The sequence below is a fragment of the Pseudophryne corroboree genome, chromosome 4, assembly GCF_028390025.1.
Source record: "Pseudophryne corroboree isolate aPseCor3 chromosome 4, aPseCor3.hap2, whole genome shotgun sequence".
In the NCBI taxonomy this organism is placed as follows: Eukaryota; Metazoa; Chordata; class Amphibia; order Anura; family Myobatrachidae; genus Pseudophryne; species Pseudophryne corroboree.
In genome coordinates, this window is record NC_086447.1 from 277119891 (window position 1) to 277191979 (window position 72089).

Here is a 72089-nt window from a genome sequence, read left to right on the forward strand (position 1 = left end):
CTATCCACCCGTCACCCTCACCATGTCACCCGCTCTCCCCCCGTCACCCTCACCATGTCACCCGCTATCCCCCCATCACCCTCACCATATCACCCACTATCCCCCTGTCACCTTCACCATGTCACCCGCAATCCACCTATCACCCTCACCATGTCACCCGCTATCCCCCTGTTACCCTCACCATGTCACCCGCTATCCCCCTGTCACCCTCACCATGTCACCCACTATCCCCCTGTTACCCTCACCATGTCACCCACTATCCCCCTGTCACCCTCACCATGTCACCCGCTATCCCCCTGTCACCCTCACCATGTCACCCGCTATCCCCCTGTCACCCTCACCATGTCACCCGCTATTCCCCTGTCACCCTCACCATGTCACACACTATCCATCCGTCACCCTCACCATGTCACCCGCTATCCACCCGTCACCCTCACCATGTCACCCGCTATCCCCCCGTCACCCTCACCATGTCACCCGCTATCCACCCATCACCCTCACCATGTAACCCACTATCCCCCTGTCACCCTCACCATGTCACCCGCTATCCACCTGTCACCCTCACCATGTCACCCGCTATCCCCCTGTCACCCTCACCATGTCACACACTATTCATCCGTCACCCTCACCATGTCATCCGCTATCCACCCGTCACCCTCACCATGTCACCCGCTATCCCCCCGTCACCCTCACCATGTCACCCGCTATCCCCCCATCACCCTCACCATGTCACCCACTATCCCCCTGTTACCCTCACCATGTCACCCGCTATCCACCTGTCACCCTCACCATGTCACCCGCTATCCCCCTGTCACCCTCACCATGTCACCCGCTATCCCCCTGTCACCCTCACCATGTCACCCGCTATCCCCCTGTCACCCTCACCATGTCACCCACTATCCACCTGTCACCCTCACCATGTCACCTGCTATCCCCCTGTCACCCTCACCATGTCACCCGCTATCCCCCTGTCACCCTCACCATGTCACACACTATCCATCCGTCACCCTCACCATGTCACCCGCTATCCCCCTGTCACCCTCACCATGTCACACACTATCCATCCGTCACCCTCACCATGTCACCCGCTATCCCCCCGTCACCCTCACCATGTCACCCGCTATCCCCCGTCACCCTCACCATGTCACCCGCTATCCACCCATCACCCTCACCATGTCACCCGCCATCCCCCCGTCACCCTCACCATGTCACCCGCTATCCCCCATCACCCTCACCATGTCACCCACTATCCCCCTGTCACCCTCACCATGTCACCCGCTATCCACCCGTCACCCTCACCATGTCATCCGCTATCCCCCTGTCACCCTCACCATGTCACACACTATCCACCCGTCACCCTCACCATGTCACCCGCTATCCCCCGTCACCCTCACCATGTCACCCGCTATCCACCCGTCACCCTCACCATGTCACCCACTATCCCCCTGTCACCCTCACCATGTCACCCTCTATCCCCCTGTCACCCTCACCATGTCACACACTATCCATACGTCACCCTCACCATGTCACCCGCTATCCACCCGTCACCCTCACCATGTCACCCGCTATCCCCCGTCACCCTCACCATGTCACCCGCTATCCACCCGTCACCCTCACCATGTCACCCACTATCCCCCTGTCACCCTCACCATGTCACCCGCTATCCCCTGTCACCCTCACCATGTCACCCACTATCCACCTCTCACCCTTACCATGTCACCCGCTATCCCCCCGTCACCCTCACCATGTCACCCGCTATCCCCCTGTCACCCTCACCATGTCACACACTATCCATCCGTCACCCTCACCATGTCACCCGCTATCCACCCTTCACCCTCACGATGTCACCCGCTATCCCCCGTCACCCTCACCATGTCACCCGCTATCCACCCGTCACCCTCATTATGTCACCCGCTATCCCCCTGTCACCCTCACCATCAGGGCCGGCGCCACCATTAGGCAGCTTTAGGCAGCTGCCTATGAGCGCCGGCCACTAGAGGGCGGCATGCTCCCTTTGAATCCATAAAAATAAAATAAAAATGTTGCTTCAGTGGGTTAGCCTACGGGCGGCCACAGCGAGGGTCTTGTAGCGCTGACATGCCGTGTGCTACAATGACTGAATGCATGCATGGTGCCCGCCCCCTAGCCTGTCAGACATTTCCCGCTTCACAAAACTCAGTAGCACTGGGACCCGGGACATCCTCCCTGCGCCCTCTCAGCCGGCAGTTCCCTGTCACTCCCCCCTGCAGTGGCCGATCCTGACGAGCGGAGCCGAGCTTCTGCTAGTCGCTAAGCAGCTGTCACACCATAGCTACTGTACCACGTGTTTCCTGTGATCTAGCGCTGGACACATTACCCCTGCGGATGACAGCTCTTGCCTGGGCTCATTGCAGCCAGCTGTGCAGTGCGAGGTGACGCTGGGTGAGCACTAGTATGTGAGTGTGTGTAACACTAGGTGACTGCTGAGTGTGAGTGACAGTGGGTGACTGCTGAGTGTGAGTGTGTGTGATTGTGACTGTGTGACAGTGGGTGACTGCTGAGTGTGTGTGATAGTGGGTGACTGCTGAGTGTGTTTGACAGTAGGTGACTGCTGAGTGTGTGTGATAGTGGGTGACTGCTGAGTGTGAGTGTGTGTGACAGTGGGTGACTGCTGAGTGTGTGTGATAGTGGGTGACTGCTGAGTGTGTTTGGCAGTGGGTGACTGATGAGTGTGTTTGACAGTGGGTAACTGCTGTGTGGGTGACTGCGCCAACTTTAAACTGCCATTGCATCTGCCATGGTGCTGAGACCTGATTTGAGATGTCAGTGTCCCTGCTTGGGAAGGCGCTGCAGTGGGTGAGAAAGGGAATTGGGGAGAGGGGCTAAAGAGAAGGAAGTTAGTGAGAGGTGCCGGGGTGTGAGAAGCAAGCAGGTAGGCAGTGGGGGAAGAAAGCAGGCACGGAGTGAAACAAGGTGCAGGGAATGAGGGTGGTGGTGGTGGTGGTGGGGGGAGCAGTGAGAAGTGCAGGAGTTGAGAGGGAAGAAGAGGTTGAAAGGGTAGCCAGCAGTTAGAGTTGCAGGGGGTAGGTAAAGGTGAGAGACTCAAGCGTTAGACACAAAGAAGATCATGTGGGGAGCAGGAGGGTTACCTAGGATGATGGCAGGAGTTCAGTTTATACTTCCATATTCCCAGTTCACGCATTGACAGTATATGTATTTAGGACTGGATGCATTTAATGTAATATGTCATAAGGTTTTCTTTTTCTTTTATTTTGCCTGAGGATGATTACAAACATTATTTACACAGCCTCTAGAACGTGATCACTCCTCACACTTCATGGGGTAAATTTACTAAGATGGGAGTTCTATTTAAGATGGGATGTTGCCTATAGCAACCAATCAGATTCTGCTCATTTATCTAGCACCTTCTAGAAGATAATACCTGGAATTTGATTGGTTGCTACGGGCAACATCCCATCTTAAATAGAACCCCCACCTTAGTAAATTTACCCCCATGTCTTTACTGTACTGTATATGTATATATTTATGATGTCGTTTATGATGCAGTCTCTTCCCTCCAAACACATCGCAGGCTGTCTAATTGCACACAAATAGGTATATCGCCTGCTCTAGTGAACGGGCGATGTATATCTGTAGTGCATCAGTGGGTGTGTACACTTGTTATGTCTGTGAAGGCAGCGTTCATAGACATATTGCGTCAACCCTGCAGCACAGCTGATGCTGATACAGTATATCTTGCAGATATATTGGTCTGTCGGGCTGTGTGTATGGGTGGCCGAACTCTGACTGCACGGACTGACATCACAGCTGGGCCAATTCAAATGCCCGTCCAGTTGTGATGTCTGCACAGAGACATCAACTGGCTGATTGGTAAGTGTGTATGCTTACCGAATGGGCCGCTATATTGGCGGATCCATCTGCATAGTGTGCGCTAAACCTCAGATCAGCAGCAAACTTTGGTTGTGTGTGTAGACCAGCGTGTAGATATTTTTATACAATTGCACAACAAGACCACTATACCAGCAGAGGGATCTGCAGATGTATGCTTCCACGCCGAACAGAAAATACTAAATAAAAGTCTTTGTAACTTTTAAAACTAATCAATACTGCAGCTGCCAGCTTTAATAAGAGGTCAGGGGTGGGGGGTAGGCTATAGTTTTGCCTAGGGTGCCAAGAAACCTTGCACCGGCCCTGCTCACCATGTCACCCGCTATCCACCTGTCACTCTCACCATGTCACCCTCTATCTCCCTGTCACTTTCTCTCCCTGTCACCCAGTATCTCCATCGCCTAGTACTTCCGTCTCCCTCACCATGTCACCCACTATTTTTATGTCACCCAATGACTTTCTGTCACCCACTATTTCCCTGACACTTTCTGTCTCACTGTCACACCTCCTTGCTGAGAAGTGCTGCTGTTGCTGCTGGCTGCAAGCGCTTGTCACTGAGACAGGCAGCAGCTGCTCCGGTACCATGAAAAGCAGCTCCCCCCTCTCTGACTCTTTACTGAGGGAGCCGCACTGTCCTGCCTGTTGCTGTCGCTGCTGCCAGGGCCTGTCTCACTTACCACAGGCAGCTCAGCAGCGGCGCCGGCGGCATGAAGAGATGTGCCGCCCACCCACCCAGGTCTCCGAGTCCCGAGCTCCGCCTCCCCAGTGGGCTGCTCTAAATCAAAGGGATCTCCGCAGCACACAGACAGAAACCCACGTGTGACAGGCTGCTGCCTTTTCCTAAAGAAGTGAGGAGGCACTTACACTCCAAATATATGGAAATCGACAGTTGGGGGGATGGCTCTCCTCTAATAAAGCTATTTTTATAGGCCCCTTCCCTCACTCTCAGTCCACCCTCGGCGCCCCTGCCCTCATCCTCCCTGTAACTCCCCCCTCAGCAATCCTACTCTCACCCTCCCTGTAACTCCCCCCTCAGCGCCCCTGCCTTCACCCTCCCTGTAACTCCCCGTCAGTGTCCCTGCCCTCACCCTCCCGGTAACTCCCCCCTCAGTGTCCCAGCCCTCATCCTCCCTCTAACTCCACCCTCAGTGCTCCTCACACTCCTTCTAACTCCCTGTCAGCATCCCTGCCCTCAGGGTTGATTATATATCGGAGTGGGAGAAGGGACCTTCTGACGTACCTGGGGGAGGAGACACGTCACCAGGGGGAGGAGCTATGGCCGAACAGGGTACCCGAAAAGTACCCTCGCGGGCTCGCTTCGCTCGCCACGCTTCGGGCTCGGTGTCTCGCTTTATCGGGCTCGGTATCTCGCTTTGCTCGCCACCTAATTACTAAAGGTAATAGTTGGTGGCGTGGATAGGAGAGCAACTGTCCCGCTGGCCTAGCTCCTCCCCCTTGTGTCGTGGCTCCTCCCCCTTACGGAAAAGGTCCCTTAGGCCACTTGGATCTAGCATCAACCGGCCATGGGAGTTACAGGGAGGGTGAGGGCAGGGATGCTGAGAGGGAGTTACAGGGAGGGTGAGGGCAGGGATTCTGACAGGGAGTTACAGGGAGGGTGAGGGCAGGGATGCTGAGGGGCAGTTACAGGTAGGGTGAGGGAAGGGATGCTGAGGGAAGAGTTACACAGGGAGGCTGAGAGCAGGCTCACCCTCCCTGTAACTCCCTCTCAGCATCCCTGCCCTCACCCTCCCTGTAACTCCCATGGCCACTACTAAAAGTCACCTTGACGCCAGCACTGCTAGTGCTTGCATACCTCCCAACTTTTCTCTCATCCGATTTTAGGGGGCGTGGCCTAACGGAAAGGGTGCGTGGCCTCGCGGCAAGTGCCGCGACCGCAAGCCACGCCCCCAGTTTCGTCATTATGGGGGCATGAACAGCGCTGTGAGAGCTGCTGGTCATGCCCCCTGTCCCTCTCTGCCGTGAATAGACGCTGTGCGCATGCGCACAGCATCTATTCACCGCTGCTCTCCACAGAGGAGCGAGTGACAGGGAGGGATCTCCCAACTGCCCCCCCACCCGCGGGACACTGCGACCCGCGGGTGGGACAGCGGGACAGACCGTGAAAAACGGGACTGTCCCGCCGAAATCCGGACAGTTGGGAGGTATGTGCTTGACCTACTCTCCCTGAAATATGGGGCACATGGAAGAGCTGAAGTGCTAATTTTGCTGATCTGTGTTCAAATAGTCGCCACCTCCAAGGGGAGTGTATATTTGCTGCTAAAATCCACTAAAATCCACTGTGTGCAGTCTGTGCGCAGCCCAGGACTTACTCCTACAGTGCGATCACATCAGGCTGATCGGGGCCAGAGCTAACGTCAGACACACTCCCTAAAAATGCTTGGGGACACCTGCGATTTTCCGGACACTCCCAGTAAACGATCAGTTACCACCCACAAACGGCCTCTTTCTGTCAATCACCTTGCGAACACCTGTGCCAATGGATTTTTAGCATCATACCCTCCTGACCAGAGATGCCCTTTGTTGCTGTCCAATGCGCAGTTAATACCTGATTGCCCGCTGTGCGAAAACATACAGCAGCGATCAGATCTGAATGACCCCCTTCGTGTGGATCTGGCCTTCTCAATGTATTTCAGGTGGATCTGGCCTTTAGCGATTCAGCAATTTAGGGGCGCCAAAATGAGATTATATTTGCCCCCCCCAATCTAAAAAACGTTCTGACACCCCTGGTTGATTGTGTAAGTGAATAGCGATGAGATGCTCGGTGTGTGTGTGTGTGTGTGTGTGTGTGTGTGTGTGTGTGTGTGTGTGTGGTCACTAGGACCAATAGCTTCCATCATACAGCTTCCCTCCGAAGTAAGCGTCATTAAACTCCGTGAAGAGCTCTTTGATATCGGGGTAGGGGTCAATACTCTCCCAAGCCCCATCCACTATAGATAACTTCTCAATGAAATCATCACTACTCTCATCAGTGCAATCCTGCACTCTCAATCTGTCACGGGCCTCCATCTTCCTCCGTTGCCCTGAACTGAGTGCTTGGTAACTGTCAGGTGCTGGGCATGTAAGCCACAGCGCACGTGTCACAGTGGTGCCTGTCTATGTGTCACAATGGCTGGGTGTATGGTGCCTGTGTCACAATGGCTGGCTGCATGACGGCTGGGATGTTACTAATAACATACAGAGAGGGGATAGGTGTAAGTAAGGTAATTCCTATCCAGGTATAGGATGATTTGCCACCAGCGGTCATCTGCTATGTAAGGATAAGAGTTAGCTAATGTTCTTATATGGGGGAAGATTTAATAAACCTTATAGAGAAATAAAGCACCAACTAATCAGCTCATAACTGTCATTTTTCAAACACAGCCTGTAACATGGCAATTAGGAGCTGATTGGCTGGTACTTTATCTGGCCCCAAGACTTAGTAAATAGAGAGAAATGAGATGCTTTCTGGATAAGGGACAGTTGGGCGGGGGTTTTACCGCATTTTCCTATGTACTAAACCCCAGCCACCGGGTTTTCGGTGCGGAGAGTAACGCCAGCTTTACCCCATTGAAAGCCTATGGTCTTCCTTCTGCACCCATCCTGAGGGATCCATTCAGATCCCCCCTTGACCCCTGTGTACCTCTGGCAGCTGCTTGCCCAACGAGGTCGGAGGAGGATGGTGGCAGCGGCATCCAAGACAGGCCCGGCGCTACCCGCTCAGCGAGGGGATGCAGTGCAGGGAGGCGCTGGGACGGAGAGGCGCTCCCCCTGCTCTGCATTCCTTCCCTGCTGCGCCGTCCTGGCCCCCCTGCTGCTGCTGTGTCTGTCACTGTATGACTGTGACAGTCACTGGCAGCGGAGCCTGCAGCGTGAAAAGCCTCCTCCCTCCCCTCCCCTCACCTGTGTGGCAGCAGCTGTGTACGGGACGGAAGGGGCGGAGCTAAATGGGACGGAAGGGGCGGAGCTAAACGGTCCAGAAGGGGCGGGGCTACACGGACCAGGCTGCTGTACCGAAGGAGACTGGCTTAGGTAAGTAGAGGGTGAGAGAGAAGTGTGTGTTTGTATATATGGTGTGTGTGTGTATATGGTGGGTGTGTGTGTGTGTATATGGTGGGTGTGTATGTGTGTGTATATATGTGTGAATTGTGTGTGTGTGTGAGGTATGTCTGTGTACGCGCACTTTATGGATGGTAGTACTGGGGGGGCATTACATGTAAGGACGCTACTACAACTGGGGGGGCATTTTGTGAAACAACGCTACTACTGGGGGGGCCATTACGTATAAGGACGATACTACTACTAGGGGGGAATTACGTATAAGGATGCTTCTACTACTGGGGGTGCACTACGTATAAGGACGCTACTACTACAGGGGGGCATTACGCGTAATGACGCTACTACTACTGGGGGGGGCATTACGTATAAGGACGATACTACTACTAGGGGGGAATTACGTATAAGGACGCTTCTACTACTGGGGGTGCACTACGTATAAGGACGCGTCTACTACTGGGGGCGCACTACATATAAGGATGCTACTACTACTGGGGGGGGCATTATGTATAAGGATACTACTACTACTGGGGGGCATTATGTATAAGGATGCTACTACTACTGGGGTGCATTACATATGACGCTACTACTACGGGTGGGGCATTATATATAAGAGGAATAAGATTGTGCTACATTGTGGCGTAATTTTAAATGGGGGTACTATTGTGTGGCCATGCCCCTTACTTGTGAGCCCACACCCCTTTTCCCGGCGCGAATATGGGAGGGCGCAAATTTATAGTTTGCAGGGGGGCGCCGAACACCCTAGCACCGGCCCTGATCCAAGATATCCTGTCCCAGCAGCTGCCTTCCCGACGGGACCAGAGGAGGACGGCAGCAGCGGCATCCAGTCAATGCCACAGCAGTGCCTTACAGGGACCTCCTCTCTCGGCCCCAGGCTGTGCTGATTTGTGCAGCCTGTGCTGACAGCAGTGAGGGAGGAGCGGCGTCTCTGTCCCTCCTTCCCTCGGAGCGCAGGTAAACAGCCGCGGCGTCCTTCCTCCTCCACCAGCATAGCAGCATCCAGCATCGCAAAGGACAGCTCTTATCGGGGAGAGCTGTCCTTTGCTATACTGATCGCATATATTAGTACATATGCGATCAGTATGTAGGCGAAGTGTGGCGGAATACTCCGCCACACGTTAGTACATCCCGCCCAGTTGTGTTCTCCTCAGTGGTCACCACAAGATCAGCAATCACTCATCATACTGACAGCTGTATAACATGAAAATTTAAAAATGGGAAGACAAATGTTTTATTGCAGTATAACACAATAAAGATAGTCTTCCATTATAGATAATGGGCCCTACACATATAAAGATCCGCCGCTGAGCTGCCCGACGGCGGATACGGCCGACGGGCGACCCGGCAGCGGCGGGGCAGTGACGGGGGGAGTGAAGTTTCTTCACTCCCCCCGTCACCCAGCTCCGTTGCAGTGCAGGCAAATATGGACGAGATCGTCCATATTGGCCTGCATGCACAGCCGACGGGGCACCAGCGCTGAACGAGCGCGGGGCCGTGCATCATTCATCGCTGGAGCCTCCACACTCAAAGATATGAACGGTATCTCGTTCATTAATGAACGAGATCGTTCATATCTTTGAGTGATGTCGGCCGTTGTGTAGGGCCTATTAGTCTTGTTTAATTTGTCTGTCCATTGTCACGCTGTTGTCACATTGTACAGCACCCTATTCCCATATCAATGACTTTTTGCACTAATGCCCTTATTTATCAATGAGTGATATATTGCACTGTGAGTGTTAAATTGCACCAGCCAATCAGCTCCTAACTGCCATGTCACAGACGGTGTTTGAAAAATGACAGGAGCTGATTGGCTGTTGCAATTTATCACGGACAGTGAAATTTATCACTCAATGATAAATAAAGGCATACGTTTTTCCACTGAATTCTGCTTCCCATGTCCTAATTGGTCTCCCTACCAAATCTGGCAACATTCTGGTTCTCTAATCAAGCTGGATCTGACTTTCCCTCTATATATAGTATGGATCCAGCTTTTTCAACATACTTAGGCCGGTATGTAATGAAGTCTGAGTTCAGTAGCCTTGCTGGATGCTGGCCGAACGTGGACGTTTTTTTAAAGGGGCAATCCTGTACTAGGTTAAACCATGCCTTGTACAGGATTGCCCTTTAAAAAAAAAAAAAACGAATGCGGCTCGCATCCCGCATGGCCACCGAACTCGGACTTAATTTCATCCCGGCCTTAGTATGGATTCAGCTTTTACACATGCCCTCAATTTAGAGCATCATTCTGCAATAAATCACACACATTTAGTTTAATGCTATTTATCATAACACAAAGCGAATGAGAAAAAAAAAATATTAAATCAATTTGTTGCAGCTGCCAGGAAACAACAGATGCACTTTGCTGCAAGCTCGTATAACATCAGCCTTGTAATGTACAGGATGACCACAAGACAAAGGAACCGGTGTGACTCTGGCAAGACCGCTCAGAGCAAAGATAGCACACAGGAGTCTGAGCGAAAAAACTTGCTCAGGAACATCAGGCAGTACCTATGTCAGTTCCAAGGAGAACAAGGCACCTTGGAGGGGAAGGTGTGGAGCTTGCGGTCAGGTCTTCTGCATTAATGTGGACCTTCACCTGAGATATACTGAGATCAGGTTGACAATAAGGACTATCTTTGTTAATGGGAAGTATGATTTTAGAGCATGTATTAGCTGCACACAGCAGGTGCACAGGTGCATTCATTACTCACAGACACATTTTTAAAGGACTGCAGGTGGGGCTAATTATTTCACTTGTGATTCTGTGCAGAGACCTGGAAAACATGAACTGTTCGGGTTTGAGAAACTGTGCTACCGGCAACGAACGTCTCCACTCTTCAGTTTTGTACATCTCTTCCAGCGACCTGTCAGGGCAGAGATTACTTGTAGAGACACTCACACATATGCGCCAGTCTGTTCTTCAGGAAATCAAAGACCGTTTCATTAAATGGTTACCCAAGTTTGTACAGTGAACACATGAGAGAACCTCCCCAGGTGAATATAATGTATTACTAATCAGCCAGAAATAAAGGTTACAATCTAGTAATTTATAGAAAAAGATCAGAAGATTTTATTTAGCAAGCTATAGGGCATAAGACTGTTTCTGTGCTGGGGCAGAGATCACAGCCGACAAGGGCGTAGCTACCATAGGTGCAGGCAGTACAGCTGCTATGGGGCCCAGAGCTGATAGGAGGCCCACCTTCCCTGTCACAGTTACATGTGTTATATACTATTTTCGCCATTGGGGGGTACGTAGGGGTCCTTTCAAACTTTTTCCTACTGCGATTCATAGAAGAAACTAGGGCACTACTATGGGGCATAAGATTAAATAAGGCTCTACTAGGGTCCAGAAAATGAACTAGGACACGATTATAGGGCATAAAATGAACAACTGCTGCAGAGAAGTGTCTCTCTAGAAGCATTGGAATGGGGGCCCCTTCAAAATGCTGCTATGGGGCCCACAAAGTTCTGGCTACGCCCCTGAACACCCCTGCTGTTAGCACAAGGTGTTAGAATTTGGTTTTCAAAGGGAGAATTCTTTTAAAGATTGCCCATATTCCTTTTATTTCACGTGAACGTAAGTGATAGAATACATAGGGCAGTATTCAATTCTTACCACCCCCTTCCACACCCGTTCTGTTTCTGATGACGGGAGTGGTACAATCATTTCAGCTCGCTACCCCTGGGGTAGCAAGGGCACCCAACTTTTCTCATACGTCCTAGAGGATGCTGGGGTCCACTTTAGTACCATGGGGTATAGACGGTTCCGCAGGAGCCATGGGCACTTTAAGACTTTTCAAGGGTGTGAACTGGCTCCTCCCTCTATGCCCCTCCTCCAGACCTCAGTTTTAGAAATGTGCCCAGGCAGACTGGATGCACTCTGAGGAGCTCTACTGAGTTTCTCTGAAAGACTTATGTTAGGTTTTTTATTTTCAGGGAGGACTGCTGGCAACATTCTCCCTGCTTCGTGGAACTTAGGGGGCAGAAGTAGGAACCAACTTCCTAAATAGTTTAATGGCTCTGCTTCTGGCTGACAGGACATCATTAGCTCCTGAAGGGATGTTGAACGCTGCGGCTATGTGCTCTCTCCCACAGCCCGCCGTCATCCCCTTACAGAGCCAGAAGTCAGAAGACAGGTGAGTGTAAGAAGAAAAGGATCTTCAGACATCGTGACGGCTGAAAGGTACCGCACAGCGGGTGGGAACGCTGCACCCCATGCTACCCAAACACACAGGCACTGCAGGGTGCAGGGCGCGGGGGGGCGCCCTGGGCAGCATGAAACCTTGTAAAACTGGCATATAAGGGGCATGAGATGCTGTGGCACAGCCCTACCGCCGCCAGTATAAATATTGGTAGCATAAAGTCTGTGGGGAAACGCACCATTACAGGGCGGGGCTTCCTACTCAGGCAGCCAGCACACTGCTCAGCGCCATTTTCTCTCCTTCCAGGCTGCAGAGAAGAACGCTGGTCTTCCTCCACTGCTGAACTAAGTATCAGGGTGCAAAAATAGGGGGGGCACAGTGAAATTTGGTGCTATACATGGTGTAATTATCATTATAAAAGTGCTTCAGGTCTGTGGGCATTTTGTGTTTCACAGACATTTTATTGCTGGCACTGGGTTGTGAACTGGCAAATCTGTGTCCTTCTGACAGATTTTACTGTGGGTCTGTCCCCTATAAGTCCCAGAGTGTCTGTGGTGTGGTTGTGCACGTGTGTGACATGTCTGAGGCAGGGAGCTCTTCCCCTGAGGGAGCCATTTTAGGGACACAGAGTTGTAATGTGGTGGCTCTGCCGGCACACCATGTGCCTGAATGATAGTACAAACAAACGAGTGTGAGTACACGGTGTAGTGCGCCAAACAAAACAATATGCAGCCAGATGTGTAATACCCAAATAGGAGTTCTCCTCCAACCTCCACCACAATGTGTAAACAACAAGAAAAATTGGTATCACTTATCCGGCGATGTTGTTTGGAGGATGGGATATAATTTCCAAGTTTAGTTCCTCTCAGACTCCTTGAAAAAGACCCCAGACCAGGGGTGGAAACGCGTCGGAGGTGCTAACAGAGGCTGCCCAGGACGGATAAGTGACTGTGACACCGGGGACGAACTTCAGCATTACTTACCACCAAAGGTGCCCGGGACTCACTTTTATATGCTGATTTGAACTGATTTATCAGTTAAAAAAACTCCGGAAGTTGCACTCATATTACCTGTCGCTGGACTAACCCCTGTTTATACATTGCATGTGGGGCTAAAGTTGATTATGTCATGTATGTTATTAAATACGTTTTAACTGGTGATGTGCACCGGACATTTTTCGGGTTTTGTGTTTTGGTTTTGGATTCGGTTCCGCGGCCGTGTTTTGGATTCGGACGCGTTTTGGCAAAACCTCACCGAAAATTTTTTGTCGGATTTGGGTGTGTTTTGGATTCGGGTGTTTTTTCACAAAAAACCCTAAAAAACAGCTTAAATCATAGAATTTGGGGGTCATTTTGATCCCATAGTATTATTAACCTCAATTACCATAATTTCCACTCATTTCCAGTCTATTCTGAACACCTCACAATATTATTTTTAGTCCTACAATTTGCACCGAGGTCGCTGGATGGCTAAGCTAAGCGACACAAGTGGCCGACACAAACACCTGGCCCATCTAGGAGTGGCACTGCAGTGTCAGGCAGGATGGCACTTCCAAAAAATTGTCCACAAACAGCACATGATGCAAAGAAAAAAAGAGGCGCACCAAGGTCGCTGTGTGACTAAGCTAAGCGACACAAGTGGCCGACACAAACACCTGGCCCATCTAGGAGTGGCACTGCAGTGTCAGGCAGGATGGCACTTCAAAAAAATTGTCCCCAAACAGCACATGATGCAAAGAAAAAAAGAGGCGCACCAAGGTCGCTGGATGGCTAAGCTAAGCGACACAAGTGGCCGACACAAACACCTGGCCCATCTAGGAGTGGCACTGCAGTGTCAGGCAGGATGGCACTTCAAAAAAATTGTCCCAAAACAGCACATGATGCAAAGAAAAATAAAAGAAAAAGAGGTGCAAGATGGAATTGTCCTTGGGCCCTCCCACCCACCCTTATGTTGTATAAACAGGACATGCACACTTTAACGAACCCATCATTTCAGCGTCAGGGTCTGCCACACGACTGTGACTGAAATGACTGGTTGGTTTGGGCCCCCACCAAAAAAAGAAGCAATCAATCTCTCCTTGCACAAACTGGCTCTACAGAGGCAAGATGTCCACCTCATCATCATCCTCCGATTCCTCACCCCTTTCACTGTGTACATCCCCCTCCTCACAGATTATTAATTCGTCCCCACTGGAATCCACCATCTCAGGTTCCCGTGTACTTTCTGGAGGCAATTGCTGCTGGTGAATGTCTCCACGGAGGAATTGATTATAATTCCTTTTGATGAACATCATCTTCTCCACATTTTCTGGAAGTAACCTCGTACGCCGATTGCTGACAAGGTGAGCGGCTGCACTAAACACTCTTTCGGAGTACACACTGGAGGGAGGGCAACTTAGGTAGAATAAAGCCAGTTTGTGCAAGGGCCTCCAAATTGCCTCTTTTTCCTGCCAGTATACGTACGGACTGTCTGACGTGCCTACTTGGATGCGGTCACTCATATAATCCTCCACCATTCTTTCCATGGTGAGAGAATCATATGCAGTGACAGTAGACGACATGTCAGTAATCATTGGCAGGTCCTTCAGTCCGGACCAGATGTCAGCACTCGCTCCAGACTGCCCTGCATCACCGCCAGCGGGTGGGCTCGGAATTCTTAGCCTTTTCCTCGCACCCCCAGTTGCGGGAGAATGTGAAGGAGGAGATGTTGACGGGTCACGTTCCGCTTGACTTGACAATTTTCTCACCAGCAGGTCTTTGAACCTCTGCAGACTTGTGTCTGCCGGAAAGAGAGATACAACGTAGGTTTTAAATCTAGGATCGAGCACGGTGGCCAAAATGTAGTGCTCTGATTTCAACAGATTGACCACCCGTGAATCCTGGTTAAGCGAATTAAGGGCTCCATCCACAAGTCCCACATGCCTAGCGGAATCGCTCTGTTTTAGCTCCTCCTTCAATGTCTCCAGCTTCTTCTGCAAAAGCCTGATGAGGGGAATGACCTGACTCAGGCTGGCAGTGTCTGAACTGACTTCACGTGTGGCAAGTTCAAAGGGTTGCAGAACCTTGCACAACGTTGAAATCATTCTCCACTGCGCTTGAGTCAGGTGCATTCCCCCTCCTTTGCCTATATCGTGGGCAGATGTATAGGCTTGAATGGCCTTTTGCTGCTCCTCCATCCTCTGAAGCATATAGAGGGTTGAATTCCACCTCGTTACCACCTCTTGCTTCAGATGATGGCAGGGCAGGTTCAGGAATGTTTGGTGGTGCTCCAGTCTTCTGTACGCGGTGCCTGAACGCCGAAAGTGGCCCGCAATTCTTCGGGCCACCGACAGCATCTCTTACACGCCCCTGTCGTTTTTTAAATAATTCTGCACCACCAAATTCAATGTATGTGCAAAACATGGGACGTGCTGGAATTTGCCCAGATGTAATGCACGCACAATATTGCTGGCATTTTCCGATGTCACAAATCCCCAGGAGAGTCCAATTGGGGTAAGCCATTCTGTGATGATCTTCCTCAGTTGCCGTAAGAGGTTGTCAGCTGTGTGCCTATTCTGGAAAGCAGTGATACAAAGCGTAGCCTGCCTAGGAACGAGTTGGCGTTTGCGAGATGCTGCTACTGGTGCCGCCGCTGCTGTTCTTGCTGCGGGAGGCAATACATCTACCCAGTGGGCTGTCACAGTCATATAGTCCTGAGTCTGCCCTGCTCCACTTGTCCACATGTCTGTGGTTAAGTGGACATTGGGTACAACTGCATTTTTTAGGACACTGATGAGTCTTTTTCTGAGGTCTGTGTACATTTTCGGTATCGCCTACCTAGACAAATGGAACCTAGATGGTATTTGGTACCGGGGACACAGTACCTCAATCAAGTCTATAGTTGCCTCTGAATTAACGATGGATACCGGAACCACGTTTCTCACCGCCCAGGCTGCCAAGGCCTGAGTTATCTGCTTTGCAGCAGGATGACTGCTGTGATATTTCATCTTCCTCGCAAAGGACTGTTGGACAGTCAATTGCTTACTGGAAGTAGTACAAGTGGTCTTCCGACTTCCCCTCTGGGATGACGATCGACTCCCAGCAGCAACAACAGCAGCGCCAGCAGCAGTAGGCGTTACACTCAAGGATGCATCGGAGGAATCCCAGGCAGAAGAGGACTCGTCAGACTTGACAGTGACATGGCCTGCAGGACTATTGGCTTTCCTGGGTAAGGAGGAAATTGACACTGAGGGAGTTGGTGGTGTGGTTTGCAGGAGCTTGTTTACAAGAGGAAGGGATTTAGTGGTCAGTGGACTGCTTCCGCTGTCACCCAAAGTTTTTGAACTTGTCACTGACTTATGATGAATGCGCTGCAGGTGACGTATAAGGGAGGATGTTCCGAGGTGGTTAACGTCCTTACCCCTACTTATTACAGCTTCACAAAGGCAACACACAGCTTGACACCTGTTGTCCGCATTTGTGTTGAAATAATTCCACACCGAAGAGCTGATTTTTTTTGTATTTTGACCAGGCATGTCAATGGCCATATTCGTCCCACGGACAACAGGTGTCTCCCCGGGTGCCTGACTTAAACAAACCACCTCACCATCAGAATCCTCCTTGTCAATTTCCTCCCCAGCGCCAGCAACACCCATATCCTCATCCTGGTGTACTTCAACAGTGACATCTTCAATGTGACTATCAGGAACTGGACTGCGGGTGCTCCTTCCAGCACTTGCAGGGGGCGTGCAAATGGTGGAAGGCGCAAGCTCTTCCCGTCCAGTGTTGGGAAGGTCAGGCATCGCAACCGACACAATTGGACTCTCCTTGGGGATTTGTGATTTAGAAGAACGCACAGTTCTTTGCTGTGCTTTTGCCAGCTTAAGTCTTTTCATTTTTCTAGCGAGAGAATGAGTGCTTCCATCCTCATGTGAAGCTGAACCACTAGCCATGAACATAGGCCAGGGCCTCAGCCGTTCCTTGCCACTCCGTGTCGTAAATGGCATATTGGCAAGTTTACGCTTCTCCTCAGACGCTTTTAATTTTGATTTTTGGGTCATTTTACTGAACTTTTGTGTTTTGGATTTTACATGCTCTCTACTATGACATTGGGCATCGGCCTTGGCAGACGACGTTGATGGCATTTCATCGTCTCGGCCATGACTAGTGGCAGCAGCTTCAGCACGAGGTGGAAGTGGATCTTGATCTTTCCCTATTTTAACCTCCACATTTTTGTTCTCCATTTTTTAATGTGTGGAATTATATGCCAGTATCAATAGCAATGGCCTACTACTATATTTACTGCGCACAACTGAAATGCACCACAGGTATGGATGGATAGTATACTTGACGACACAGAGGTAGGTACAGCAGTGGCCTACCGTACTGCTATATATAGTATACTGGTGGTCACTGTGTCAGCAAACTGCAAAACTAAAATGCACCACAGGTATAGAATGTAGATGGATAGTATACTTAATGGATGATGACACAGAGGTAGGTACAGCAGTGGCCTACCGTACTGCTATATATAGTATACTGGTGGTCACTGTGTCAGCAAACTGCAAAACTAAAATGCACCACAGGTAAAGAATGTAGATGGATAGTATACTTAATGGATGACGACACAAAGGTAGGTACAGCAGTGGCCTACCGTACTGCTATATATAGTATACTGGTGGTCACTGTGTCAGCAAACTGCAAAACTAAAATGCACCACAGGTATAGAATGTAGATGGATAGTATACTTAATGGATGACGACACAGAGGTAGGTACAGCAGTGGCCTACCGTACTGCTATATATAGTATACTGGTGGTCATTGTGTCAGCAAACTGCAAAACTAAAATGCACCACAGGTATAGAATGTAGATGGATAGTATACTTAATGGATGACGACACAGAGGTAGGTACAGCAGTGGCCTACCGTACTGCTATATATAGTATACTGGTAGTCACTGTGTCAGCAAACTGCAAAACTAAAATGCACCACAGGTATAGAATGTAGATGGATAGTATACTTAATGGATGACGACACAGAGGTAGGTACAGCAGTGGCCTACCGTACTGCTATATATAGTATACTGGTGGTCACTGTGTCAGCAAACTGCAAAACTAAAATGCACCACAGGTATAGAATGTAGATGGATAGTATACTTAATGGATGACGACACAGAGGTAGGTACAGCAGTGGCCTACCGTACTGCTATATATAGTATACTGGTGGTCACTGTGTCAGCAAACTGCAAAACTAAAATGCACCACAGGTATAGAATGTAGATGGATAGTATACTTAATGGATGACGACACAGAGGTAGGTACAGCAGTGGCCTACCGTACTGCTATATATAGTATACTGGTGGTCACTGTGTCAGCAAACTGCAAAACTAAATTGCACCACAGGTATAGAATGTAGATGGATAGTATACTTAATGGATGACGACACAGAGGTAGGTACAGCAGTGGCCTACCGTACTGCTATATATATTATACTGGTGGTCACTGTGTCAGCAAACTGCAAAACTAAAATGCACCGCAGGTATAGAATGTAGATGGATAGTATACTTAATGGATGACGACACAGAGGTAGGTACAGCAGTGGCCTACCGTACTGCTATATATAGTATACTGGTGGTCACTGTGTCAGCAAACTGCAAAACTAAAATGCACCACAGGTATAGAATGTAGATGGATAGTATACTTAATGAATGACGACACAGAGGTAGGTACAGCAGTGCACTCTGCACTGTACTCCTCCTATATAATATTAATTATACTGGTGGTCCCCAGTCCCCACAATAAAGCAGCACACTGAGCACAGATATGGAGTGTTTTTCAGGCAGACAACGTATACTGGTGGTCACTGTCAGCAAAACTCTGCACTGTACTCCTGCTATATAAATAATACAGCTGCTCCCCAGTCCCCACAATTAAGCAGTGTGAGCACTCAGCACAGATATATTATGCAGCACACTGAGCACAGATATGGTATGGAGCGTTTTTTTCAGGCAGAGAACGGATAAAAACTGGTGGTCACTTATCAGCAAAACTCTGCACTGTACTCCTCCTAACAGCTGCTCCCCAGTCCTCCCCACAATTAAGCAATAAAGCAATCAACTTCAACAATAAACGGAGAGGACGCCAGCCACGTCCTCTCCCTATCTTCTCCAATGCACGAGTGAAAATGGCGGCGACGCGCGGCTGCTTATATAGAATCCGAATCTCGCGAGAATCCGACAGCGGGATGATGACGTTCGGGCGCGCTCGGGTTAGCCGAGCAAGGCGGGAAGGTTCGACCTGCCTCGGACCCGTGTAAAAAGGGAGAAGTTCGGGGGGGTTCGGTTTCCGAGAAACCGAACCCGCTCATCACTAGTTTTAACTGTACTTCACTATATGAAATTCCTTTCTTCTGGATATATATATCATCTGGGTTCCATGTGCCTGAGTGGGTGAAAGAATTGCGTGATAGTGTGAATCATATCAGTAAGAGATTAGATAAGTCTGAGTCTCATGCAGAAAACTGGAGAAAATCACTGGAAGATGTGATTTTTAGTGGTTCTGTTCTTTCATCCGCAGGCAACCCCTTTGGGTCACATAAGAGACCATTTGCACAAATAGTACATACTGATACCGACACGGACTCTGATTCCTGTGTCGACACTAGTGATTCCAGGGGAATAGATCCTAAATTGGCAAAAAGCATTCAATACATGATTGTTGCTATAAGGGAGGTTTTGGAAGATACGGAAGCCCCTCCTGTACCACAGGAGAAGGCTTATTTTTATAACGAAAAGAAAATGAATGTAACTTTCCCTCCGTCTCACGAGCTAAATACTCTCTTTGAGGGAATTTGGGCAAACCTTGAAAAGAAATTGTAGATTCCCAAAAGGATTCAGGTTGCTTATCCTTTCCCGACAGAGGACAGGAAAAGGTGGGAGTCACCCCCGCTTTTAGACAGTGCCCTGTCACGCTAAACAAATAAGGTGATTCTCCCTGCACCTGGGACGGCATCACTGAAGGAGCCGGCAGACCTCAAGTTGGAGACTACATTAAAATCTATTTATGTGGCCAATGGTACACTGCTCAGGCCCACCATTGCTTGCGCGTGGGTGAGTAGTGCTATCGAAAAATGGTCAGATAACTTGTCATCTGAAATTGACACGATAGATAGAGACGAGATTCTCCTAAAGTTAGATCATATTAAAGACGCTGCGGCATACATGCTAGAAGCCATGAAGGATATTGGGCTTTTAGGTTCAAAAGCCGCTACCATGGCAGTCTCGGCTCGGAGGGCGTTGTGGATTCGCCAGTGGAATTCTGACGCAGATTCCAAAAGAAATATGGACGCTCTCCCGTATAAAGGTGAGGCCTTGTTTGGAGATGGGCTATATGCATTGGTCTCTGCGGCTACCGCAGGTAAGTCGACATTTTTGCCTTATGCTCCTGCAACGGCGAAAAAGACATATCACTCTCAAATGCAGTCCTTTCGGCCCAACAAATACAAAAAGGCCAAGGGTTCCCCCTTCTTTGCAGGTAGAGGGAGAGGACGAGGAAAAAAGCCTGCAGTGTCTCCCGGATTACAGGAGCAGAAGTCCACCCCTGCTTCTGCCAAATCTGCAGCATGACGCTGGGGCTCCCTTGCTCGGGTGGGAGCACGTCTGAAACTTTTCAGTCAGGTCTGGGGTCAATCTGTCCTGGACCCATGGGTCTTGCAAATAGTGTCCCATGGATACAAACTGGAGTTTCAAGACGTCCCCCCATGCCGATTTTTCAAATCGACCTTGCCAGCTTCTCTTCCGGACAGAGAAGTTGTAACAGCTGCGATTCAAAAATTATGTCAGGATCAAGTCATTATCCTGGTTCCCATGTCACAACAGGGATAAGGGTTTTATTCAAGCCTCTTTGTAGTTCCGAAGCCGGATGGCTCGGTCAGACCAATTTTGAACCTGAAATCGCTGAATCTTTACCTGAAAAGATTCAAGTTCAAGATGGAATCTCTGAGAGTAGTGATTTCCAGTCTGGAGGAAGGGGACTTCATGGTGTCAGTAGACATAAAAGATGCTTACTTACATGTTCCCATTTATCCTCCTCTTAAAGCTTATCTGAGATTCGCGGAACAGGATTGCCATTACCAGTTCCAGACATTGCCGTTCGGACTCTCCACGGCACCAAGGGTATTCACCAAGGTGATGGCAGAGATGATGGTCCTCCTTCGACAACAAGGAGTCAATATAATTCCTTACCTGGACAATCTCCTGATAAAAGCGAGATCCAAAGAACGGTTGGTGCAGAACATGGCACTCTCCCTGTCAGTACTCCAACAACACGGTTGGATCATGAATTTTCCAAAGTAACAATTGGAACCGACGACAAGATTGTCCTTTCTGGGGATGATACTGGACACAGAAGTACAGAGGGTATTTCTTCCAGTAGAAAAGGCTCTGGAAATCCAGAGGCTGGTCAAGCAAATTTTGAAACCTATAAGAGTGTCGATACATCAATGCATTCGGTTGTTGGGAAAGATGGTAGCGGCCTACGAGGCCATACAGTTTGGCCGATTCCATGCCAGAGTGTTCCAGTGGGACCTGTTGTATAACTGGTCGGGATCACACCTGCACATGCACCAGAAGATAATCCTGTCCTCCAAAGCCACGATTTCGCTTCGGTGGTGGCTCCACAGTTCTCACCTATTAGAGGGACGCAGGTTCGGGATTCAGGACTGGGTCCTAGTAACCACGGGCGCAAGTCTCCGAGGATGGGGAGCAGTCACACAGGGATAAAGCTTCCAAGGAAGATGGTCAAGTCAGGAAACCAATCTTCACATAAACGTGCTGGAATTGAAAGCCATTTACAATGGCCTTCTACAAGCGGTGCATCTTCTTCAAGATCAACCCGTGCAGATCCAGTCGGACAATGTAACAGCAGTCGCGTACATAAACCATCAAAGCGGAACGAAAAGCAGAGCAGCAATGGCAGAGGTGACAAAGATCCTCCTCTGGGCAGAAAGACATGCAAGAGCTCTGTCGGCAATTTTCATTCTGGGAGTGGACAACTGGGAAGCAGACTTCCTCAGCAGACACGATCTCCATCCAGGAGAGTGGGGCCTCCACCAAGATGTCTTTGCAGAGGTGACAAGTCTTTGGGGGGTTCCTCAAGTAGACATGATGGCATCTCGTCTCAACAAGAAGCTTCAGAGATATTGTTCCAGGTCGAGAGACCCTCAAGCAATAGCAGTGGATGCACTGGTGACCCAGTGGGTAATTTGGTCGGTATATGTCTTCCCTCCACTTCCACTGATACCAAAAGTTCTCAAAATCATACGGAGAACAAGGGTTCGAGTGATCCTCATTGCCCCAGACTGGCCAAAGAGGGCTTGGTATCCAGATCTTCAGGAGTTACTCCTAGAAGATCCTCGGCCTCTTCCTCCTCGCGAGGACCTGCTGCAGCAGGGGCCGTGCGTATATCAAGACTTACCGCGGCTACGTTTGACGGCATGGCTGTTGAGCGCCCGATCCTAGCCCGAAAGGGTATTCCAAAAGAAGTCATTCCCACACTTATTCAGGCCAGGAAAGGAGTAACGTCTAAGCATTACCACCGTATTTGGAGAAAATATGTGTCTTGGTGTGAATCCAAGAAGGCTCCAACGGAAGATTTTCAGTTAGGACGTTTTCTCCATTTTCTACAGGCAGGTGTGGATGCGGGCCTACGATTGGGTTCAATTAAGGTCCAGATTTCAGCCTTGTCGAATTCCTTTCAAAAACAATTGGCCTCCCTTCCAGAAGTTCAGAAATTCGTGAAAGGAGTGCTGCAGATCCAACCTCCATTTGTGCCTCCGGTGGCACCATGGGACCTTAATGTGGTGTTGCAGTTCCTGCAATCAGATTGGTTTGAGCCTCTGAAGGAGATAGAATTGAAGTTTCTCACTTGAAAGTGGTCCTGTTATTAGCCTTGGCATCCGCAAGGCTGGTGTCTGAGTTGGGGGCCTCAGTGGCAAACGCAGGATTTGCATGGGGGGGTTTCCAGAACTGGGCGGAGCCAATCACGGGGGTGGGGACTGAGGTGACCCAGTATATGCTGGGTCCGTAAAACTAGTGTGTGTGTGTGTGTGTGTGTGTGTATATATATATATCTACACATATATATATATATATATATATACATATATCTACACACACACACATATATATATATATATATATATATACACATACACACACACATACATATACACGGGTGGTCTTCAGTATACCGGCGGTCGGGCTCCCGGCGACCAGCATACCGGCGCCGGGAGCCTGACCGCCGGCATACCGACACTTATTCTCCCTCGTGGGGGTCCACGACCCCCCTGGAGGGAGAATAGAATAGTGTGGTGCGCGTAGCGTGGCGAGCGCAGCGAGCCCGCAAGGGGCTCATTTGCGCTCGCCACACTGTTGGTAAGCCGGCGGCCGGCCTCCCGGCGCCGGTATGCTGGTCGCCGGGAGGCCGGCCGCCGGGAGATGAACCCATATACACATATACATAGCATATTAAACATGCATACATATATATATATATATATACACACACACATACAGTACACATACATATACACATGTATATATATATATATATATATCATATGTGTGTGTGTGTGTGTGTGTTTATATGTATGTATGTATGTATATACATGTGTATATATGTAGGCACATGGATATATATGTACTATAATTAAAATAAAGTAAACTTTTATTGCACTTGCAAGTGCCACCAGGAAGACAGCAGGCTGCAGAGGACGCTAGACAGTCATTAATAATACTCATGCAGCTAAAAAAAAAAAAAAAAAAAAAAAATTTTTTTTTTATAGTGGAGGGGGGTTTCTGGGTACTCGGAAACCCCCCCTGGGTGCGCCACTGCGCCTTGTCCCACAAGAGCCCTTACCTGATCTTCCATGAAGATACAGCAGAGTTGAGAACTCGCCAGCAATTTCTTCCAAAGGTGGTTTCGTCTTTCCATATGAACCAACCTATTGTGGTGTCAGTGGCTACTGACACCTTCGCTGCGTCAAAGTCTCTTAATGTAGTTAGAGCTTTGAAAATTTATGTCGCAAGAACGGCTCAGGTATGGAAAACAGAGGCTCTGTTTGTCCTGTATGCTCCCAACAAGATTGGGTGTCCCGCTTCTAAGCAGACCATTGCGCGCTGGATCAGAGGGACGATTCAGCGCGCTCATTCCACGGCAGGATTGCCGATACCGAAGTCGGTAAATGCCCATTCTACTAGAAAGGTGGGCGCATCCTGGACGGCTGCCCGGGGGGGTCTCGGCATTACAGCTTTGCCGAGCAGCTACTTGGTCAGGGGCAAACACGTTTGCAAAGTTTTACAAGTTTGACACCTTGGCCGATGAGGACCTAAAGTTTAGTCAATCAGTGCTGTAGGGTCATCCGCACTCTCCCGCCCGTACTGGAGCTTTGGTATAACCCCATGGTACTAAAGTGGACCCCAGCATCCTCTAGGACGTATGAGAAAACAGGATTTTAATACCTACAGGTAAATCACAAAGATAGTATTGGTCTACACAGGTGTGCCGGATTAAGGAGTCGGGATGTGTATTAAAAGTCAAGCAGTGCCGTACACACTACTGACTGATGAAGCCGCCGATGTGCTGAATTGCGTTTAAAGCGGGGAGACGCGTCTCATTTCGACTGATACATGAGACCCGTACTGCTGGAATTTGTCTGCACCGTGTGAACTCTCTTCTGCCAGTAGGACCGTCTGTAACTCCGGATAAGGCTTACCATAAGGTCGTGGAGCACCAGAGCCGGGAGTAGATAGGAGCCTGATACCCAGAGGGAGGACGCAGTAAAATCTCTGCTATATATAGCATGGCCATGCTTAACAGCAATTACTATTCATAACCCTGCAATACCATCTAAATATGCATGCATATTAATTTCACTCGCTTGGCAATTTAACAACTAGCCACTGGAACATTTATTTCATCTTTTGGAGACGATCCTCTAAACTTGTGACCATTTGTGTTACAGGAATTAATATTGCAACAGTGTATTCATTCATTCAAGGAACTTATATCCATCTTGTTACCAATTAGCACATATAACATCTTGTTACATTGAGTGTATATGCATTGCTATATATATATATATTTGTAAACCTCTTTCTTTGTTTAAAATTGCACTGATAAGAGTTTAGTGAGTTGAAATTTATTGCTTGCAACAAAAAAAACAACAGGGTATTATTAGGAGCCGTTAATACTGTTTTTTTTCTAGCTAGTACCAAGTGGTCTATGCACAGTCGTTTCATATATTTTTAAATATTATATTTTTAATAAATATCAATTGAATTTTAGCATTGTGAGTCTGTCAGCGCTTTTCTAGTTTTCTTTTGTTCTACCGGTAAATCCTTTTCTCCTAGTCCGTAGAGGATGCTGGGCGTCCGACCCAGTGCGTACTTTACCTGCAGTAGTTACGTTTGTAGTTACACAGATGTTGTGTTACGGTTATTTTCAGTATGTTGCTGCAATTGTTCATGCCGTTGGCATGTGTTATGTTGAATGCCATGTGTGCGGCATGGTTGAGGTGTGAGCTGGTATGAATCTCACCATTCAATTATAAGTAAATCTTTTCCTCAAAATATCCGTCTCCCTGGGCACAGTTCCTATAACTGAGGTCTGGAGGAGGGGCATAGAGGAAGGAGCCAGTTCACACCCTTGAAAAGTCTTAAAGTGCCCATGGCTCCTGCGGAACCATCTATACCCCATGGTACTAAAGTGGACCCCAGCATCCTCTACGGACTAGGAGAAAAGGATTTACGCAGCTAAACCTGATTACTATGGGTACAATAAGTGCAATAACAGGGATCACTTTAAAAAGGAGATTGGGCTTGACATATCATTTGAATACCACCCACTGTGGGATTATCCGTCATAATTTACAAAGACTTATTCTACATGGATTTTTCACCCAGTCTGACTAAACAGCAATAGGTCAATGACCGCAGCGTTCGTCATGCACACATGATAAGGCTATGCCTAGATCCCAGAGCCGATGCACCCATCACATTATATTTACACCCCAAGTAAACTAAATAAATTAGTATCTATCTAGCCGCAGCCCACAGACATCACTAGAATCCTTAAAAAAATGTTAAAAAAATATTCTGTTTTGTATTTTTATTGTACGTTTTCTATGCATAATAACTTCAGATCCTGGGTGATCAGAGTTTCTGCATCTCAACATATTTTGCTTTGTTCTGCAGTGAATGGGAAATAAAAGATAATCTGCACATGAAAGGGGCAAACACAAGCCTGTAACGGGTTCATGTTCAAACACTGGATTAGTCAGTTGTAACCTCAAACATAAAAAACAAAACAAAAAAAAAACCCTGTACATAAACTTTCACAAACATAAATATTACACAAGCCCCCAGCCGAAGCTTTCACAGGAGTCCGTGAGACCAACTCTAATACTGGAATTCAAGGCCGCACTCCTTCCACAGTCCGAGCTGAAGGCGGCACAGTCCAGCATAGCCCTACTTCCACTCAAGCGTCACAGGATTATCCTCAGTGCCTCTGGCGTCAATGACTAGTCACTCGTTAGTGTGCAAACCACATCCCTGGCCTCCTTTATAAAATGTAGCATACACAAACGATCCGTGATTGAAGTCATCATTCTGGGACCGGCTCGTACTGCGAAATTTGGATCTTCTCACAACAGTGTTTTTTGTGAGCGGGCCAGTCTTTTTGTTGGCACTGGGTACCACAGTATCTTGCTAGTTGGCATCAGCCACATATATTAAATTCACGTAACTGGAAGACAAGAGAGAGACTAGTGAGTGCGCTGAAAGGATAGACCCCCTTTCTCATTAAGATACAGTGCTCATGGGCCTGATTCAAACCAGATACATAACACTGAGATTGAGGTCTGCTTTCAGACTAGGCCCCCTCTTTGTCAAATGCACTCCGTATACTATGGGGCTCAGCGGTGTACCTAAAAAATTAGCCATCTGAGTGCCACATCTGGAAGCAGGCATAGGGCGAGAGCCATCCGTGATAGTAACATAGTATCTAAGGTTGAAAAAAGACAATTGTCCATCGAGTTCAACCTATTTGTGGTCTCCTATGCACGATTATTTTGTATAAAATTTTGACTGAAGTTGATGACTGCCGTTACGTTTTACCCCTCTTTTTTATAATAACCATAGTGCGTGACTATGCCGCGTAACCCTGGATATCCTTATCCATTAGGAATTTATCTAACCCATTCTTAAAGGTGTTGACTGAGTCAGCCATTACAACTCCCTCAGGCAGGGAATTCCAAACATGTATCGTCCTTACCGTAAAAAAGCCTTTACGCTGTATTGTGCGGAATCTCCTCTCCTCTAACCTGAGCGAGTGTCCACGAGTTCTCTGTGTTGGTCTAACCAAAAACAGGTCCTGCGCAAGATCTGTATATTGACCCCTTATATATTTGTAAATGTTGATCATGTCCCCTCTTAATCTCCTCTTTTCCAGTGTAAACATGCCTAGTCTTGCAAGCCTTTCCTCGTATTCCAGCGTCTCCATACCCTTAATTAGTTTGGTCGCCCACCTTTGAACCTTTTCTAGCTCCAGGATATCCTTTTTGTAGTAAGGTGCCCAGAATTGTACACAGAATTCAAGGTGTGGCCTCACAAGTGATTTATATAATGGGAGTATAATACTCTCGTCCCTAGCATCAATTCCCCGTTTTATGCATGCTAATATCTTATTAGCCTTCTTTGCTGCAGTCCTACTTTGGGTACTACTGCTTAGTTTGCTATCTATGAGGACACCTAAGTCCTTTTCCAATACAGAATTCCCTTAATTGTACCCCATTTAGTAGGTAGGTGTTATTTTTGTTCTTGTTACCACAGTGCATTACCTTACACTTGTCTTGTCTTGTCTTGTCTTGTCTTGTGATGGTGGACCTTTCCCGTGCATTCAGTCTGCTAGGATGGGGTTATACAGCAGACGCAGCACATGAGTGACTGGCTGCTGGAACTGTCCAATCAGGTGCCACATTCACTACACACCTCCAGGCTGGGCAGTTACAAATTCTTGCCCAGTGCCATATATAAAAATAAAAGGGTGTATAGTGTCTAGTATTTTGGGGTAGTGAACTGCAAGGCACATTCCAGCTGAAAAATAAGTCTTTCTGCAATTACACAACATTTCAGGCAGTTATTGTAGGAGAGAGCACTGCAATCTACAGTATTCCTGCACAAAAAAACATGGATTAACTTTGCAGCAGCCAATGAAACACAGAGAAGTTTTGTAAATGAGAGAACTAAGGGGGTCATTCCGAGTTGATTGCTCGCTGCCGTTTTTCGCAGCACAGCGATCAGTTGAAAAAATGGCAAATCTGCGCATGCGTATGCACCGCAATGCGCACGCGCGATGTACGGGTACGATGAGCATCGTGGTTTTGCACAGGTTCTACCGACACTTTCAGTCGCATTGGCGGTCGCGAGAAGATTGACAGGAAGTGGGAGTTTCTGGGTGTCAACTGACCGTTTTCTGGGAGTGTTTGGAAAAACACAGGCGTGGCCGGGCGGGTATCTGACGTCATTACCGTGTCACTCATGGCAGCAATCATCGCACAGGATAAGTAACTACAGGGCTGGTCTTGTTTTGCACAAAATGTGTTTGCAGGCGCTGTGCTGCACATGCGTTCGCACTCCTGCAAAGCGAAAATACACTCCCCCGTGGGCGGTGACTATGCGTTTGCACGACTGCTAAAAGCTGCTAGCGAGCGATCAACTCAGAATGACCCCCTATGCACAAAAACAGTTATATGTTTGGCAAAGACAGAGCTACCCAAACTCCTTTCAAGGAATTCCAGGTTTCAGGGATAACCAAGCTTGGGCACAAGTAACTTGTTTAGTACTGCATTCACATCTGTGCTCAACCATGGATATCCTTAACACCTGGAATGTTAAGGTGCCTTGTGCACCGAGTTTGGGAACCACTGGACTAAACTAAAAATGTAAGATCCAAGGCCCATCTGACTTTTTTTTTCTTCCCAACACCCGCATTTCCCAAAACAACCTCATCCTGAAAAGCGGACGTCACTATGTAGCAGCTTGATATCATACAGTGCTATATTTCTGCATTTCCTCTACGTACCTGTTTCTCTATCATTGTACAGGGAGGGTAATGACATTCATAATAGGTGCAGGTATTCTTTTCTTCTCGGACAACCTCGCCATTCGCATTGTAGCAGCGGGTGACATTCAGCAAAGTAAACAGGTCTGCTATAGGATCTGTGGGAAGTTACTGTATAGCCAGCCAATAAAAGGACTGCTCCCTGAAAGACAAAGAATAATGGGGGTCATTCCAAGTTGATCACTAGCTGCTTTCATTCGCAGCGCAGCGATGAGGCTTAAAAACGGCACTTCTGCGCATGCGTATGATGCGCAGTTCGCACACGCGACATACTTTCACAAAAGGCAATGCAGTTTTACACAAGGTCTAGCGACGCTTTTCAGTCGCACTGCTGATCGTTGAGTGATTGATAGGAAGTGGGTGTTTCTGGGAGGTAACTGACCGTTTTCGGGGAGTGTGTGTAAAAAACGCAGGCGTGCCAGATAAAAATGCAGGAGTGGCTGGGGAAACGGGGGAGTGGCTGGACGAACGCAGGGCGTGTTTGTGACGTCAAAACAGGAACTCAATAGTCTGAAGTCATCGCAAGGTAGGAGTAGGTCTGCAGCTACTCAGAAACTGCACAATTTTTTTTTGTAGCAGCGCTGCAATCCTTTCGTTCGCACTTCTGCTAAGCTAAGATACACTCCCAGAGGGCGGCGGCTTAGCGTTTGCACTGCTGCTAAAAGCAGCTAGTGAGTGATCAACTCGGAATGAGGGCCAATATCTGTAACGATGTGTTTTCCCTCCTCCAGTGCACAGAAAGAACTTGTGACGTTATTATGTAACCGGCACCATCTCCAGAAGGGCTTAGACTGCTGCAGTTACGCTGCCTCGTTTATCAGAGAAAACAAAAAGCACTTGCAGCAATTTACAGTGTGCCAGAGGGTTACAATACACATCATTTCATTACCTTTGTTTGCTAGACACCTCTTCTACCTCAGGTCTCCAGCCCCAAGGAACCACTTGTAAATTATCCAATCGGTTGTCTACCGTAATGCCATTTAAATGAAACACCTGGAATCCAGGTGCAGTCCCACCTTTGTGCCGCTGCCTAGAAAAGAGATTATTGCGTCAAGAAAACGTGTTGAGAACTATGGCCCTCATTCCGAGTTGATCGCTCGGTATTTTTCATCGCATCGCAGTGAAATTCCGCTTAGTACGCATGCGCAATATTCGCACTGAGACTGCGCCAAGTAATTTTACAATGGAGATAGTATTTTTACTCACGGCTTTTTCATCGCTCCGGCGATCGTAATGTGATTGACAGGAAATGGGTGTTACTGGGCGGAAACAGGCCGTTTTATGGGCGTGCTGGAAAAAACGCTACCGTTTCCGGAAAAAACGCAGGAGTGGCCGGGGAAACGGGGGAGTGTCTGGCCGAACGCTGGGTGTGTTTGTGACGTCAAAACAGGAACGACAAGCACTGAACTGATCGCACAGGCAGAGTAAGTCTGAAGCTACTCTGAAACTGCTAAGTAGTTAGTAATCGCAATATTGCGAATACATCGGTCGCAATTTTAAGAAGCTAAGATTCACTCCCAGTAGGCGGCGGCTTAGCGTGTGTAACTCTGCTAAAATCGCCTTGCGAGCGATCAACTCGGAATGAGGGCCTATATTCCGAATTCTGCTTTGGTTTGGCAAAATATCTGAAGACCTACACTGCACATATTGGAGGCGGATTCTGAATTGGGAGACCAGCAACAATAGCAAGTAACTTTGCACCTTGGTAAAACTGAGCCGCACTGAGAGGTAACAGGCTGAGATATAGATGCGGGACGTGCGTGTCCAAACTCGGATCTAAATTGCAGTATAAAATTAAAGCTATGCAGCATTTGTGGGCTACATGCGAAAGCAGCCAGTATTTACCCGGCATGCAAAAGAATACATGCATTTGCCCCCCCTTGTATTGCAACTTGTATAAAACAAGGGAAGGACCTTCATGTACAAATAAACTAAACCGTGTCAGCATCTTAATTAGGCTTTAACTACAGAGACTATAACCACACTAGTGCCAGACTTGGAATGCTTACCACAATAATTCATGAAGCAGACATCCAGACCCTCTTCTTTTATACTTGTCAAACACGTACGCAAATATCTTTGCACCATTGCAGTCAGCATCCACTTCCATGCGAGCCTGAAAGGTTAAAGTGCATGTAAGTGACTGAGCGCTACGAGGCACGGTTATGAAGCATTATATCGGAGCACTTCTCACTGACGGAGCAAACTGCTTGTTGTATTTTATGATCAATATAGAAAAAGAAAGACTACATTGCATTTTCCACCTCTGTGCCCAGAGCACACAGTGCACCGAGTACATTCAGCTCCCACATCCCCAGCACAACCCTATACCACAATAGTGCTCAGATGCAATAAACATGAATAACGGCAGTGAAAGAGTAAAAGAATTACAATCCCGCCATGTAGAGCGTTCTATATTCACTTCATTGTGTCTGCGCGGAACATTTCCTGAGCGGTGATGGCATGTACTGGTATGTATTGGTCACCACCCCTAGGTATACCAACAGAGGAGACACCAGGGGATCTCCAACATTGGGTAAATAAATGGGGAATGATGGCTTGAAGCGTTACCAGCAATAAACCTCTGATTGTCTGATGCCCCTGACACTTCACCCAACCTTTCCCCTTCCCATAAATCCTTCCCACCCCCACGCCCCCTTCCCCGGACCCTTCCCTTGCACCCAAAATAAGCAGACGGAGACTTGTATACATTTGCGAATTAAAAGGTCACAGTTTATAAAATTTGTGGATAAATTTACTGATTGAATCTATTGGTGGCCTACATAGCACTGCGGGTCCCCAGCCTTCTTTGCAACTGAAAACCTGTAACCGACCTCGGGGCAGGGGGTCCCGTCTTCGCAACTGCAACCGGTAACCGCCCAGGGACCCCCCTTCTCTGCCCCCGAGGCATAGGCCCGGGAGAACTCATCCCCTCCCCCTCACCTGGCTTTGGCCCGGCCCCCCATCTGGGTGGTACCGGGTGTATCAGCCTATTTCTCGCCGGGGCGGGGTGTCTCCACGGATGTGCCAGCGCCATTCTTGACATGACTGTGACCTGATCTGCGAAAAAGGAAGGTGGTTAATACAGTCCCTTCCCTCGCTTACTTCCCCTGCGCTTTGCCGCTCTGGGGTGGGTGGGGAATCTCTTCTCCTATTGCTGCCTCTGTTCTCCCTTCCCCCTTTACATATGCCTTTTTGAGCAGGGAGGGGCAGCCCTTCCTCCACGCTTCCTCTCAACCTCTGATCCCAACCAGTCTTTTGTTTGCTAAATCTCTCTCCTGGCCCCTTCTCTCCCCCCCCCTCCCACACCTCCTCCTCCACCTCCACCTTCTCCCTGCAACTGTACTTCTCCAAGCTTGCTACGATTTTAGGGGCCCATCCTAATTGTTTATCCACTCTTGCGACTATTTGTCCCTCAGTTTTCTTTTCAACTAAACAGAACACTTATGCCGATACAGCAGGTTCCTGTGAGGAGGTCTGGGCAAAATGGACTATGAGGGACTGAAGGCACTCACTGCAGCCCTGCATGGCTATGAATTCCTCAAATATCAATGGAAACGTTAATTTTTTGTTTACCCAACGACATAAATTAAGGAACATAGGGGGTAATTCCAAGTTGATCGCAGCTGGAAATTTTTTAGCAGTTGGGCAAAACCATGTGCACTGCAGGGGGGGCAGATATAACATTTGCAGAGACAGTTAGATTTGTGTGGGTTATTTTGTTTCTGTGCAGGGTAAATACTGGCTGCTTTATTTTTACACTGCAAATTAGATTGCAGATTGAACACACCACACCCAAATCTAAGGGGCCCTACACATTTCCCGATGCGCCGCCGAGGTGCCCGACGGCCGATACGGCCGACGAGCGACCCGGCGGCGGGGGGGCAGTGACGGGCGGAGTGAAGTTTCTTCACTCCCCCCGTCACGCGGCTGCATTGAAGTGCAGGCAAATATGGACGAGATCGTCCATATTGGCCTGCATGCACAGCCGACGGGAGACCAGCGATGAACGAGCGCGGGGACGCGCATCGTTCATCGCTGGAGTCTCCACACTGAAAGATATGAACGAGTTCTCGTTCATTTATGAACGAGATCGTTCATATCTTTCAGAAAATCGGCCAGTGTGTAGGGCCTATAACTCTCTCTGCACATGTTAAATCTGCCTCACCTGCAGTGTACATGGTTTTGCCCAACTGCTATCAAAATTCCTGCTGCGATCAACTTGGAATTACCCCCATATTTACTAAACTAATTTTGCTGGAATATCCATGAAAAATACCGGTGTATGCTCAAAATCCCCAGAATGTATGAAGGCATACGTCCATTTGCGATCACAAAAGCAGCTACATAGGTTACTATGATCAGAATTACCCTGCTCCGGAATGATCTTGGCAGCGCCAGCTGACCATGTGCTATTCTTTTGTAACTTTTACCAGAGAAAGACCCTCTGGATGCCTCTCCGTCGGCCCATATTGTTGCTTGTGCAGCCTGTCAGCCGTACATGTGCATCACACGTGATCAGAAAGCACGGGCCCTAAGAGCACATATTAAACAGCTGATCACTTGTTTCCCGTGTGGAATCTCCAAAAGAGGACCTCACATACTGCAAAAAGGAAATTCGGTTAAACCAAACTGCAGTGCTGGTAATGTCCTTATTCCTCATGAGACAGGCTTAATTAATACATGCAAAAGCAGAGTCTAGTGGGGCAATTCAATCAGCGGTGAAAGTAGCAAGTTGCCCGTGTTTCCATCCTTACTAAAGCACACCCCATAGATGTGCGAGGCTGGGATCCTTTAATAAGCAGTGGTGTATACAGCTGCATACAGTATTGTCAATAACTACTTTTTTCCAGCTTTCTCAGCGCCCTGTCATAGAAACCAGCAACGCCACTTGTTGTATTATAGTTACAATGCAAACCATACTTACTTCAAATGAATAGTTGTCCACGAGCGGGATGTCTTGTTCATCTATTAGTGTATACTTTATCTAAGAAGGAAAAACAAAAAGCTGGTAAATATATCTGTGTTACAGATTAGACTCCCAACACTGGGGCAGATGTATTAAGTCTGGAGAAGTGATAAGTGCAAGGTCATAACGCACCAGCCAATCAGCTTCAATACACAAATTTACATATTGGAGCTGATTGGTTGGTTCGTTATCACCTTGCACTTATCACTGCTTTATCACTTCTCCAGGCTTAATACATCTGCCCCCTGATGTAAAAGGATCAGGTAAGAAAGAAGCAAATGAGAAAGGATCAGGTGCGTTACAGTAGAAGAAGAACCAGATATGAAAGGCTCATGTGAGACAGTATCAGGTGAGAAAGGGACTGGTGATATAGGAGCAGATGTGGAAGGAGCAGGTGAGATGGAAGCAGTTGATATAGGTAGGTGATATAGGAGAAGCTGATATATGAGCAGGTGAGTAAGGAGGTGAGAAAGGAGCAGGTGAGATGGAAGCAGGTGATATACTGTAAGAGTAGGTGATATAGGAGCAGTTGATATAGGAGTAGGATATATTGGAAAAGGTAAGGAAGGAAATAAGAAAGGAGCAGGTGAGATCAAAGCAGGTAGGATAGAAGCAAGTGATATAGGTGCAGATATGGAAGGAGCAGGTGAGGAAGGAGCAGAAGAGAGAATAGCAGGTGAGATAGAAGTAGGTGAGATGGAAGCAGGTGATATAGGAGCAGTTTATATAGGAGTAGGATATATTGGAAAAGGGAAGGAAGGAAATAAGAAAGGAGCAGATGAGATGGAAGCAGGTAGGATAGAAGCAGGTGATATAGGTGCAGATATGGAAGGAGCAGAAGAGAGAATATCAGGTGAGATAGAAGTAGGTGAGATGGAAGCAGGTGATATAGGAGCAGTTTATATAGGAGTAGGATATATTGGAAAAGGGAAGGAAGGAAATAAGAAAGGAGCAGGTGAGATGGAAGCAGGTAGGATAGAAGCAGGTGATATAGGTGCAGATATGGAAGGAGCAGAAGAGAGAATAGCAGGTGAGACAGAAGTAGGTGAGATGGAAGCAGGTGATATAGGAGTAGGTGATATAGGAGTAAGTGATACAGGAGTAAGTGATACAGGATAAGGTGATATAGGTGCAGATATGGAAGGAGCAGGTGAGGAAGGAGCAGAAGAGAGAATAGCAGGTGAGACAGAAGTAGGTGAGATGGGAGCAGGTGATATAGGACAGTTGATATAGGTGCAGGTGAGTAAGGAGGTAAGAACGGAGCAGGTGAGATGGATGCAGGTGGGATAGGAGCAGGTGATATAGCTGCAGATGTGGAAGGAGCATGTGAGATAGAAGTAGGTGAGATGGAAGCAAGGGATATAGAAGCAGGTGACAAAAGAGCACCTGATGCAGCAGTGGATGTAATAGTGCGAGAGCACTTTAGGAACAATAATTGTCATAATGCGCATTCGCAGCCCCGAGGATAGCCCTAGTGCACATGTGTGAAAATTACATTGCAATGGCCGACATAGCACACTACTATCTGTAAACCCGTCACATGCAACAGAGCAGAGAAAAGTGGGCAAGTGGTAGACATGAGCCCAGGCAAAAGACTCACAATCTGCAAGTGTGCCATGGGCAGATCATTGGCATGTATAGGGAACATACTGAGTAGTACACAGCACATACGCTGTTACTTCAGGGCATATGGGTGACTTCACTAGAGAAGGTCAGGGCCATCTTTTCGTATGGGCTCAATGGGCTCTTTCCCAAGGGCCGCAGGAATATAAGGGCCTTATGCTGATAGCCGAGGGTCCCCTCTTTCCAGGGGTACCAGATTTTTGAAAATCGGCCCTGCAGAACCGGAGATATCCGACTTGAAAGCAGTGGACCCCATCCAAGACTGTTAATTGCTGTTCCAAGCCAGATATCTCGGGTTCTGTCTGACCTAGAGTTTTTCTGAGGGTATACTCCAAAATCTGTGACTCTTCCCTTTTAGTGGACACTGGCAGCTTGTCTCTACTCTGCCCAGAACTAGAGATATCCGTCTTCCAACAGCTGGTCCCTGCTCCAGCTCCACACGCCCAGTATGCAGTTTTATATTTTCATCCATGCATTGCTCTGGCTCCTGAACTCTGATCCTCAAGTCCCCAGTACCTACTGAAAGGTGGGACTCTCTTGTTTTTATCCCATTCAAAGCTCAGAAATCTATTTTCAGGAACTTGAGATATCTGCAGTCAATCAAGCTGCCCTCCCACCGGAAAATGATGAATATTAAGCCCACTCCACTATCCACCATCCCCTATGTATTAAACACCCCCTACCACCCTGGAAGTCATGTACCAGGGCTTCTTCATTCAGCCCAATGCCCCCTTCTACAGTTTAGCCCCATCTGTGCAGTAAGGGAGTAATTAGCAGAAATTACTGCTCCAGGTCCTACATGCTGAGCAGAAGATAGAACACCCCCTACTGCCTGCGGGACATCAAAACTGCCGCTGATAGCACCCCTCACCCTTACCGCTGAAGGATGTGTAGGGAGCCCAATGCATTGCTGTGCCCAGGGGCCTACACTGCTGTTAAGACGGTCATGGAGAAGGTGAGGGCTTGGGCAGGCCATGATACTTATGGTGACAGATCATATGAACTATCGATAAGCGCATCACAGCGAATTCCATCAGATGCAAGTGAGATTACGCTTAATGCTATTATTAGCTCATTAAAGTATTCACATAATACAGTCATTTCTATACACACAACTATTATAGTGAGCTGTTAACTTACAGCTATGTCCAGCAGGTGGGGATGGTAGCAGCAGGTGTTAAAAGATTTCCTACATTTATTACTTACTTTTAACGGTATTGCCAAGATTAAATCAGCCTCATGATCCATGCAGCTCCAAAATCTCATTTGTGCAGAAAGCTGCAACTAATTTATACCCTGTAGGAAACCACTTTTATATTTTTAATGTAAACCTTCACAATATGCAGTAAGGATTTACTTACACCTATTTCACAGACACCTTGCCTGGCAGATATTTATTCAACTTTATCATATGCAAAAACACTTATGCGAAATATATATTTTTTAAATGATTGAATATAACTTACTGTATGTATAATTATTGTTATTATTATTATGATTATTATTTTATTATATATAAACATGCCTGTATATGTCAAGTTGTGCAAGTTAGCAATATCTTAGAAAAAATGTGCACCCTTATATGTGCAATAAAATATCTTTAATTTGGGACACCCTAAATAAAATTATACTAAAGGCCCTCATGCACTAGTCCGATTTGTCTGAGCTGTGCGTCGCATCAGATTTCTCTTGAACTCTCCCGGCAGCTTTCCGGGAATCAGATCCTGGGCTTAAATTTTCACTAGATTCACTTCAGATATATCAGATGCGATCTATCTTGTGCCGACAGATCGCATCTGATATATCTGATGCACACATGCTACATGTGATTGATCTGATGCAATATTTAAATATAATAATATAATTCATCTGATGTGATACATCTGAAGTAAAAAAAAAAAAACTCCGATGTGTACCTGATTTCTTCAGATTCAGAAAAATCATTGGTGCAGCACCAAAGATCTATAGCTCAGACATATAGGACATGGCACTGTTATGCACACCAGTGCCTGCAGGAATGTACTGGTGTCTGAACTGTTATGCACACCAGTGCCTGCAGGAATGTACTGGTGTCTGAACTGTTATGCACACCAGTGCCTGCAGGAATGTACTGGTGTCTGAACAGATAGGGATGCAAAACAAATGAACTCACAGACAGACTGGGGAATATGACATTACGTACACAGAAGGTGATAGGGTAACAAAATAAACACAAAGTGAACAGAGAAGCCCAGAGGCTAAGAAACTGGGTGTCTCCCTAGTATTAAGAATGCTCAGATGGAAAAATCAAGATGTTGTGTTTTAATACGTAGAGAACCCGAAATGCTGTTGCTAAGGGCAACAGCAAAACCCTAAAGGGTTACCAACGGGTGTGGCAGTAAACTCCTTGGTCAGAGATGGAATGATAGACACAAGGAGAGTCTCCACAATCCTAATCCTCACTTGCAGTGCACAGGTTCAGCTTACTGCCACTAAACTGACACCTGAACACCTTGCACAGTGAGACAGGATTTAGGCAGGCAAGTCTGAGAATACAGCCGCAAACTTGCTAAGTTCACAGAGTAGCAAAAGAACCCCAGCAAGTTAAACGACTGACTCCAGTCTTACTGCTAGGTCTGGATTGGCAGAGTGTAGTACCAAATCCCAAGGCCTATATGCAGTAAGCAACAACAAATACAAAGCTACACAGTACTGGCTAACTTTCAGGAACTAACTAACCAACAAAGATTCAGCAGCATCTGCTTAACCTGAGAAGAGGCCTTATATAGCAGGTGCTGTCCACGCCCCACTCAGACCTCACAGACTGTGAGCACAAAAACCAGCACCGGATCCCCTGCCGTGCACAGAGCCTGTAACCACTGCACAGCAAAAGACCCGAACCGGAGTATCAGCTGCGCTCAGGTTACTCCGCTAGCACTTGTCTCCCGGTTGCCATGACGACGTGGCAGCACAGGGCAGGAGACCCTAACAGGCACCTTGCTTCGGATCGGAGGAGCCGTCGGATGTGACACTTTTCACCAGATTTTTCTGTGTTTCCTCCAGGTGCTTCGGTTTCCCACCATGGCCCTAACTCTGTAAAGTTTGTATATTCTCCCAGTACTTGTGTGGGTTTCATCTGGATGCTCCGGTTTCCTTCCACAATCCAAATATATACCGGTAGGTTAATTGGCTCTTAACAAAAATTATCGTGAATGTGTGTGTGATGTGAATGGCCAAATATTCTCTGTAAAATTCTGCGGAATATGTGTATGCTATATAAATAACTGGTAATAATAATGATAAAAATATTGCCACGCAGCTGGTACCATGTACAATATGGGTAAAGACGAGAGCGGGCATATGTCTTTTCTCTTTTGTTTCAAAATATTTTGCCTTGTGCTACCACTGCAGCTTACAATTAAGGCTATAAAATGCTTAGTTGGGTGGGGCTCACAAGCCAGCCTTGTATAGATGTTCCCCTCTGTAGCTGGGAGGTGAGTACATTTAACTGCAATATAATGGAGTGCTGAGCGTATATGCTAGGTTAAGGAGCTGCAGAATATTGGGGTCCCTTCACAATGGGCTGCAAGCTTAAATGTTTTGATCAAAATATGATGAAATTCCCTGTTTTATTTGCTACATAAACACAGATGGGTGTGATACAGGATCCCGATGGTCGGGATGTTGGCGGTCACATGCCGACACCAGTAATCCAACAATTAGAATGCTTACGGGGGGGTAGTTATTTTAACCCTCCCTTGTCCCCTACCCTAACCCACCTGGGGTGGTGGCTAGGGCCAAGATAGTGGGTTTGGCAGCTAAGACACTGAGGGTGGCGGCTAGGGCTAAGACTTGGTGGGATGGCGGCTACAGCTAACCATAGGGAGACTACTGGGGCTGGAGTGCTGGGTCCGGACAGACAGTTGAGCCCGCCCTTGGCTCCTATCAAAAGGCATAGCTAGCGTGAGTGCAGTGACTGCTACTGCACCCAGACCACCTCCAGGGTCAGCCTTCCCCCATGCACCCAGTGTCTCTGCCTGCTACACAGAAAAGTGCTACTACCTTCCCACTGTAAGGGACTGTGATGGTCACCTCCTAGCTTTACTTAAATAGTGTCAGAGGCAGACTGGCACGGGGTAGGGAGCATCCACACCCCCTTGTTGAATTCAACAAGCCACCTGTTTGTAGTGCACTTTATTCAGCAGTTTGAGTTTCCTGTGAGCTGCCTACATGGTCACATTGGACAGCAATCATCACTGCAGGCTGTGGCATCCTTCCACAGCTGGTTCATGCACCGATATGTAGACAGTTCTACTGACCTCCACTGATGACTTAGCACTCCCAATGAATACCACAAGGACCCACTGCCCAGCACTTCAGTGGCCTATAACTTGAGGCCCTGCTTCTCCTTCCTGAAGTCCATGGAGGACCCGTGTTCCCGAGGACTACCATTTTTATTTTGGTAATTAGTTTCATTTATTATTCAGTATGTACAGTATGTATTACATGTATATACTATTGTATGCACTGCCCGGTTTTCTGTCTTTTCCCCCCTGTCACTCAGTCCACATCTTTAACTCTTTACAATCCTCTAGTTTTTTCTTATGGTCTTCTATCTTATCATTTATATAATAGCATGCCTGTCACAGTTGCACCGACACTCAAAACTCCTTCCAAGTCAGGTGGTCATGACGTTGGTGTTTTGCAAATTATCCTAACAATAAAATATATTGGTCTGCCACCAAAGGGTATTAATCCAGGAAGGAACCCTTCCCGTAACGGCCCTTCAGTTCTGCTCATAGTATATATGATTTAAAAATCAGTAGGTCTAAGAACACAGAATATCAGCACTAGAAATTAAGTTTTAATTTTAAGAATAATTTAAAAGTTTACAGTTACAAAAAGGAATTACAAAGAGTATTATCATTATTAAAAAGTACAGTACACGTAGATTACAGACAATTTCAAAGAAAATAAAAGGGATAAAACAGTTCAAAAATCACCTTCGAATTGAACAATGTTTGGAGTATGGTCGCTCCTGATTGAAGTTGAGCATCCTGGCGATGTGGCTACCTTAAGAGAATCCCTAAGAAAAACTGCTCCTAAGTTGACACACACACACCTTTGGGATTTAACCCTTTCAATACCAGAATTGGTTATTTTTGGCCTACGTGGTTTACGTTTTTTTGTGTGCTTTTATCCCAGGGTTTCCTTGACAGATAAGCAGGGGCTACAGAGAACTCACAACATAGTTTGTCAGAAGTGTTCATGATGTATGACCAGCCCAGCCATATGGTAGGAAACCCCTTATCAGCACTTCCCTTTGTCTTCAAAAGAACTTGTCCTCTGTCCAGTCTTGATGTCTGCAGAAAGCACATTTGTAAAGGAAAGTATACCTTACCCTTGACCTTATGCTGTGAAGAGCATACATACACTCCTTTAGACCAAATGGCTTGCGATTTAGTGCAGACACTGGCTAGTTAATTAAAGGCTGGTCATTTGTCAAATAGTATGAAAAGAACATTTTTCATACAGATTAAACATAATTAGGTTATACATGGGAAATTGTCATTTTCTTGATTCCTACGTCACACCTCTGAAGCCTAATTAGTTCTTGCATGAATGTAAACATTCCAGTCTGTTATGAATTTTCTATAGCTGAACATACAAATCATTTAGTTACCTGATACAATTTAAACATATATAAAGGAGTTCATAATACATTCTGTTAAAAAATATCAATGTTAATATGCCCAGTCTGATATGAAATGGCTTTATTGCTACAAGACCTTTTGCCACTTTTATCCTTTTTGTCTTCATAAATTCCAGTTATTTTCACTTCCCTTATACACCTCTTCCTATTATAGCATATCTCCTCTCCTTAACTTTCCTCCCTTCCTGCTCAATTGATTGACTGTCCTTCTTCATCACTCCCTCTCTCTTTCCTGAATGCCGTACTTCTTATGTGTCAGCTCTGTCCAGCTTCAATCAGCTCTTTCTTGGCTTTCGCACAGCTGTGTTAAACGATGTGGCATATTCCAGCAGTTATTTACTGCACCAGGGCAATTCATTAATCCCCAACTGTGTACTTTTCCTTGTAGCTTCAGGAGCTTCCAGGAAAAGTCCAGGATAAAAAGGCATCATCTGGTGGTTAATGCATTGGAAAGACCAGTTGGTTCTGATGTTTACGTGGAATCAGTAAATTTCCATGCATTAATCCCTGATTTTCGGCATGAGGAAAAGGCTATTTAATTGAATAGCCTTTTTAATTAGCCGATAGCTAGCCGCGGGTTAAACCTTCTATCAGTATCCTCAGTGGGTAAAATGTCATGGGGATACCAAAAATAGAAAAAAAAAGTTAATATAGTGTACACTGTATTCAATATGGCCATGCTGCTGTTAACAAGCAGGTGTCAAAGTCGAAAAATATTGTAATGCATACATCATGTACTAACGACGCACACGTGCCCGCTGCGCGTGCACTTGTTCCGCCGTGCGTGCACATATCCGCAATTTGCGTATGATCGCTCCCGCGTTCCTGCGCGTGGTATGGGTATTTACGGCAGAGTTTGTGAGCGCGTAGAGGGTTATTAGAACATTACATATTTAATCCAAATAGTGCACATTGTACACATAGCCCCCCTGCATCACATCAGCAAGTATCAACAGTTTAAATGATTCCAGGACTAAGGGATTCGCCTTTGCATGATAGGAAGGGACAGACTAAGGTTATAGGGTGATGTCTAGTATCCAGCTGTAGGGTATTTTAAGGGTAACATTCCGGTGTTGGTTAGAGAAAGATTGCATGTTCCTGCGTATAGTTATGTGCAGAAGTAGAATATAGATATAAACTGTATTTACTGTATATTATGTATGCGGCGGGAATCCAGAGGAGACCACCCACAAGAGCAGTTGGGAAAGACATCGCCCACCTTTTCAAATCAACCTATGACCTCTCCTGTAATGTAAAGATGCATCTCTGTGTCCAATGAACAAAGGGATTACAGTAACCATTGTATTGTTTATGGAAGTTGTGTATAAAAAGCCTATTACTGCCTGGCCGGTCAGAAGACTGTGAACGCTATCTACCTGATGAGCGGAGGACTGGTCCAGGTTGTGCAAGCGAATATTCTCACGTATGTACATTGACTGTAGCCATTATTCTGTTGTAGATTTATCTTGTTCGCCTTGTAGTGTATAATTTGTATTGTTATCCCCTTTCAAATAATCCACTGTGGTGTTAGAACCCAGCGGTTAACTACAAATTGGTGTTGTGTCCTCATTTCCCTGCTAGGGTTTAAAGTGTATTTAACTGTATAAGGTCTAAGAGTGTATTGATAAGGTGTGTACGCACTGCGGGTACTTTATACCGTCAGCGCTGCGTAAGGTTTACGGTATAACATCACTGCATTGCATTACTAAGGTTTAAAGTTTATCAAGAGTGTGTGCGCACGCTGTGCGTACTTTGTACCCCAGCGCGGCGTGTGCACGCTAAGTCCGTACAACGTACGGGACTCTGTACGCAAATAGCGTACAAAGTGCGTAGCGTGTATCTTAAGTATAGCGGTCGCAGCGGCTCCATGGTAAGAGTGTGTTTAAAGGTATAGCTTTATGGTGTAAGGTAATATCGACATTATCACAGGTGCTGGACTCACTTTGTATTAGAGATATACATGCTTCAGACAATCTGTTGTCGATCGGTGAATGCCAACATAACTAAAGGCCCCCATACATCTGCTGCAAATTATCACAATATCTCAATCCCCTGATGCCTGGACCAGGGAATCAGGAATATTCAAGAAATGTAATTCCCCAAATTCTGATCAAAACTATCAGGATGGACAAATTGGGGTGGTATTCATGTGACCGACGGTCGGGAGACCGACGGTCACATGATCTCCTGCAGCTTCCCGACACCCACTATCCCGATGGTCGGCATGCTGACCAACAGGGACTATTTCCACTGGTGGGTGTCCACGACACCCATAGAGTGGGAATAGAACCCGTGGCGACCGTAGGTCGCCACCGAGCCCGCAGCGTGGCGAGTGCAGCGAGCCCGCAAGGGGCTTGCTGCACTCGCCTCTCCCCGCCGGGATCCCGGCGTCGGTATGCTGCCGGGATCCCGGCGTCGGTAAGCTGACCAGCAGTCAGGAGACCGCCGGTCAGCCATACTACACCCGACAAATTGGATATGTTTAAGATGAAGAATTCCCCCAAATCCTTCATGGATTGGTGATCATCGATGGCCACCAATTGGCGGATCCAGACAGGGTGGAGAATTGTGGAAATGACAGGCTGATGTATGGGGGCCTTAAGTGGTCACAGATGTGTCAGTCTGTAGTAATAATAATAATAATAATAGGATTTTAATACCTACCGGTAAATCCTTTTCTCTTAGTCCAAAGAGGATGCTGGGGACTCCGTAAGGGCCATGGGGTATAGATGGGATCCGCAGGAGACATGGGCACACTATAAGACTTTGAATGGGTGTGAACTGGCTCCTCCCTCTATGCCCCTCCTCCAGACCTCAGTTAGAAAACTGTGCCCAGGGAGACGGACATTTCGAGGAAAGAATTTATTGTGCAAACTCGGTGAGTGTCATACCAGCTCACACCACGAACATACCGCAGAACGTGGCATTCAATAGAATACCAGCCAACGGTATGAACAATACACAGCCACATCACAGCCACATGCTGAGAGAATATGTAACACAACCAGTGTGTCAACACAACCAATAATAAGACACCGCACGCCATGGCATGCACAACGTCAGCAACAGCCTGACAGAAAAGAAACACCACAAGAGTGAAACCATAACCAATAACTGCAGACACAGTACGCACTGGGACGGGCGCCCAGCATCCTCTACGGACTAAGAGAAAAGGATTTACCGGTAGGTATTAAAATCCTATTTTCTCATACGTCCTAGGGGATGCTGGGGACTCCGTAAGGACCATGGGGTTTATACCAAAGCTCCAGACCGGGCGGGAGAGTGCAGACGACTCTGCAGCACCGATTGAGCAAACATGAGGTCCCCATCAGCCAGGGTATCAAACTTGTAGAGCTTAGCAAAAGTGTTTGAACCCGACCAAGTAGCCGCTCGGCAAAGTTGAACCGCCGAGACTCCTCGGGCATCTGCCCAAGAAGAGCCCATCTTCCTAGTAGAATGGGTTTCCACCAACTTCGGTAATGGCAATCCAGCCGTAGAACGAGCACGCCGAATCGTATCACAGATCCAGCGTGTAACAGACTGCATAGGCGCAGGCGCCCCAATCATGCTGGGAGCATACCGGACAAACAGAGACTCTGTTTCCCCAATCTGAGAAAATTGGCTACATAAACATTCAAAGCCCTGACTACATCGAGAGACTTTGAATCAGCCGATGCATAAGTAACCACAGGCAGCAAAATAGTCTGGTTTCTGCGAAACACAGAAACCACTTTTAGCAGAACTATTATCCGAGTTCTCATTTCCGCTCTATCCACATGGAAGATCAAACAGGGGCTCTTGTGAGACAAAGCCGCTACTTCCGACACCCGTCTTTCGGACACCAAGGCCAATAGCATGACCACTTTCCAAGAGAGAAATTTTAACACAACCTTTCATAAAGGTTCCAATCAGTGTGATACAAGAAAACGCAACACCACGTCAAGGTCCCACGGTGCCAAGGGGGGAACAAATGGAGGTTGGATGTGCAGTACTCCTTTCACGAAAGTCTAAACTTCCGGAAAGGTGGCCAATTCTTTTTTTAATTAAAATTTATAAGGCCAAAACTGCATTGAAATGGAGCCTAACCTTAGGCCTGCATCCACACCTGCTTGCAAAGAATGGAGAAGAACGACCCAGCTGAAAGTCTTCCGTAGGAGCCTACTTGGATGCACCCCAACCCACATATTTACGCCAAATACGGTGGTAAGGCTTTGCCGTTACCTCTTTTCTAGCCTGAAGAAGTGTGGAAATGACTTCACTGGAAATACCTTTTTGGGCTAGGATATGGCGTTCAACCGGCACGCCGTCAAACGCAGCCGCGGTAAGTCTTGATACACGCCCCAATCTTGCTGTAACAGTTCTTCTATGAGTAAATCTTGAAGAACTGGATACCAAGCCCTCCTTGGCTAGACCGGAACAATGAGGATCGCCTTAACCTTTGTGCTTCTTACGTTTATCACCTTCAGAAAGAGTGAAAGCGGAGGGGACACATAGACCGACTAAAAACACCCAAGGTGTCATGAGGGCATCCACTGCTAAAGCTTGAGTGTCCCTTGACCTGGAACAATATCCATGAGGTCTCTCGTTGAGGCGAGACGCCAACATGTCCAATTGAGGCACTCCTCAAAGACTTGTCACTTCTGTGAAAACCTCTCGATGACGACTGTATTTCTCCTGAATAGAGATCGCGTCTGCAGATGAAATCTATTTCTCCATCGTTCACATCCGGAACGAAGACTGCTAATATAGCGTTTACCAGTCTTTCCACCCAGCGGAAAACTTTTGCAGCTTCTGCCATTGCGGCTTTGCTCCTTGTTCCACCCTAGCGACTCACTTACGCCACTGCTGTCAAGTCGTCCGACAGAATCAAGACGGCAGATCACAAAGAATATGTTCGTTGAAAATAGCTCTTAATTCAAGAAAGCTAATTGCAGACAAGCTTCCCAGCTTGACCTTTTCCTCTGGAAATACTTCCCTTGCAAGGACTGATCCCCAGCCTCGGAGATCTGCATGCATGGACACCAGGATCTAATCCTGGATCCCGAACCTTCGTCCCTCAAGGAGGTGAGAACTGAGCAGACACCTCAGGAGCGATATCCTGGCCATTAGGATTATATTCTGGTGCATGTGCAGGTGAGACCCAGACCACATTTTCAACTGGTCCCGTGAAAACCACTCTGGCATTTGACCTGCTCACCGAAAAGGCCTCTTAGGCCGCACCCGTCTTCTTCATCAACGGAACATATTGATGGATTGTCACTGCAAATCTGATCCGACTTCGGATCCTCAGACCTCTTTTCACAGGAAAACACAGAACCTCAACCGTTCAGTATCTACTCTGATACCCACCTCCGACATCTGCGTCGTTGGGAACAACAGCCATTCCCTGTGTTTGAGAACAGTCAGAGAGAAACAACGATTTTGCACCACTTGTTTCTTGACCTCGCCTTAATCAGAAGAGTGTCTCAGTACAGAATAACAATGGCTATTACTATTGAAAGAATACCATCCTACTGCCATCACTCCGGTGAAATGGCAAAGACAATCCTGGATATCAACCCAGGCAAGCTGAATGCAAGAAAACGCATTTAAACCCTTTTCTACCTTTACGTGCTGGAGCTCCCTGGCCTGAGAGATTCCATCGTAAGTAGAAATCCTTGTTTCTTTTTTTTTATTTTTATTTTTTTTACAGGGACAGCAGGACAATGTCCTGAACCTGACGCAACTCTGGTATGGCGTCACGTACTACCTCCCCTTACAGAGGGGAAACGGCAAGATCTATTAGAAAAAACAGTGAGGGGAAACATCTGTAACGCCAGAATGGCCCCTTTTGGATTCTAGAATTAACTCACAGGTCCTAGTCTATTCCCGGACTGACTGAAAAGTAGTAGACGAGTTCCCACCGGAGTGGGCTCCAGCCAGATAGACTCAGCGACATGTGGTGGATGTGGTAGAAACAGAAAACGACATCCGCTGCTGCGAACCTAACAAGGCTGCAGAGCTCTTACCTTTTCACCTTCCACTGTTTGCACAGAAAAGAAAAAAAAAAAAAGAACGGTATCGAACCGGTTAAAACGACTGCATCCCACAAAAGAATGCGTCACCAACAGTTGTGAGGGAGACTAACTCACGAAGTTAGATTTACCAGCAGTATCCACCGAGATTGACTGAACTGAGGCATCCCCAAACAGCGGTACACCGTGCCAGGAAGAAACTCCAGCATCTCTCGGAGTCAGCCTCAGCATTCCCCCGGCCACTCCTGTATACGCACTGCAGCCTGCCGCAATGTTATAGAGAAGAACCAACATAATGAACATCCCCTCTCTTTTTAGTGCAATTCTATTGGATGCCTTTCCGAATATAAACACTCCCTCATGTGCACCTAATGCAAATAAGCCCAAAGCATAGAAATAAAATATCACTTAGCTTCCTGTATACAATCCTTTGTGACAGGGCCCCGTGTCGACCAGGAGTTGACTTTCACAGTATTCTATCCGCGACGGGAAAAGAATAAACATTCAGGCTCCTTGTGAGGATCTGAGACCAATTCGTCACGGCCGATCTAGAGCTTTTTCAACAGAGCAACCAGCACATGAGAAGGAACATTTCATTATAAACATAATGTAAATATACATAATGCAATACACAAAAAAACACACATATCCTATATATATATATATATATATATATATATAAAACATACATATAAGCGGAATGTCCGGAACCGTTGGGTCCCTAGTGACATTAATGTGTTCTGAATGTGTATGTCCATGTACTGAATGCCCCAATTGTGGATCTAACAGGAACCTTATGGTTGACAGAAAACCCAGTAGTCGTTGACAGCAGGGAGTAGTAACCAGGCAAAATAACATTCTTGCGACCCTGAGGGGTCCGAGGGAAGTATACGTAAATAATTTTAATAACACTCCCCCACATAAACTGCCGAGTCTGTGCACGAGCTACAGACCCATGGAACCGCACCATACTTATACATATAAATATATATATATATATATATATATATATATATACCAGCATAAGGCAGTTACAGCATGTTAAATTATCCCCAGTAATAGCAGTTGGTGCCGACAGGGTCACCCACCTACTACTGTGTTTCCCATACAGTGTTTACTTTGGATAAGCATACAACTACCGACCTGTTGACTCTGCATGTACTGCATCAAGTACCAACAGGCGTCGGCGATGCCGACAGTGATTCCCATATCTGTCTGAGTAGACACATGTAGACTATAGTGGGTATTCTGACAGGGAACACACCTAGAAACATGCACAACAATGATTATATGCCACTTTCTAACAAATAGTGCTATAAATACCTCAATACAACACTAAAAATCTGTGCCCCCCATTGTTTGTACACTTTCTTGGCGGGGACAGAGAGAAAATGGCGCTGAACACTGCTGTGAGGACTAAGCCCCTCCCCCTTTTCGGCGCGCTTCAGCCTCTTTATAATATAGGTCTATATGCAGGCAGGGGACCGTATATAGGCCCTCATTCCGAGTTGATCGCTCGTTAGTGGTTTTCGCAACGGAGCGATTTGTCGCAAACTGCGCATGCGCAATGTTCGCAGTGCATCTGCGCCAAGTAAATTTGCCAAAAAGTTAGGTATTTTACTCAAGGCTTAACGAAGAAATTTCTTCGTTCTGGTGATCGGAGTGTGATTGACAGGAAGTGGGTGTTTCTGGGCGGAAACTGGCCGTTTTATGGGTGTGTGCGGAAAAACGCTGCCGTTTCTGGGAAAAACGCGGGAGTGGTTGGAGAAACGGGGGAGTGTCTGGGCGAACGCTGGGTGTGTTTGTGACATCAACCCAGGAACGAAACTGACTGAACTGATTGCAGTGGCAGAGTAAGTCCCGAGCTACTCAGAAACTGCAAAGAAATTTCTATTCGCAATCTTTCGTTCGCAATTCTGCAAAGCTAAGATTCACTCCCAGTAGGCGGCGGCTTAGCGTGTGCAAAGCTGCTAAAAGCAGCTAGCGAGCGAACAACTCGGAATGAGGGCCATAGTGTCTATACACTATATACCTCCACAACTAATATATATATATATTGCTGTCCAGGGCGCCCCCCCCCCCCCCCCCCCCTGCGCCCTGCACCCATGTACCCGTTGGTGTGAGTGGGAGCAAAGGCGCGCAGCACAATCGCTGCTGTACACTGGCGGGGGATAACGTACCCGGTGCCGGGGCCCGAATATGACTTCATGCCAGTGAAAAAAGAGAGACTCAGTAACTGCTGTCCAGGGCACTCCCCCCCCAGTGCCCTGCACCCTGTGAGTGCCGTTGGTGTGTGGGAGCATGGAGCGCAGCGCTACCGCTGTGCTTACCACCGTTACTGAAGTCTTCTGCCGTCTGATGTCTTCTGTTCTTCTCATACTCATCCGGCTTCTTTCTTCTGGCTTCTGTGAGGGGGGTGACGGCGCGGCTCCGGGAACAAGCAGCTAGGCGAACCAAGTGATCGAACCCTCTGGAGCTAATGGTGTCCAGTAGCCTAAGAAGCAGAGCCCTTAACTAAGAAGAAGTAGGTCTGCTTCTCTCCCCTCAGTCCCACGATGCAGGGAGCCTGTAGCCAGCAGGTCTCCCTGAAAATAAAAAACCTAACAATAAAGTCTTTAGAGAAACTCTGTAGAGCTCCCCTAGTGTGTGTCCAGTCACTCCTGGGCACAGAGTCTAACTGACACCCATTCAAAGTCTTATAGTGTGCCCATGTCTCCTGCGGATCCCGTCTATACCCCATGGTCCTTACGGAGTCCCCAGCATCCTCTAGGACGTATGAGAAAATATTATTATTATTATTATTATTATTATTACTATAATAACTTTCGTACTGCCGTTGATCTAGATTAATATACACATGGGATTCCCCCTCCGCCCAGTGAGAATACATAGAAATAGTGCACACAGGGTTGGATGTCTTCCGTGCATGGATATTGAAAAGCACTCACTTTATTATGTACACATAAAAGACAGTCTGTTAACAATAACTTTTTTTTTAAAAGAAAAAATATTTCACAATATTCAGTCAGTAGAAAAAAGCTGAGAATTCCTCATAATTATAACGTCATGTCAAAATGAGAGAGCAGACTATTAACGTATGCATATTGAATATATAAGTGAAAAAGAAACAGAAAATGAAAGTAGGAAACTTCCCGAAGCGCAGCCTGTCAGAGCTGCGCTCTCACCCTTGTGCCGCCATACTCGCTGGTGACCCGCTAACCGTGACGCCGGCGCTGTACTCACCACATCTTCAATCTTCTGGCTCTGTTAGGGGGTAGCGGCTGTGCTGCGGGAGTGAGCAGTCGCCTCGTGGGCTAACGATCAGCACCCTCAGGAGCTCAGTGTCCTGTCAGCGGAGATAGAGAACCATTAACTCTTCTGGAAGTTGGTTCCTACTCCCCCCCTAAGTCCCATGAAGCAGGGAGGCTGTGTGCAGCAGCCTCCCTGTACCTAACTAACTCAAGAAAATAATAAAACTAGAAAAACTCCTAGGAGCTACCCTAGCTGTGACTGGCTCCTCCGGGCAAATTTTCTAAACTGAGTGTGGTAGGAGGGGCATAGAGGGAGGAGCCAGCCCACACCATTAAACTCTTAAAGTGCCAGTGGCTCCCAAAGGACCCGTCTATACCCTGTGTTAAGTTCAATTAACTTACAGGAAGAAAAAAAGCAATACCTTAAATACAGAAATGTTCAGGCTGCTGCAACTCCCTAAGCGTGTGTGTGAAACCCCTATGAAATGCGTATACGTTGCGTAAGCACACCGTCACGCTGTAAGCACAAAGTAGCTACACGTCCGGCGGAATATACTTTATAACCCCTAACAGGAAAGCAAAGCGACACCAGTTGTTATGTAATGTTGTTGTCCAACCCAGCAACAAATATTTACTCAAAAGAGGGTACAACAGAAATACAATCACATAAGAGAAAAGGCTACAATCAATGGGTACATACGTTTGTTCGCCTGCACAACCCGGTTCCGGTCCTCAGTCAATCTGGATAGATGACCTTCAGAGAATAGACTGAGGCCAGCCAGGAGGGTTGGTTTTATACAATGGTGCAAAGCATGAAACAAAAGAAACTGTAATCTCTTCTTTCATAGGTCAAAGAGCTGGTCATTTACAGTACATGAGGGGTCATAGGTTGGTTTGAACAGGTGGGCGATGCTTAGTCCAGGTGTACTTGCAGATGCCTTCCACTGGGTTCCCGCCGAATATCAAGAGTACAGTACATACAATGTGAAATTAATAATTTATTCCTGCACATATCTATGCGCAGGAGCGTGCTACTTTCTGCAAACTGCCATCGGAATATTGCCCTTGAAATACTGTACAACTGGATACCAAACAGCACCTCCTAACCTAATTCTGTCCCCTCATATCCTGTAAAGTTGAATCCCTCTATTGTTCCATTTCTAAAGTAATCTTGCTGGTGTGGTGTGTGTAGGCTATGTGTAATAATGCACTACGTGGATGAAATGTCAGTTATGTCTTTGTGGCTTTTCCATGCGAATGCGTATGCTACCGTATTTACTCATACCACGCGCTAATACGCAGGGCCTCATGAGCCAATGTGTGCAGCGTGCGGGCATGTGCACGCACGGCAGAACAAGCACATGCACGGAGGCCACTCTGTGTGGTGTTTGTACTTGATGCATGTGGGTATAAAATTTTCGACTTCGACAACCCCATGGTACTAAATTGGACCTCAGCATCCTCTAGGACGTAAGAGAAAAACAGGTTGAAAGAGAAGACAAATGAGAGGGGCAGGTGCACAATTCACGAGTGCAGCTAATGAAGGGATGTCAACATATCTGATGGAGAACTACAGTCAGTCATGAGCACTTCAGAAATATCCAGCAGAACACAAAAGACTGGGGCACAAAGGCCCTAAATGTGAGGGTAGTCTTGAAATTGATCAATTTAAACCACATCACCACAATCTTAGGGTGTTCGTCGGGGTGGAGAGAAAAATATCATCCAGGCTATATAGAAATCGAGACTTTGATACCGGTCCTAGGTCAACAGAGGAATGTTGGAATCAGGGCCGGTTCTACCCCTTGTGACGCCCAGTGCGAGAGTTTCCACTGGTGCCCCCCCCCTCTCCGTGGCAAAACAGTTAGTGTGCGGGGGCGTGGCTTCATAGGGGAGGGGCGTGGCCAGTTATGCTCACAGTAGCTGTGCCCCCCAGTTGATTTGCCCCTTCTTTATTTGCCCCCAGTAGTTGTGCCCCCTCTTTATTTGCTCCCAGTATTTGTGCCTCCTCTTTATTTGCCCCAGTAGTTGTGCCCCCTCTTTATTTGCGCCTCCTCTTTATTTGCCCCCAGTAGTTGTGCCCCCTCTTTATTTGCGCCTCCTCTTTATTTGCCCCCAGTAGTTGTGTCCCCAGTATTTGTGCCCACTCTTTATTTGCCCCCAGTAGTTGTGCCCTCTCTTTATTTGCCCCCAGTATTTGTGCCTCCTCTTTATTTGCCCCCAGTTGTTGTGCCCCCTCTTTATTTGCCCCCTGTCGCTGTGCCCCCCGCTTACAAACACACACACACACACAAAATAATAAAAACAATACTTACCACTGCCCCGCTCCTGCTTCTTCTGCTGCTGCTGCTCCGCCAGTCTGGCCGCCCGCTCCTCTCTATGGGAGAGACGTCAATGACGTCTCTCCCATAGCGCCGCACAGACACTAGAGGTCAATAACGACCTCTAGTGTCTGTGCCTGGAGCCGGCTGCAGCGGACGCCCACACAGCCCACGGCGTCTGCTGCAGCCGTGGAGTGGGGAGCGGAGTGCGGGCAGGCGGCGGTGCCTCCGGGGTGACTGCGGCCGCGCCCCCAGGCCGCAGCACCCCGGGCAAAGGCACTGCTTGCCCGCACCAAGGACCGCTCCTGGTTGGAATGTGCGCCAACATAACAGGACCACTGCTCTGGCTGCATTGTTAAAATGTTTAAGCAATGATTATTTTATAACTGGAAATGGGGATGTTTGGTAATGTCTGATTACCAAAAGTCAGGGTTTGAGGGAACAGAGTAAGCCAGAATCTCCAAAGCCAATTCTATAATTTTCAGTCAAAATGAAATTATGAGGGGGCAATCCCACCACATATGTATCAATGTACCCATATCCTTGTGGCATCTGCACCATAGAGGAGATAAAGTGGAAAAATGTATGCAGAGTAGTTGGGCAATGGAACCACTGGATCAGAACCTTACATTGGGTCTACAAAAAAACCTCCATACTAGAGGAACACACAATTATGACCTGGTACATTTTCTCCAAATAACCTGTGTTCCCAGGGCCGGCCCGAGTTAAAAAAATTTGGTAAGCTAATTTAGAATTTAGCGCCCCTTGATGGGATAAAATTTTAAAAGAGGTGTGGCCTCACAAGGAAGGGGCGTGGCCACACAATAGTTCCCCCAGGGGTACAGGGAGATTGTCGATGACAGGGAGAAAGTGCGTGACTGGGTAGTAGAGGTGATGGAGATAGTGGGTGACTGAGGAGGCTGGGGTGACAGGGAGATAGCGGGTGACAGGGAAGGCTGGGGTGACAGGGAGCAGTGATCGCGCTGAGCCCCCAAAAAAAGTGGGTCCCAGGGACTCCTCACTTTTAAAAATTGTACCTGTCCTTTTCTGGGTCCCATCGGAATGAAGGTTCTTATTAATCTTATTAATGATTAAAATATAAAAATACAGACTTGATTTGGACAGTACAAAAGTGTTGCAAGGGGAGGAGGGTGGGTGACAATGCTGCTGGGCTGTGTAGCATGCAGGACACTCTGCCCCAGAGCTGTAACTAGACATTTTAGTGCCCTTCGGCAGAAAGTGAATAGGTGCTCCACCTCCTAGACAGTAAAGAATAGACAGTGCGCGCCGAAGGCGCGCTGCAAAAATTTGGGGGGTGGCTTTGTGGGGAAGGGGCATGGCCACATAATAGTGTAAATTCACATTACACCACACAGTAGTGCCGCTTATACACATTGCACCAAGTAGAACCTCCTAAACACACTGCGCCAGATAGAACACATTATACACACTGCGCCAGATAGAGCACGTTATACACACTGCGCCAGGTAGAGCACGTTATACACAATGCGCCAGGTAGTGCACGTTATACACAATGCGCCAGGTAGAGCACGTTATACACATTGCGCCAGGTAGAGCACGTTATACACAATGCGCCAGGTAGAGCACGTTATACACATTGTGCCAGGTAGAGCATGTTATACACATTGGGCCAGGTAATTATGTTATACACAATGCGCCAGGTAGAGCACGTTATACACATTGCGCCAGGTAGAGCACGTTATACACATTGTGCCAGGTAGAGCACATTATACACAATGCGCCAGGTAGAGCACGTTATACACACCTCAGCCCCTCAGTCGTCCACCGCAGACAGCGACGCTGGAACCCCCTACAGTAAGCCCATCCACCACCCCACACAGCCTGCTGAAGTGCACGGACACACATGCCGCTGGGGTCACATGGCAGATGCACTCACCATTGCGCAGGTCAGTCTCTTGGTGCTTGCGGCGGCGCCCAGGGTCAGCATGCAGGCAGGCTTTTCCTTAGGCTCTGGCTCAAACCGCAGGCAGCCCACCCAACGCCCCGTAGGAAGACAGCTCGAGAGGGAGGGGGACACAGCACTGCAGCAGCAGCTTCTCAGGCTCAGGCAGGGGGGGAGGGCCACTGACAGCGTGGGCGGCCGGGGTAGAGAGCCACTGACAGCGCGGGCGGGCGGCCGGGGTAGAGAGCCACTAACAGGGCGGGCGGCCGGGGGAGAGAGCCACTGACAGCGCGGCCGAGCGGGCGGCCGGCCGGGGGAGAGAGCCACTAACAGCGTGGCCGGGTGGCCGGGGGAGAGAGCCACTGACAGCGCGGGCGGGCGACCGGGGGAGAGAACCACTGACAGCGCGGCCGGGCACCCAGGCAGGAGTCAGACAGCAGCTTCGGAAGAGCGCAGCGTGACTGCGCATGCATGGTGCAGGCTGCCGGCGCCTTCCTCACTGTGGCACCTTACTCGTATGCATACTCCGCGTAACAGGCGGGCCGGCCCTGTGTATACCTCTATATATGTAGTCTCTATCCAATAGCTCCGTAAAGTGGGGGTTTATAGTAAAAATACTACTCAGCAGAATTTTATGGATACTTGAAATCGTATGTGTGGGAGCAGTTTAGTGGGAGCAGATGAATTCAAAAGGTATCAGTTCTATAGCAAATGTGGTACGCCTCCAAGAGAAGAGGCAAGGTGTTGATCTATAAAAATACCAATTCATCTTTGTCAGCAAGAGGAAGGTATTCTGGGCGGGATGTACTAAGGTACATCGCCGCCCAGCGCCACGATGCTGATCGCATATGTACTAACATATGCGATCAGCATTGCGGAGGACAGCTCTTCCGATAAGAGCTGACCTCCGCGATGCGCAGCGGCAGCCTGACTTCCGGGATTCGGCCCGGGAGTCAGTCTGCGCATGCGCGGGGTGACGGGGGCGGCCGCAGGGCATGCTGGGAGGGATCCGATCGGATCCCTCACACAGCGCCGCGGAGAGAAGCCCATAGGCTTCTATGGACTATCGCCAGCTAAAGCTGGCGTACCCTGCCGCGGCGCTGACCTGCCGGCCGGGGGTTAGTACATCAGGAAAATGCGGTAAACAGGGAGTTTACCGCATTTTCTGCTTAGTACATCCGGCCCTCTATGTCTGTCTGTTTTTACCCAGTTTTGTTCTATTACTGTTGTTCTAATTGTAAAGCACAATGGAATATGATGCGCTATATAAGAAACTGTTAAGAAATAATAAATAAATATTAATGCATAGTTCATGGATGGACTTAAACATAGCACTTGCTATTAAATGACTTATTCTACTGATCCCAACCTTTGAGAAGATGGAAATAATTGTTCCAGAGGCACCAGGGGGCTAAGGAGATTATGTTAAATGGGAGAAAGAGGGGATATCATTGAGGAAATGCTGCTTCTAGTTCGCAGCCTCTTCCAGGTCTTCAGGTAGGACCAATGGTTGGGTGAGCAGAATGCATGACTTTGGAGCAGCAAGGGATCATACTGTATTTAAATGTAGAGCCACTGATTCACTAGCTGTAACGAGAGCTGGTTCAGGTCACCAAAGCCATGTGAGCCTGTAAAGATCAGGGAACTAGGAGATAAAGGAGTCTATTTACTAAACCTTAAAGAGAGACAAAGTGGATGGAGATAAAGCACCAGCCAATCAGCTCCTAACTGTCATGTTACAGGCTGTATTTGAAAAATGACAGGAGCTGATTGGTTGGAGCTTTATCTCCATACACTTTATCTCTCTCCAAGGCTTAGTACATAGACCCGTTAGTCACCTAGGGTACAACAATGGGGGTAATTCCAAGATGATCGCAGCAGGATTTTTGTTAGCAATTGGGCAAAACCATGTGCACTGCAGGGGAGGCAGATATAACGTGCAGAGAGAGTAGATTTGGGTGGGGTGTGTTCAATCTGCAATCTAATTTGCAGTGTAAAAATAAAGCAGCCAGTATTTACCCTGCACAGAAACAAAATAACCCACCCAAATCTAACTCTTTCTGCACATGTTATATCTGCCTCCCCTGCAGTGCACATGGTTTTGCCCAATTGCTAAAAAAAATCCTGCTGCGATCAACTTGGGATTACCCCCATAATGTGCAGAGACTTCTAAATGGTAAGGCATCCAGTATGTCAGTGAATAATCCTGGAAGACCAGAGTGTGAAAGTTGCATGAAAGTCAGGGAAACACAATAACTATGCCAAGTCAGCATCCAGATGTATGTGGACCAATGGAAGTGGAATCCATGAGTGTGAAAAGATACTGTACTTCACGGCACTCTGAAATGCCTGAAGCTGGAAGCATCTCAGAGACTGAAACCACAGATACAAGTGATCAACCACAGAGCAGGAGCTATATGAGAAGTAACAAAGGAAAATCTCCTAGTAGGTTCAGCTAGGATTTTTTTTTGTCTGCTTCGAACCTCAAAGAAGCAAAGACAAGATAGCGTGGAAATATGCCATAGACCCAAAAGATGACCATGAGTGTCCTGCGAGTGGAGACAAGAGGGTCAAATAGCTCAGTGGCAGATTCAAGCTCAAAGACTTTGGGCCTGCGCACCGATTGTTAGGTCTGAGGATTATACAAAAGTTAATGGGTCTATTACCATACTGTAGCTCAACAAGGCTATATTTATATGATATTATGTAATAAAATTGCATGCTTATTATTAATGCAGTCTGGTATGTAATAATCTAGACACACGTACTGACAGATAAATTTAAATAAACAAAATTTATTAGTAAGCACAATAGCAACCAGTTGCCAATTTAATTTAAACTAGCAATATAAAAATGTATAAATGTATATATGTAATAAAAACAAGTTACGAAATATATAATATCAATAGTTCATACTAAAGCAGTTCATTAAAGAGGTGGATTTATTCCTAAAAACAGTGTCCCCTCTGAGGCTTTTATATCCAGAGGTAAGAGTTTTTGAAACACCCTTTTATCCCATTGTGTCCATACCTATATCCGAGTGTATTTACCAGGTAAATCCTGGCATAGATCACTTCAGGTAAGTTCGGCTGTGTAGGTTTTAATTATACAATCTTCTGTAATGATAACAGGCTTTCCCAACTCCTGAGCATGCAATGCAGATGAATAGACATGCCCGATACATTGGTCTCGGGCCCTAAGTCCCACAAAGCAGGCAGGCTGGTGCCAACCAGACCTGCCTGAAAATAACAAACAGAAAATAATTGCATAAAACTCTTCAGGAGCTTCCCTAAGTGTGACCGACTCCTCCTGGCACATTTTCTAAACTGAGTCTGGTAGGAGGGGCATAGAAAGAGGAGCCAGTGCACACTATTTATTTCTTAAAGTGCCCAAGGCTCCTAGTGGACCTGTCTATACCCCATGGTACTAATGTGGACCCCAGTATCCTCTAGGACATAAGAGAAAATATACAATGGAATCTGATTTATGTTTGAGCCTGATGGTGGTCTGACTGCATCTTATGTGAGCCTGATGGTGGTCTGACTGTATCTTATGTGAGCCTGATGGTGGTCTGACTGCATTTTATGTGAGACTGATGGTGTTCTGACTGCATCTTATGTGAGATTGATGGTAGTCTGACTGCATCTTATGTGAGACTGATGGTGGTCTGACTGCATCTTATGTGAGACTAATGGTGGTCTGATTGAGTCATATAAGAGACGCAGTGCCGTTTCTTGCGGCGGGCGAGCCGTGCAACCGCACGGGGCGCCCGCCGCGGCACTTGCTGAGCACTTTCAAACCCCCTCCCCTCTCCTCCCGAGTGCCCAGCTCGGGGGGCGGGGTTTCGCGGAATGACGCGTTTGCGTCGTGACGTCATGACGCGAAACCCCGCCCCCCGAGCTGGGCACTCGGGAGGAGGGAGAAGGGGGAGCCAAGCCGCCCAGCACTGCGCAGACGAGGGAGAGGCGGCTGAAGAGCGGGAAGAACCGCTTCAAATGTAAGTCAGCCCCTCTCCCTCTCTCTCTCTCCCTCCCCCCCACCATCACCTGCCATACTGTGTAAAATGGGGACACCTGTCTGCCGAAATGTGTAAAATGGGGACACTTGCCTGCTGGAGTGTGTAAAATGGGGACACCTGTCTGCCGCAATGTGTAAAATGGGGACACTTGCCTGCCGTAATGTGTAAAATGGGGACACTTGCCTGCCGGAATGTGTAAAATGTGGACACTTGCCTGCCGTAATGTGTAAAATGGGGGCACGTGCCTGCCGCAATGTGTAAAATGGGGACACTTTCCTGCCGCAATCTGTAAAATGGGGACACTTTCCTGCCGCAATGTGTAAAATGGGGACACTTGCCTGCCGTACTGTGTAAAATGGGGGCACGTGCCTGCCGCAATGTGTAAAATGGGGACACTTGCCTGTTGTACTGTAGGGGTAATTCCAAGTTGATCGCAGCAGGACATTTTTTAGCAGTTGGGCAAAACCATGTGCACTGCAGGGGAGGCAGATATAACATTTGTAGAGAGAGATATATTTGGGTGGGTTATTTTGTTTCTGTGCAGAGTAAATACTGGTTGCTTTATTTTTACACTGCAAATTAGATTGCAGATTGAACTCACCACACCCAAATCTAACTCTCTCTGCACATGTTACATCTGCCTCCCCTGCAGTACACATGGTTTTGCCCAACTGCTAAAAAAGTTCCTGCTGCGATCAACTCAGAATTACCCCCTGTGTAAAATGGGGGCACGTGCCTGCCGCAATGTGCAAAATGGGGACACTTGCCTGTTGTACTGTGTAAAATGGGGGCACGTGCCTGCCGCAATGTGTAAAATGGGGACACTTGCCTACCGTGCTGTGTAAAATGGGGACACTTGCCTGCTGTAATGTGTAAAATGAGGACTTTTTTTTTTTTAATCCTGTGGTGGCCGTGATGATGAGATCAGATGAGGCCACACCCATCTTAACAAAGGCACGCCCATTTTAACGAGGCCACGCCCCCTTGTCGGGAGCGTGCGCGCCTTTGCCGCGCGCATACTTTTCTCCTTTATATCTATGGGGGAGGCGCATTTTTTCTTATGTGAATGGGGGGGGGCGCATTTTTAAATCTCGCACTGGGAGCCAAATTGGCTAGAAACGGCCCTGAAGAGACGAGTATGTCAGATAATTTCTTTCATTTGCCCAAGTACAGTACATGGATAATAGATTACTGTATGAGCTCATGATGAGTAAAGATTACAAAATTATGGAGAAAAACTGTATATTTGAGAGACTCCATAGATACTGTTTGGGGTTTGAAAGTTTGTAAATTGTGACAATTCGTGCTTCATTTTCAAACGTTAGAATTATGGGTCTCAACCAGACATAGAGACCAGGGCCGGTTCTGGCGCGCTGTGCGCCCCGGGGTGGCAATAGGGGGCGTGGCTTCGTACAGGGGGCGTGGTCATTTACGCCCCCTGTACAGACTGAAATGATGTGCGGTGCGCGATGACGTCATCGCGCACCGCACAGCAAAGGTCCTCTCCACGAAGGGAACTAGACGCTACGCGCACCGCACAGTAAAGGACCTCTCCACGAAGGGAAACTAGACGCGTACGCGTCTAGTTTCCCTACACAGCGGCAGCGGGGGGGCAGCGGCCAGCAGCAGCAGGGGGGCAGCGGGGGGCACACAGCAGCAGCGGATCTTGCCCTGGTGCGGCGCCCTACGGATGGCGCCCTGCGCCCTCCGGAAGGCGAGGCCCCGGGCAAAAGTCCTGCTTGCCCGTGGCAAGATCCGCTACTGATAGAGACATATGTGCTTGAAAAAAAGTTTATTAACATGAATGTGTTTAGTCAGACACATAGGACCTCATTCAGCTTCAGTTGCAGTTTTGCTATTTTAACAAAACTGCAACTACATTCGATTGCATGCTGGGGGCTGCCCAGCCAGGGCCATTTCTAGCCAATTTGGCTCCCAGTGCGAGATTTAAAAATGCGCCCCCCCCCACTCCCCCCATTCACATAAAAAAAAATGCGCCCCCCCCCCCCCATAGATATAAAGAGTGAAAGCATGCGCGCGCCTTCGGCAAGGGGGCGTGGCCTCGTTAAAATGATCCCATCATCACAGCCACCACAGGATTAAAAAAAAAAAAAAGTCCTCATTTTACACATTACAGCAGGCACGCGACCCCATTTTACACAGCACGGTAGGCAAGTGTCCCCATTTTACACATTGCGGCAGGTACGTGCCCCCATTTTACACATTGTGGCAGGAAAGTGTCCCCATTTTACACATTGCGGCAGGCACGTGCCACCATTTTACACATTGTGGCAGGAAAGTGTCCCCATTTTACACATTGCGGCAGGCACGTGCCCCCATTTTACACATTACGGCAGGAAAGTGTCCCCATTTTACACATTGCGGCAGGCACGTGCCCCCATTTTACACATTGCGGCAGGAAAGTGTCCCCATTTTACACACTGCGGCAGGCACGTGCCCCCATTTTACACATTACAACAGGCACGTGCCCCCATTTTACATAGTACAACAGGCAAGTGTCCCCATTTTACACATTGTGGCAGGCATGTGCCCCCATTTTACACATTGCAGCAGGCACGTGCCCCCATTTTACACAGTACGGCAGGAAAGTGTCCCCATTTTACACATTGCGGCAGGCACGTGCCCCCATTTTACACATTGCGGCAGGAAAGTGTCCCCATTTTACACATTGCGGCAGGCATGTGCACCCATTTTACACATTACGGCAGACTGCGTCCCCATTTTACACATTCCGGCAGGCAGGTGTCCCCATTTTACACATTACGGCAGGCAAGTGTCCCCATTTTACACATTCCGGCAGACAGGTATCCCTATTTTACACATTAAGGCAGGCAAGAGTCCCCATTTAACACATTCCGGCAGACTGCGTCCCCATTTAACACATTCCGGCAGACTGCGTCCCCATTTTACACATTCCGGCAGACAGGTGTCCCTATTTTACACATTAAGGCAGGCAAGAGTCCCCATTTAACACATTCCGGCAGACTGCGTCCCCATTTAACACATTCTGGCAGACTGCGTCCCCATTTTACACATTCCGGCAGACAGGTGTCCCCATTTTACACAGTACGGCAGGTGGTGGGGGGGGGGGGGGAGGGAGGGAGAGAGAGAGAGAGAGAGAGAGAGAGGGAGAGGGGTTGACTTACATTTCAAGCGGTTCTTCCCACTCTTCAGCCGCCTCTCCCTCGTCTGCGCGGCGCCGCCGCCGGCCGGCTTGGCTCCCCCTTCTCCCTCTTCCCGAGTGCCCAGCTCGGGGGGCGGGGTTTCGCGGAATGACGCGATTGCGTCTTGACGTCACGACGCAAACGCGTCATTCCGCGAGACCTCGCCTCCCGAGCTGGGCACTCGGGAGGAGAGGGGAGGAGGGTTTCAAAGTCCTCAAAAAGTGCCGCGGCGGGCTCCCCGTGCAGTTGCACGGCTCGCCCGCCGCAAGAAACGGCACTTGGCCCAGCACAGGGCAAGGAGGCCCAGCATGCTATGTGCCGCCAAGCGCTGCAATTGCAATCTAATCAATCGATTGCAGCGACTTGTGTAGACCCCTGCCTGAGCAGCCTGGCTGTGAAGGCAGGCGCACTGGCGCCATATGTTGTTTTGCAACGGCCACATGTGATGTCATGCAGCCACCCTGAAAACGACTCAGACCTGCCCGCGTTTTCGTCACCACGCCCCCGGAATGCCGCATTGCTACCCAGTGAACACCTCTGCCTGTCATCAGACAGAGGCGTTCGCATCACTGCGATACCATCGCATTTCCCGAAACTGGCACAAAAGTCAGTCAATTGTGATCGCATCAGCGAAGATCACAAGACAAACAAAAGACAAAGGCCTGATCAGAAGACCACACCCTCTCTCCCTACACACACTACATTATACTACCACTGCTACCCTGCACCTCCTCTCTCCCTACACACATTACATTATACTACCACTGCTACCCTGCACCTCCTCTCTCCCTACACACATTACATTATACTACCACTGCTACCCTACACCCTCTCTCCTACACACACTACATTATACTAGCACTGCTACCCTACACCCTCTCTCCCTACACACACTACATTATACTACCACTGCTACCCTGCACCTCCTCTCTCCCTACACACATTACATTATACTACCACTGCTACCCTACACCCTCTCTCCCTACACACACTACATTATACTAGCACTGCTACCCTACACCTCCTCTCTCCCTACACACATTACATTATACTACCACTGCTACCCTACACCTCCTCTCTCCCTACACACATTACATTATACTACCTCTGCTACCCTGCACCTCCTCTCTCCCTACACACATTACATTATACTACCACTGCTACCCTACACCCTCTCTCCCTACACACACTACATTATACTAGCACTGCTACCCTACACCTCCTCTCTCCCTACACACATTACATTATACTACCACTGCTACCCTACACCTCCTCTCTCCCTACACACATTACATTATACTACCTCTGCTACCCTGCACCTCCTCTCTCCCTACACACATTACATTATACTACCACTGCTACCCTACACCCTCTCTCCCTACACACACTACATTATACTAGCACTGCTACCCTACACCTCCTCTCTCCCTACACACATTACATTATACTACCACTGCTACCCTACACCTCCTCTCTCCCTACACACATTACATTATACTACCTCTGCTACCCTGCACCTCCTCTCTCCCTACACACATTACATTATACTACCACTGCTACCCTACACCCTCTCTCCCTACACACACTACATTATACTAGCACTGCTACCCTACACCTCCTCTCTCCCTACAAACATTACATTATACTACCACTGCTACCCTACACCTCCTCTCTCCCTACACACATTACATTATACTACCTCTGCTACCCTGCACCTCCTCTCTCCCTACACACATTACATTATACTACCACTGCTACCCTACACCCTCTCTCCCTACACACACTACATTATACTAGCACTGCTACCCTACACCTCCTCTCTCCCTACACACATTACATTATACTACCACTGCTACCCTACACCTCCTCTCTCCCTACACACATTACATTATACTACCTCTGCTACCCTGCACCTCCTCTCTCCCTACACACATTACATTATACTACCACTGCTACCCTGCACCCTCTCTCCCTACACACACTACATATACCACTACTGCTACCCTGCACCCTCTCGCCCTACACACATTACATTATACTACCACTGCTACCCTGCAACCTCTCTCCCTACAAACACTACATTATACTACCACCCTACACCCTCTCTCCCTACACACACTACATTATACTACCACTGCTACCCTGCACCCTCTCTCCCTACACACATTACATTATACTACCACTGCTACCCTGCACCCTCTCTCCATAGACACACTACATTATACTACCACTGCTACTCAGCTCCCCTTTCCCCACACACACTACATTACACTACCGCAGCTACCCTGCACCCTCTCTCCCTACACACACACACTACCGCCGCTACCCAGCACCCCTCTCCCCACACAAACTACATTACAGTACTGCCGCTACCCTGGATCCCCCCCCCCTCGCACACACACACTACCGCTGCTACCCTGCACCCCACACACGACACTGCCACTACCCTGCACCCTCTTTGTCTGCAAAACTATGCTATCGCTACTACCCTGCATCTCTCTCCCCACACACTACAATGGCCAGAGATTGCAGCAGCGGGCACAAGCGCCAGAGCAGGTGAACATTTCCCTTTTCCTTTTCTCCCACTGCTGGGTCTTCAAAGCAGAAAACCCAACTTGCAGCACACACTGTTACTATGCTACTTCTGCCCCCCCCCACCCACAGTACACACTTAATTTGCTACACCCCAGCACACATTAATATGACACCTCCCTCCCCAGCACACATGAATATGATACTCCCCCCCAGCACACATAAATATGGTACTTCCCCTTCCCCAGCATACAAAAATATGGTACTCCCCTCTTCTCCCCAGCACACATGCATATAGTACTCCACCCCCCCAGCACACATAAATATGGTACTTCCCCCCATCCCCAGCACACATGAATATGGTACTCCCCTCATTCCCCAGCACACATGAATAAGGTACTTCACCCCCCTCCCCAGCACACATGAATATGGTGCTCCTCCCTCCCCCTCCCCAGCACACGTGAATATGGTACTCCTCCCTCCCCCTCCCCAGCACACATGCATATGGTTCTCCCCCCCTCTCCAGCACACATGTATATGGTACTTCCCCTCCCCAGCACCATGCATATGGTACTCCCCCCTCCCCAGCACACATGAATATTGTACTTCCCCCCCTTCCACAACACACATGAATATGTTACTCTCCCCTCCCCCCCTCCCCAGCACACATGAATATGGTTGTGAAACTCTGACATGGATATCCTATTTACTTGGATTTATGGGGATATATGTGGCTATATAGGTATCATCACCCATATACTGAAGACAACCTGGGTGAGACACCTTAATTTTCCCTAAAAGGAACCCTCACTTCTCACAAGCCGGCACAGTGCAGCTGAAAGGGTTAACAGTTTCCCCTTGCTTAGGTTGCTAGGCAACGCCAGCAACCAAAGGACAGCAACTTGTGGAGCGCTAGGACCTAGGTGCAGACCTGCAGAGCAGGAGGAATCAAAGCTGCTGATTGGGTGGTGCAGAGCGGGAAGATTAGGAGGTGGGGTTACCTCTTGAGGTGATTGCTGAGTAGTCTCCTGAGGTGACAGGGAGAGAGATGCTGTGAGGAGTGGTGGTCTGAGGTAACAGCACGGAGAGTGATGCTGCGCTGAGGTGATGCTGAGGAGACATGTTGTGGAGAGCCGCCAGCTGCCGCTGAGGAGAGCCACCACTGAGGAGAGCTGCCAGCCACCACTGAGGAGAGCCGCCAGTCACCACTGAGCACCGCCACCAGCCCGCACCATAGTGAGAGAAGCCGGGACTGTTACACCACCGCCAGTCTATTCCATGCTGAGGGGACGCGCTCAGGAGAGATGGAACTGAGTTACTTTGTTAGACACCCTAATTGCATGTGTGTATAGCTATAGGAGGACTGTGCTTTGCCTTGTGACATACATATTAATTACTAACTCTGTCTCTCTTGCTTTTACCGCATTCACCTGCTTGTTGCAAATCAAATAGTCCATGCCATTCTCCCCTTTGTGTCTCAACTGCATTCTTTGGATGGTGCATCTGTTCTGACTAATAGTACTCAGCTTTACTTGCTACTCTAAGACTGCAACTAATAATATATCTTTGCTATTGACATATAAATGTATACGCCTTGTTACTGAGGTTAGACCTCCTGCTTAGTACAAGTCTCAGTGGAGTTAGGCTACCATTTGCTGGACGTTTGAGTTACGTTAGTTGAAAGGTGGTAAAAGGCCAATGTAAACTGTATGCTAGATGATTCCATCATCTCAGAGTAATTCCACATTGTTGCTTGCAATATTATTGTGTTTTTAGTGTATGCATTGTTTTCCTCATACCGTAAATTGTATTTGCCTCTTAACCGATTAATTCCACAGTGGTGACCAGTTTGTTCTCGTATAATAAATCCTTATGTCACCGTCCTAATATGTGATGACCATTGTGTTGGGTCTTCTGGGGTTGGGGTTCCTCGTTCCTCTGCCTAGGGTTCCAGAAGTGTGATCCGATTCCAGCGGTGATTCAGGGCAAGGGATCCAGGTACGTTGACCGACATCTACAACTGCATCAACACTCCATAGTACCTACCTGTTACAACTTGGCGTCCACGAACAGGATTCAGGATGTTGGAACCAGAGGATCAATCACAGGCAGAAGGAGGCTACCCGCTTCACCCGGCCAGTCACCACCAGCTGCAACATCACAGCCTGCACCAATCACGATGCCTTACTATTTTGGGGCCCCATGGCTTCTCATATACTCGGGAGATACTAAAACAGCAGGCACGAGTTCTTTTAAAGAATTTAAAGAAAAATTAAGACCTATGTTAAGGCTGTACCCGCTTAACGAAGAACAAAAAGTGGAGGTCGTCAAAGGGTAACTAAAAGGTGCAGCATTACGGGAAGTGAGATCCTGGTCTGATGACGAAAGACAGCTGACGGCATCTTAAATAAGTTGGCCGGTATCTTCAACTTACAGACAATCGCAGAGTTAAAGGGACATCTGTATACCCGGAAGCAACAACCACATGAGTTTCTACAAGAGTTCGCACTGGGGCTACAAGAAGCCATGCAGGCGATACAGGCCAGAGATCCAAGAAAGGCTGAGGAAGCGGATGAGACAATGATAAACTTGCTTACAGAAAGAGCTAGAGGGGAAGCAACAAGAGCCCAGTTGCGTATGTGGAGTCATCAAAACCCTGTATGCGCCATCTCTGAGTTTAAGGAGGCCATGATGGACATTTTAGGCCTTAATCAAAAGATGTCGAGTATGGAACTGCCATGCAACAGTCACATGTTGGGCAAGACCAAGTGGGGATGCTCACCAGTGTCGTCCACAAAATGATGAAAGAGTTAAAAAAAATACGGCTGGAACAGGCTGAAGCTAAATGCAAGGGATAGTGCCGGGATCAAGGCGGAAAAGGACGACAGTGGTGGGATGTGCCACGGGAATCAGGGCGATGCTCCACGTACCAATTTGATGCCCAAGGAAGACCTATATGCAAGGGGTGTAAACAGAGTGGGCACATCGAGAGGCAGTGTCCCAATGAGTCTTTAAACAACCCGACACCGAGGCGAGGGACCGACTCGCGGGAGGAGAAGCATTAGTAGGTCCATCAAATCCAGAGTGGTGGCCTCGATATGTCGGAGAGTGTTCCCACCTCAAAATTCAAGTTAATGTAGTGGAGGTACCTGCTCTTCTGGACACAGGCTCACAGAGTTTCAGAGACACTGGGATGAATCCGAGATAGTAAGCCCACCGAATACCTGGTTACACCTATTATCCAGTAATGGACAGCAAATCAAGTTCCGTGGCTATTGGGAGTCTGACCTTACTATCGGCAAGGCTAACATGGAGCTGCAAGGGTGTCTGGTCACCACTATGTACAACGGATATTTACCTCCGGTCATTTTAGGAATGAGCGTGTTAAAGAACTGTCTAGATGCATTGGTGGAGGATCTTAAACTGGAAATGCAGTCTGCGGCCCTGGTGGAGCAGGAGACTCTACGGCATACAGTCAGGTTGCTTGAGGGGCAATAGAGATTCGCCACTTTGAGGGGAGAAGTTGGAAAGGCGAGAATCACCGATCGCCAACACGTCATCCTGCGACCAAATTCTGAGCACGTCCTGAGTGGGTGAGATTATGAGGCAATCCTGGAACCCTGTGACTTTGATGGACAGCAACCATTCATGGTGGCATGAACGCTGGCTAAAGTGACACGTGGGAAAGTACCTGTCTGGATATTAAGCCCACATAGCTATCCAGTCCGATTGTTTCGACACTGTCCGGTGGCTAGAGTAATTCTGGTAGACTTTCAAGACATCCTTGGTGAGGCTCTACCCAAGATTCCCAAGGATGCGGTGGCTGGACAGACCAGTCTGACCACTGGTGAGGCTCCGTGGTGGAGTGAAGTACAGATCGGCGGCCCAGATACGTCAGAGTCAGCATGAGGGCGTACTTCAGGTTGTGTGCTGGAATGTCGAAGCCGTCAGACTTCAGGAAGGCTGAGGGAGTCCAACACCACATCTCTACTGGAACTAATCCTATAGTTAAAGAGAGACACAGGCCTCTACCACCGGCCATGTACCAGCCAGTGAGAAATATGATACATGAGATGAAGGAAGCCGTGAAAGCCATAGTCCATGGTGATTGTAAAAAAGACAGCAGCCTCAGATTCTGTGTCGACTATCGAAAACTGAACGTGGTGAAGCACAAAGATGCTTATCCACTACCTTAGATAGAGGAGTCGTTAACAGCGCTATAGACAGCTCAGTACTTTTCAACTCTTTACCTGACGAGCGGATACTGGCAGATCCCAATGGCTCCAGAAGACAGAGAGAAAACCGTGTTCACGACTCCCATGGGTCTGTTTGAGTTTTATCACATGCCATTCAGGCTCTGCAATGCTCCTGCCACCTTCCGAGTTATGGAGCACTGTTTGGGGCACAGGAACTTCGAGATGGTCCTGTTGTATCTTGACGATGTCATCATATTCTCAAAGTCCTATGACGAGCATTTGAAACATCTAGAGGAGGTCTTCGTCTAATTGACCAAATGTGGTCTAAAGTTAAAGCTGTCCAAGTACCATCTTCTAAAACCAAGTGTGCAATATCTGGGCCACATAGTTAGCTCTGATGGGGTAAAGTCTGACCCCAAGAAGATACGGGTGGTGCGGGACTGGCCTGTACCCCATGTCGTGAAAGACGTCCGCAGCTTTCTCAGCTTCGTTGGGTATTACCGACGCTTTATTCAGCATTTTGTCAATGTGGCAGCACCACTTCAATACTTACTACATGGCAAATCAGGTCAGGAGAGGCGGAGTACTGCCTTGGTCGCATGGGCAGAGGAGCAACAGAATGCTTTTGAATGTTTGAAGTTGTCACTAAAGGAAGCCCCAATTCTTGCATACCTGGACTATGAGAAACCTTTAAAGGTCTATATGGACGCCAGCCACCGGGGACTGGGAGCTGTCCTCTCCCAAATACAAGATGGATGTGAGAGAGTCATAGCATATTCCAGCTGAGGTCTAAGGAAGACCGAAAGAAACAGCAAAAACTACAGCACCTTTAAGCTGTAGCTCCTTGCCCTCATCTGGGTCATCACCGAAAAGTTCAAAAATTACTTAACAGCCATACCCTTTGTGATTGTCACAGACAATAATCCACTGGCGCACCTGTCCTCCACCCATCTTGGAGAACTGGAGCAGCGATGGATGGCACGTCTTGCCAACTTCAGATATACAGTGTCATACTGGAGTGGCAGGTCAAAGGGAAATGCTGATGCCTTGTCTCGTCTCCCAACCACCGATGTCACAGAAAAGGAAAGGGATTGGTCTGAAGATATTGAGACCCCTGTGTTCAAACCTACCAGGAAAAGAAAGCCGATAGTTACCTCCGATCCTGTCAAAACTGACCTCCTCTTAAAATGCTATGCCAAATAGTCTTGGCTTCGACTGGCAACAAGTACAGGAAGCGAGTCCTGTGTTACAAGACCTAATGGGCCTCATCCACAACAAAAGTCATCTAACTAAGTCCAAGAGAGCTGCTGCTGACCCAGAACTGATCAAACTGTTACACCACCAAGACCGAATCAGCCTACGACAGGGCCTTGTCATCGGCACCAGTCTTGGTCCTGGTACCCACCAACCCATCTCTCAAATTGTAGTACCAGGACATGACATGTTGCTTAACACCTATCACAGCCAGTCGGGGCACTTCAGGACCCAGAAAACAGGCGGTACTCCAACAGAGATTCTTTTGGGTCGGGATGAGATTTGATATCGACAAGTGGTGTCGTGATTGTAGGATATTTCATTTGAAAAGACCAGCTGACGGGTCCCAGAAAGATCCTCTACATCCGATATCGAGATCTTGCCAACTTGAACTTGTTGCTTTAGACCATGTGAAACTTGAGCATAGCTCCGCTGGGTTCCAGTATGCCCTGACCATCACCCGTCACTACAGCAAATTCTTGTGGTGGAACCAGCACATGGCTTGACTGCAAAAACAACAGCTGAACTGTTCCTCAAGCATTTCGTCTACCCCTACGGTTACCCTGACAAAGTTGTCACCGACCAAAGCCCTGCATTCGAGTCCCAGTTATTGCAAGAACTCTGTTCCCTCTACGGTTGTAAAAAGTTGCGGACTACAGCCTATCACCTGCAGGGGAATGGCCTATGTGAGAGAGACAGTCAGACTGTAATTGGAATGCTCTGAAGGCTTTCAGCAGAGAAAACGTAACCAGTGACATAACCTTCTTCCGGAACTGACTTACCTCTATAACAATACAGAGCACTGCTCCACGGGATTCACTCTGTTCTACCTAATGTTCGGGAGACAGGGCAAACTCCCTAAAGACAGAGCTGGCACCAGTGGTGGATGAGCCTGACACCGTGTGTACTGACTGGGTGCAAGAACATCAGTACCGGATAGAAACTGCTCGACAGCTGAAAAATCAGTACTTTCATTGAATAGGTTGAATGTAAATAAGACTTAAAAACGGGCAAAAAGCGCATATTTTCCAACTGTCGGTGATGAAGTACCAGCCAATCACACACATTACACTACCGCTGCTACCCCGCACCTTCTCTCCCTACACACACTACATTACACTACCGATGCTACCCGGCTCCCCTCTCCCCGCACACGGTACATTACACCACTGCCACCACCCTGCACCCTCTTTTCCCGCACACACTACATTACACTACCGCTGCTACTCTGCACCCTCTCTCCCTACGCACACTACATTACACTACCGCTGCTACCCTGCACCCTCTCTCCCTACGCACACTACGCACACTACATTACACTACTGCTGTTACCCTGCACCCTCTCTCCCTACACACACTACATTACACTACTGCTGCTACCCTGCACCTCCTCTCCCCACACACACTACATTACCATTGCTACCCTGCACCCCCTTTCCCTGTACACAATGCATTACACTGCTGCTGCTGCTGCTGCTGCTGCTGCTGCTGCACGGCTCCTCTCTCCCTACACACTACATTATACTACCGCTGCTACCCTGAACCTTCTCTCCCTACACACACTACATTATACTACCACTGCTACCCTGCACCTCCTCTCCCCACACACTACATTACACTACCGCTGCTACCCTACACCTCCTCTCCCCACACACTACATTACACTACTGCTGCTACCCAGCACCTCCTCTCCCCACACACACTACATTACCATTGCTACCCTGCACCCTCTTTCCCTGTACACAATGCATTACACTGCTGCTGCTGCTAAACGGCTCCCCTCTCCCCACACACTACATTATACTACCGCTGCAACCCTGCACCCTCTCTCCCTACACACACTACTTTATA

The 72089-nt window shown here is 48.0% G+C and overlaps 1 pseudogene; it reads right to left on the bottom strand.

Moving 5' to 3' along the window:
• Positions 1-26577: 26577 nt before the first annotated feature.
• Positions 26578-34562, bottom strand: LOC134910894 (zinc finger MYND domain-containing protein 19-like; annotated as a pseudogene).
• Positions 34563-72089: the final 37527 nt, after the last annotated feature.